The sequence below is a fragment of the Meriones unguiculatus genome, chromosome 4 (genome assembly GCF_030254825.1).
Source record: "Meriones unguiculatus strain TT.TT164.6M chromosome 4, Bangor_MerUng_6.1, whole genome shotgun sequence".
In the NCBI taxonomy this organism is placed as follows: domain Eukaryota; kingdom Metazoa; phylum Chordata; class Mammalia; order Rodentia; family Muridae; genus Meriones; species Meriones unguiculatus.
The window spans coordinates 112,992,450-113,064,538 of record NC_083352.1 but is presented as its reverse complement, the minus strand read 5'-3'; positions in this window follow the sequence as shown (position 1 = coordinate 113,064,538).

Sequence of the window (72,089 nt, the reverse complement as noted above, 5' to 3'; positions counted from 1 at the left end):
CAAGCCCTCATTCCTATTTAAAATATGCTGTTTTTACACTCACCCCACAGTTCATTCCAGCTGGCTGCTCATACGGGAGAGGTAGGTAGCTGAGGCAAAGCTGGATGGCAGGTAGGAGAACAGGATGGATCCAGGCCTGGGCAAAATGCTGGGGACATGTAGGTCTGAGGCATAGACATTCAGCATAGGGGACACAGTATCTATCTATGAGGAAGCTGTGGCAGGCTGTGTGATCAGTCTGGGACTTTGCGTGTGTGGCTATGTGACCCTCTGTGTGTGTGTGTGTGTGTGTGTGTGTGTGTGGCTGTGTGTGTGTGTGTGTGTGTCTGTGTATGCAGGGTAATCCTAGGGACCGTGTGGAATCAGACCCGAGTTTGAATCCCAAGTCTCCACTTGAAGCCAATGTTTTTTGAGGGTCTACTTCAATGTACCCCTTGCAAGGACCCTGTCACATCACCTTGTCTGAGGATGTTGTCTGCACAGGCCCACAGGCCATGACGAGGTCTCTCCTGGTCACCATGGAGCAGGCTCAAATGGCTTTCTTGAGTAGAGAAGTCGGAGAGTGAAAGTCACTGGGATGCTATCGTCTCTGGCCGCCAGGGATCTTTCTCCTGTGAATCTGCCCTCAGGTTCCTCACCTCCTGTCCACCCACCCAACACTGACCTAAGATGAGGGCTGGCCCTCAAGGACAGAGGCACATTCTCTGTGTCTGGAGAAATGCGCCAAGGTGGCTGTCTTCTCTTTGCAGTAGGAGAGCAGAGACTGGGAAAGGGTTCATTGAGATTAATGTGTAAGGACTGGGGATTGTTTAGCTGTTAAGAGCACATGCTGATCTTGCAGGAGACCCAAGGACCTGAATTAAGTTCCTAGTACCCATGCCAGGTAGGTCACAGCTCCCTTCACCTGCAGGGATCCAATGCCTCAGCCTCTGTGCTCACCTGCACACGTGTGCTCACACAGACACACATGCACGCATATTATTTAAAAAATCTTTTTAAAAAGATTAACATACAAAAGAAGCCAGTTTGGAGAGAAAGACTGGAAGCCTCTCATCACTCAGGCTTCACGTCACAAACGGAGCATGTGTAAGAAGAGGCCAGGCTACACACATGTGGGAGAGGTGAGTGCTGTGTGAATGCCTTATAAAGTGTGTCGTGCCTCCAGGCCCAGCACTTTCTGGCTTTCCCCTCTGCTCAATAGCCCATTCCTATTCTCAGGAGCCCTTTCTCCTTGCTCAGTGATCTCGCTTAATGGTCTGTCTCCATTTCTGTCTCCAGCGCTGTGTGCCCAGCGCAGCCCTCTCTCTTGGGACACAAGAACGGGGATGGTTCAACAGGGAGTCAGGCTCGTACCTGTTTCCGTGTGTTACCAGGCCTTTCCCTCTCCAAGTCTGGGCCTCTTCGCAAAGATGCTGCTGCTGGAGGCAGCCCTTTCCGCCAGCCATACTCCCTGTCCCCAGGTGCCTTTCTGACTTCATCACCTGTGCGGTCGTGTCACACCCACTGCAGGGCAGATGACACGAGTCACTCCTGTGTGGCGCATCTTTTGCTTGGCATGTGCCGGAGGCTAAGCCATCACACAGAGGCTGGTAAGCATAGCGGTGACCTCATTTTCTCGCCCACACGCCCCCCAGGGTCCTCAACAATGCTGAGCTGGAATCATTCGCCTACAGGTGTCCAGATGTGCGTCCGCACTTCCTCCCCCAGCGCAATCGTGCCGTGCTGAGAAGCAGGCCTCCGGGAGTGGCTACTTCATGGTTACTTGTCAAAGAGTCTGGGGTGAAGAGAACGGGACCCTCTTACTCCTCAATCCCCTCCCCGTTGTGAAGACACAGCAGCATCTTGGAAACAGAAGGTGGTCCTCGGTAAACCCCCGTTCTTCCAGAACCTTCATTTAAACTTCTCAGCCCCAGAACTCTAAGAAATATTGTCATTTGCCTAGTCTGTGGTATAGCAGTGAAGCAGACTCAGACACACATAGTCCCTGCTCAGTAAATACACACTGAAGAGGGATCCAGGACGGGGCAGGAGAACCGAGCAGGGAGGGTGAGGGGAGAGCAGTGAGGAGCCAGCTGGCCCTCTCCAGAGGTCACCCTAGTGGCCAAGGACAGAGGTAGCTCTGACCTGATCTGCTGGACCTGACCCAGACTCTGCAGAAGCAGGGTCAGCCCCACCCACTGCCGTGAGCGTTCCCAGGAGCCAGAAGCTGCGGACCCACTTCTTGTTTTGAATATCCCCCAAATCCCACCTTGAAAGCCTCTGTGGCAGTTAACTTTGTGCATCCTCGCCCCTGGCCTTGGCTTTGTGCTCCGGCTTGTCCCCTGTGCTCACCTGCCCAACACGCTGGCTTCAGAGAGCTTGCTTAATCCACTTCTAAACTGTACATTTAAATAAGCCTCTGGACGGAGGCAGGCAGCTGTGCATGAACGGCACACGAAGAGCCTCCCCCTGAAGCGCTAACCCCATTTGCTAAAAGTGCTGCAGCTGCCAGGCTTTCAGTAGTGACAGCTCTAACTCAGAAAGCCCCTCCCACGAGCCCCAAGAAGGATGCAGAGGGACATCCGTGGTGGGAGGTAAGGAGAGGAAGGGAGGAACTGACCGGCTTATGTATTTTAACAGGAAGCTAGCCAGCCAACCAAAACGTATTTTCCCCAGCTCCAGCCCAGAAGGGGTGCAGAAAAACAGACCCAGTTTCTTTCCATGACTAAACCTCCCCACAGCACAGGGCCATGGCTGAGGTTAAGCTGACACCTTTCTCATCAACCCCTGACTGATGATATTTAAATTCCAGGCCCAGCTCACACACCCTGCTGGGACAGCATTTTCCAAACACCTACTTACACTGAAGCTCCGGGCAGATCTCCTGGGTCATCTCCAAGAAACTGCTGTGCAATTATTTGCCTATTTATTTATTTATTGTTTTTTTGTTGTTGTTGTTGTTGTTTTGTTTTTCCAAGCCAGGGTTTCTCTGTGTAGCCTTGGCTGTCCTGGACTTGCTTTGTAGACCAGGCTGGCCTGGAACTCACAGAGATCAGCCTGCCTTTGCCTCCCCGAGTGCTGGGATTATAGGCGTGTGCCACTGTGCCCGGCTCTGGCTAGTCTTTTTATTTTATTTTTAATTAATTTTAATTTTATGTGCATTAGTGGGAAGATGTCAGATCCCTTGGAACTGGCGTTGCAGACAGTTGTGAGCTGCCATGTGGGTGCTAGAAATTAAACCTGGGTCCTTTGAAGGAGGAGACGGTGCTCTTAACCATCTCTCTAGCCCTAGTTAGTCTTTTTAAATTGGCCTTGGGGCTGGTAGATTGGTAAAGTCCTGGTCTCCGAGCATGAGGACCTGAGTTCAGTCCTCCAGCTCCTACGTAAAAGCCAGGCATGGTGACACACATCTGTCACCCCAGTGCTGGGAGTGTGGGTGACAGATTAGCTCATGGTCCAGCTGAAAGGGTTAGGCTAACTTTGTAACCTATATGTCTTCTAAAGCCTATAGTTTTGAGTTTTAGGTCCAGATTAAGCTAAAGCCTCTTTGTACCTTTCCAGAGAATGGAGAAATGTGACCCTATCTGTGAGGACAGATATAAAAAAAAGGTAAGCAAGCAATGACCTTCACTCAGCAAAAGAAGGACCAGGCCCTTGTCTTTGAGATAGCGTTTCTTAGCAACGAACCTAGACTTCTTCTGAGTAGCTTTTGACCTCCAGCCAAAAGTCTGTAGCCCCTAATCTTCAAGGATGAGCTAACCACCCCCACCTTCAATTGCAGCTGCATCCACACTTGGCAGGACTGGCCAAGCTTGAGCACCTAACACTAACCAATTATCTCACTTTATAGCTTCCTCATCCAATCCTAAATTGCCAAGACTGCAACTTCAAATCTCCCGCAATTTTTCTTTTAAAAACCTAAAGGCCTTTGTCTCCCGGTGCCACTCTTTGCTGACTGGCAGGGGTGACCCCGTTGTGCAATGGTTAATAAACCTCTTGCTTTTGCAACGAGTCTTGGTCTGGGGGAGTTTCTGGGAAGGGCGCGATCTTGAACTCCTGAGCTGTGAGACCCCAGGTCTTACACAGCCAGCTAGCTCTACCAGTTTCTGGGGCTCCCCACTCCTGCCACCAGTAGTGAGCAGACATAGCCTGTGGGAAGCAGCAGGCTCCGGCTGCCTGGATAAGTGCCTGTGCCTCTTGAGTCTCCCTGCTGCCTCCTCAGCTCTGAGAGTGGGGGAGGGGTCTTTCTCACAGTACCTGGGTGCAGGATGCTTCTTGTAGAATGCAGAGGGAGCAATAGCTCAGGCTGCACCCATGCCTTTATCAACATGGGAGTGTGGTAAAGGCAGGTTTTTGTCGAGCTGGGTGTCTGTCATACCCTCTGGGCCCAGCCTCTCCAATCCTGAGGTTGCCACTTTAGCTTAGTCAGGCAGAACAGTGACAGGCTGGCAGACAGCACAAACTAGTCTTTTGTTTTGTTTTGTTTTGTTCTTGGTTAGCTACCAACTTCTATTTTGTTTTGTAACCAATGGATTTCACTTCTGGCTCTCCTCAAAACTTCAGAGGACCTGTTCATGCTGTACCCACTTTCTCCATGTCGGGGAAACACCCTGACTCTTGCATATTACTAAATCAAGCCAAATGCTGTTGCTGTTTTTAGCTACAAAAAGCCCAGGTTTAAATTTGGCTCCTGAACCCATTATCAATTACGCAGATGTCGAGAAAGTAGAGCTGAACTCCATTAATGAACCCTGGGGCAGAATGAGAAAAGCCATGTGGTTCATTTCTTCCTCCCCACCTGTCATTGGCTCTGCCACAGAGGCTTCTGGGAGGAAACTCTGCCGTGGCCCTCTGACTGAAAGGAGTGGGTTTGCTGTGGCCCCGAGGACTGCGGTCCCTCCTCGTTCCTGTTGGAGACACTCCCCACAGAAATCATACTTGCCTGTTTGTCATGATTCCTGGGCAGGGAGGCATAGCCCGGAAGGTGTGCTTTCAAGTTCACCCAAGTAGAGTCCAGCAACCCACCCCTACCCTAGTGCCCCCCCCAACCCCGGTTCTCTCCTTTTCTCCCTCTGGCCTTCCTCCTCTTCTCATTTCCCACCTCCACGCTTAGCACTGCCATCTGCCCAGCTGCTCAGCACAACCCTGGATGCTATTATTTTCCCCCTCTGCCCTCCCCGACCCCAGCTCTCTCCTTTCCTCACATCCTCTCCTACCCCATGGCCCTGTCAGTCCAGCAAATCATCTAGAAGCCCTGCCCACCTGCAAGACAGGGATGGAGCAGGCCTGTCTCCCTCACACACATAACCCTGTAGGCTTACAGGGACCGCAGCGTTCCTCTCCAGGGCTCCTCTGCCCTTATGCCCACACCCCTGCCCACCTTCACTTGTTGTGGGGGGGGTGGGTATTCTCCCTTCCAGTCTCCATGCTGCTGGAGCACTCAGAGCCTCTCACTTTTGGCTCTTCTCTTCCACCAGCTCACAAGCACAGGTGCGTCTGTCATCCAGGGAGGCACAGACCGTGGCGTTTAATAACTGTTTTCATTGCGGGCAGCTCTGCAGCGACCTTCCATTTATATCTGTGAGTCCTGGATGCTATTCCCTATCCAAAGTCACTCAAGTGTAAGGACATGAGGCCGGGTTCAGAATAACCTCAAATCTCAGCAGAGATGGCCTTGTGCTGTGAGTCTGTGAATCTGTGCATGAAGGTACAGGGATCCCCTCTGTCCCTAAGACCAAGCCAGTGACTCGTTGCTTAGGTGACCGAGTCTGGGCTCCTAGAGACATGGCCACTCTCTCTGTGTGGGTGGCTGGGAGAGAGGGAGAGGGGCAGGAAGGGGGTGGGCTTACCTGTGTGTGTGAGTGTCAGGGCCAGAGGTCAACCTGTATGGTGTTTTTGTTCAACTGCTCTACACATTATTGTTTTGAGACAGAGTCTCGTGAGGAGCCTGGAACTTGCCATTTCAGCTGGGTTGTTTGCCCAGTGAGCTCCAAGGACCCACCTATCTCTGTCTCCTCCGTGCTGGCCTTATGCTGTGCCTGAGTTTTACTTGATGCAAGTCTCTATATGAATGCTTCGCCCGGTGAGCTGTCTCCCCAGCCCCCATCACTGCCTTTTTCCTCCCAGTGCTGGTGACAGAGCCCAGAGCTGTGTGCATGCTAGCTAGGTAAGTGCTCTATTACTGAACTTCAGCCCCACAGATTGGTTTGGAATGGCATGAGTAGTGAGGGCACCCTGTCCAGAGTGCCCTCTGGGAAATCCATCCTGCCTTGAGCTCCCTGATCAAAGGGTAAGGGTCCCACGCTCCTTGGGTTCTTTTCCACAGATGATGCCCACACACCTTGCAGACAAGAAGCGAGAAGAGCCACTTTCAATGTTCCAGTCCCCTCAACAAAGGGGCTATGCAGCTCCCTGGCCTAGAAGGAAGCCTGGGATTGTCCAGTGGAGAGGTCTTCAGCCCCAAAACACTGGGCTAGAGGAAGAGTGGAAAGTCACAAGTTATAAGTCCCCCTGACTCCACCTACCTCAGCATGTGCCCAGAGACCATGCCACCACCCTGTGTGAAGCCGTAGAGACTCGGAAGGCCCCTCACCCTGTCCACTCTCTGTCTCCCAGAAGAATCTGGCCACCATCAGAGGGCGGGTCTTCTATCAGAGTGGTATCTCCTTTTTAAGCCAGGAATGTTCAGCAGCAGTGGGAGCTGATAGCCAACACAGAGCCTGAGGGACCCTGACGGCACAGAGACCAGCCCCTAGAATTGAAGGCCAGAAACAGCCATTCTGGGGGAGACGTGTGGGTAGAGTCGCCCCTATAACGGTGGTTAGAATACCAGCAAACGTTCTAACTGATTTTAATCCCCCCACGGGATAGATATACAGCACAGGGTAAAGACTATAGGTTCTGGGTTCAAATCTTGGATCTTCCACTTGGGGTAGCTACATGCAATAGACACATGCAAATTTCCATGTGTGTTTAAGTACAGCGGCTAAACACACATGTGGTCACACGATTTTTTTCTCCTGTTCTTCTGTCCCCTGAGTCTCCATCATACCTGTGGCTTCTTTTCTTGTATGTGTACGTGTGTACCCATGTGTGTATGTGTGTAGCGTGTGCATGTATGTGATATACATGCATGCACACTCCTCACTCTCATTTGTAGCCCAGAGGAGGACATCAGGTGTTCTGACTTATTACTTTCCACCTTATTCCCTTGATGCAAGGTCCCTCACCAAACCTGGAACTGGGCTGGTGTCCATCAGGCCCCAGAGTTAACCTGTCTCTATCCCCCAGCCCTCACCATGCTGGGGCTTACCAGCACATGCAGCCATGTTTGGCTTCTCATGTATGTGCCAGGGATCGACCTCAGGCCCTCAAGCTTGTACAGCAAGTGCTCTTACCCACTGAGCCACCGCCCCAGTCCCCAGTGGCTTCTGGGTCCCACTGCTCTCCATCAGGAGTCACCAACAGAAACTTATTACCCATGTCTGATACGTGGCTTATTTCAGCCACAGTTTCTATGGCACACATTTATAGATCCTAAAAGAGACACCGGGGCTCAGCCACCTCGTGGCTCTGTCCAGGATTCCCTGATCTGCCCTTCCTTCTGTCACCTCGCTGCTGTGGCCGGACCCTGTCACCTCTCACTTCCTTTCAATAGCTTCCTTTGTGGTTACCCCACTCCTGCCCTTGACGCTGACAGTCATGCACGAAGCCTGAGGATCACCTCCTCTGCTTTAAACACGCCCTCACCAACATCCCTAGAGTGCCATTCAAGTCCTCCCTCCAGCCTTTGAGGTCCCACGTGACGCAGGCCGTCCTCGCTAAGATCAAGGTCATTCTGCAAAGTTCTGCCTGGAAACAATCTTCCCAGAATAGCATCCGCCAGCCACCCCCTGCAGCCACTTCTAAATGCTGCTGTGTTCTCAGCTGCCAGATCCCAGTGCCAGCCCAGAGTGCTGATGGCATCCTGGCTTCTGATCCTGCCTGATAACTGCCTGAGTGTCCATATGCCTGCACCTCCATTGTGAGCCTCAACTCCGTTTCACGCACACGGAGTCTGTTCCCGGCAGCTAAATCGGTCTGTTTCTAAGATGAATCCAGCAAGACTACTGGTTTGCTGCTGATTAACACCAGTCTGAGCTAATTGTGAGATCTCCCCTTGCCAGTAGCAGGAACCTAAGCTCCTCTGTCCTTGGACATCGGCAGGGGTCCCACTGTCCACTGCCCACCTGGTCAGTGCCCGGGAGGGCCTTGGGGATATTGCTTTCACCTCTCTTTGTAGCCTGGCCCTCCCTCCCTGCCCAGGCTCTCTGTGCCACACTCACACATTCTCATTTCAGGCTTTGCCTCAGGACCTTTGTACCTGCAAGGTTGTCCCTTTGAAACCCATCTTTGAGGTGGTGACAGCAGGCTGCGGAGCCAGCAGGACTGGCATGCTGGAGCTGGGTTACCTGTCACCTGCCACTTTTGGGGTTGCGGGATCCATGCTTCCTTCCTTGCTTGTCTCCACATTCTCCTATGTAGTGGGGAAGAGTTAGAGTGTGGGTGTCCAAACTCGGCACACCCACCGCCTGCACTCAGAGCGGAAACCAAACAGCTTCGTCTAGCTTGAACCACGAGAATCACTCAAGATTTGGAGCCATGGAAGTCTGCTAAAGCCCAGAAGACTGTAGTTGGCTCAGCGGGCAGACTGTGGAGAGAACGTTCCAGAAGCTCTCTCGCCAGGCTGTAAGGGTGAGCGGGTTGAAGTTCAAGTCCTGGGCAGGATGACAGCCTGCCTCTCAGCGCTCTGCCCCTCTCAGCAGGCGAATCCTGCTGAGGTGAAGGGGAAAGGTGGTCCTCAGTGGGCCAGGGGGCTATGGGGCTAATTCTCTGCCCTTCACCTGGTGTACAGCAGGAGTGGTCACCGTGGCCCAGAGCTTTTATCCCAGATCCACCAAGCTGGAATTCAGTGCCCCCATGAACAAACCAGTAACAGCACAAAAAGGAGGAGGGGCGTGGTGCAGCCGTTCTAAGAGCCAACCAGGTGAGGGGTGTATCAAGGCTCACGATCAATACGGTTTTAAATTGTACCATAAAATAAAATTCAGAAATTGAACATGACAGGGCTGGGTGGTTAGGGAAGAGCAAGCTCACGGCCTGATGAACAGCCCACGTTCTGAGAAGGGCTGGGGGGAGGATGAGGACCCTTACTTCGCAGAGTGGTCGCGCCCCCTCACTGGTTGAGGCTGTATCTTCTGCCGGATGGAGCCGTTTACTTTAGACAGGAGATGGAGGTGTTGGGAGGAGGTCAGGTGCCTTGGATGGAAGCCGTATCCATGGCTGTGACCTCGGAGTCAGGCTGTCCCAACCACTGCAGAGCCTGCCCGCTTGTCCCCTGCTGTTGTTTGACATCATGAGACCTTTCTGGGAGGAGCTGGCAGTCCACTGTAGTGGCCCAATGAGTAGAATACTACCCATGGGTCCCCTCCACCCCGTGGAGTCAGACCTTCCGGCTCCATCCTACATCCTGTTGCAAGGCTCTGGCTACCTCCCTGCAACTCTGCATCTTTACGGACAGGCTGGTATGTGACCCGAGCCTTTCTCTTTGAGCCCCCCAGGGGGACGCTGGGTTGGGACAGGTGGGTTTTTTCTGAAGTTTGTACAAGCCAGAAGAGTTCTGCTCATGAATGCAAGCTGGGGCTTCTGCCAGCTCCGGGGAACCTCGCAGGGGCCCCATTGTCACCAAGTTTGCCCAACATGTGCCTGGCAAGAGCGCATCCCTTGACAGTCACCTCCAGTGTCTCAGTTTCTGGGAGGAGACGGTTGTGGGTTTTTAGCTACAAATCTAGATCGCCTGCTAATTTCACTGGCGGTCCCCTTAAATCTCCACTGTCGCATAGCAGGGCTGCAATTGCATTAGGAAAAAATATCTGTTTATGCATGTTTTGAGAAATTGTGATCATGAAAAATAAGAGTGTGAGCCACCATTAAGTTAGAGGGAGGAAAATTACATGCCATGCTGCTTCCCTGGGTGAGAGATGCTGACGTGGGTTTATTGCAGCAAACCCAGGCTAATCTTCGCAGCCCAGTACCCATTTCCCCTTAATTACACCTAATTGAATAGTCTAATTTATACTAATATCCAACACAGGGCAGAGCAGGAGGGAGGGCTGACGCTGAAGGTGCAGAACAAAGCACCTTAGCTATAGTGGTCTGTGAGCTGTTCTGCGGCCACTGTGGAGGGCACTGAGCAGTAGAAATCTGTCTAGCCGAAGGCAGTGAATACCCCACGCTAAAAACACAGATGAGGTGACAATTTGTCTAGTCATGTGTCACTCTCCACCCACCATTCTCTTTTGGATGAGATCAGGGATGTTGGCGCTCTCAGCAAGACCAGGCCTGTGACACCATTTGACGTGCTTGTGTGGAGTGTGGAGCTGAGCAGTCCATTAGCGATGTGGCCACGTCCCTCTGTGGACCTGGCAGAGCTGTGGGTCTTGGGTACACAGGATCCTCAAGGGGAGGATCAGGTTCAGCCACAAGCGCCAGCCCACTGCGGGCTCCCCTGCTTTGACAGCCCCTTTGGGAAACTCACCTAGGATCTGAGCCCCAGCAATTAAACAAGAACAATGCCGAGGTCTCCAGGCTGGATCTAGGTTCTCCCCAAACTGTGCGCCCACTAGCTAAAGGCTTCTTAGCTGACCTCCTGGGACTCAGTTTTCTCATCTCAAGCATAGGACAGTATCAAGGACAGCGCCAGCTGTCATGTGTCGGAGATGAAAGGGATTGTGAATGCAAAGCCCAGGCCTCTAAAATCCTCCTCGGTCACTTCAGAGTGGCGAGCCGAGTCTCCCATGCCAAAAACAAGCCACCCCTGAACCCTGAGGACAGGCTCTGACTTCAAGCACAGACCATGACATCATTCCCGAGAGCCTCAGGGGGACTCATCGATTGCACAGGCAGGAGGTTACACATCAGGCTTCCGCAGACACACTTGTAGGCCCTGGTGCCTGAGTCTTGGAGGCAAGAACAACACGAGCTCGCTCAGACAGGTGGAGTCCTTTGGTCCTCATCTCTCCCTCTGTTGGGTGTGGTGTTGTGTGTGTCTATAATCCTACCAGCAGTCAGGAGGCTGAGGCAGGAGGATTGTGAGTTTGGGGTCTGCCTGGGTTATATAGTAAAACCCTGACACAAAAGACAAACAGACAGATAGATGGATGGATGGACAGACAGATGAACGAACAGAACTTCTGCTGGGAACACCAGGGAGATCATTTGGCCAATGCTGGCCAACAAGCCATAGGCCCAGGCTGCTGGGGACATTTTTTCTGACTTCAACCATCTCTCCCTCTTCCCTGTCCCATTGCTGTATGGCGCCTAGATCCTTCTCACCTCAGAACCTTTGTACTTGCTTTCTCTAGCCCTGATACCCGTCTCCTATCCAGGGCTCATGGCTACATTTATCTTCTTCTCTGCTCACATCTCTCATTTCCATGGAAGAGCTGTGCACATAGATGACATGGTTAGTTATACAAAGCATTGCTAGTTAAAGGAATAAATCCATGAATGAAACCCTCCCGACCCCTGCTGCCCCACAGAACTTTCAGCTAACCAGTCACTATCTTGATTTGAAATGAAGTTCAAAGTTTCTTTTTTTTCATTTATTAAAAAAAAAAAAAAGGTTCAAAAAAGTACCAAAAAAAAAAAAAAAAGTATGCACACAGGACACAGATCAAATGCTCTACTCTAGGAAAGCTCACAGGGTAGGAAAAAAAAATGATGTCATGTAGGCCACTGAGATCTACTTAGTGTGGACTTGATATAACAAAGAATCACGCAGCACCCACTGTTCTCAGCGTGGCGGCAAATGCTGCTTGAAGCCGAAGCTGCCAGGTTGTGGGGCCGCTTCCCTCATTGGCATCCTGAGCGGCGTGCCCGGGCCTTCAAAGTTCGTGCCCAAGCCACAGCAGCCTCCTCGGCTTGTCAGAGATCAAAGCAGGCAGCCCTGGGCAATGCCTCTGATTAGCTATGCATGAGGGCTTTCGAGATGGAATGAATGGAAAATAAGGTTCATAATTATTTTCTGAAGATGAGCATTCTGGCTTTAGCCTACGAAGACTTACAAGCCCCGCAAACAGGTTGGCCTCATGGGCATGTATCCTGCACAGCCCACTGGACCCCCTAGTCAAGGTACCCACGTTTGCTTTACTGTCCTCTCCCTTCCTGGTGTGGAGCTGGTGAATGGGGCTCTCAGTAAAGTGCTCTCTCTGCAAGCTTGATGACCAGAGCCCAGATCCCCAGCACCCGTGCAGAAGTGGGGTATGTCAGCATGTACAGGCCCACAGAGTCTGTCTTGGTCATGGTTCTCATCATTCCAACAGAACACCTGACGAAGGCAGCTTCAAGAAGGAAGGGTTTATTTGATTCACAGTTTGAAGGGACAGTCCATTATGGAAGGGAAGTCGTGTGACATGAGCTCATGACACACGGCAGCCACAGTCGGGAAGCAGAGGGAGATGAATGCTGGTGCTCAGGCTTCTCTCTCTCTCTCTTTTATCCAGTCTGAGTCCCCAGGCCCTGCCCACATTCAGAGTGGGCCTTCTCACCACAGTAAGCCTAACCTAGACAATCCCTCACAGGGATTTGTCTCCTGGGTGATTCTAGACCCTGTTACCTCGACCCAATGCTATTAGCCATCACGACCCCAGTGCTCTCATGAAGACAGGTGAAGAGGTGTGAATTCTGACCTCAGGGGAGAGTGGACACCAGCATCACAGGCAGACTGCTGGAGCACAGGACCCTCCTTAGTGGGGCTCATGGCCATTGACCTCTTCCCTGCACTCGGGACCAAATCAAGCTCTACTCCTCAGCTCCCAAAGCCCAGAGGAGCATGAAGGACAGGGGATTCACTGTGCTATCAGGGCCCCAGCAGAGAAGTCACTCTGTGAGTGGCTACTGCTGCGTTGAGTAAGGAGAAGTCTAGGGTCCTAGTTTCATTTCTGTTGCTGTGACACATACTCAGACAAAAAGCCGCTTTGGGGAAAAAGGGGTTTATTTGGCTTCCAATTCCAGGTCACAGTCCATCACTGTGGGAAGTCAAGGCAGCAACTTGAAGGAAGACCTGCTTGCTATTCCTCCGACCAAGAACTCACTTCACAACCAAAGATGCAGGGCAGGAGGCATGGGGAGGTACCACCAGCTGACTGGCAGGCAAGCTCAGGCTCACCTGGCTTTCTTACACAACTCAGGATCACCTGCTTAGGGAATAGTGCCGCCCACAGTGGACTGGACCTTCCTACATCAATCAAGACAATCCTCTATAGACATGTTTGCAGGGCAACCCGATCTAGGCAATTTCTCAACTGAGATTCTTTTCCCAGATATTTCTAGGTTGATTCAAGTTGACAGACAGTGAGAGCTAAGCAGAACCCCTAACTTTTTATGCTTGTATGTGTAGTGGCTTCCTGGACCCATTTCCCAGGTCTGACTCTGGACTTGGGCTAGACACAGTTCAAACTCCGGTTGTTATTTAATTCTTTTTGTGAGCTTTCATTTATTTATTTGACCCAGCGTCCTGTCTGCAAACAAAACATTAACCAAGGCCCACGTGGTGGTTGAATGACAATGTCCTCTGTAGGTGCAGGTGTTGGAATGCTTGGCCCTCAGTTGGCGGCACTGTTTAAGTCAGCTTAGGAGGTGTGGCCTTGCTGGAGGAAGTAAGCCTCTGTGGCTTTGATGTTGAAAAGTCATGCTGCATTCCCAGTTCACTCTGTGTTTCCCCGCTTGAGGTTTGAGACGTGAACTCTCAGCTTTCAGCTCCAGCCACCATGTCTGCCTCCTGCTCCCATGCTGTCCCTGCCATTAAGGACTCTAACCCTCTAGAACCTTAAGCCCAAATAAACTCTTTCCTCTACAGATGGCCTTGGTTGTGGCATTTCATCAGCAACAGAAAAGTAGCCAATACAATGGCATCGTCCATTGCTAAGGCAGGCTCTGTCCCTGCTCTGGCCTGTTCCTGGGAATGTTTAGAACCCTGCATTGTTTCCCTTTCTGCTGGTTGAGACCAAATATCTGACAAGAAGCAAATGAAGGGGGAGAAGTTTATTTTAAGGGGAAGGACGGTGGCAGTGGCTCAGTGGTGGCAGGAATTCATGGCAGCTGCTTGCTCACACCTCGGTGGACCAGGAAGCTAAAAACAGGAATATCCTGATGGCTTTCTCCCTTGTCCCCTTTTACTGAGTCCAGGACCTCAGCCCCTGGAATGCTACATGGATTGTCCTCCCTCAATTAAACCTCTCTGGTAGCATCCTCTCAGGCACGCTCAGGGCTGTATCTCCTAGGTGGTTTTAAGTGCAGTAAAGTTGACAACAAAAATGGCTCAATACAGACCCCAAAGATAGGGATGGGCACATGCTATTCCCCAAGAGGGCTACTCCTCACTTTCTACTGCAGAACCTCCTAAGTACTGGATTGCAGGCACATACTGCCATGCCCTGTGTGTCTGTGCGTTTAAAAAATGCATCCTTTCACTCCCTGGCTTAAGCCCTTCCGTAGGCTCCTGCTACTCATAGGGTCAGATTCACACTTTCTCACCAGGTCCTGAGTCCCTGACACCCCTGCAGGAGGAGGGTCCAGGAGAAGACACAGCCCTGTCGACTGCCTCTGGCTAACCTGACTTTACTTTGCTCTGATTTAAACTGACCCTCCGTGCTGCAGAGCTTTTGTTCTTGGTTGGATTTTCCTTTAGGCTCAGTTTAAATATCCCCTCCTTCAAGAGACCGTCCCCAAGACCCCACATTTTTGGTGGTCCCTCCTGCCTGACCTGTAATAATTCTTATTTCTCTCGGGCACATACACACCAAAGATAGGCGTTTGCTTATGTCTTCTCTCACTTGTGTTGACAGTCCCTTCCACGCACCACAAAGATAGGGACTGTATTCGTTACCTCCCAAGGCTGTGACAAAATGCCAGACAAGAAACAATATAGGGGCTTATTCTGGCTTTCCGGTTCTAAAGGATTGTTTTGTCATGGTTGAGGAGACATGAGCTTCAGGCTGGAAGGGGGTAGCGTAGGAGCGAGAGCCCGGGCTGTACGCGCTGCAGTAAGAAAACAGTGCGAACAGGAAATGAGGCCACACTACAAAACCTCAAGACTGCCCCCAGCGACCCACTTCCTGCAGTAAGTCTCCATCCCTAAGAGGTCTGCAGCTTCCCCAAATTGAGCTGAGGACCGAGTATTGAAATACATGAGCTTGAGGTGGTGGGGAGATGGCTCAGTGGCTAAGAGCACTCTTCCAGGGGACCTGGGTTCAATTCTCAGCACCCACATGGCAGCTCACAGCCGTCTGTAACTCCAGGATCTGACACCCTCGCACAGACATACGTGCAGGTAAAACACCCATGCACATAAAATAATAATAAATAAAATTTTAAAAAAAGAGAGAGAAATGCATGAGCCTACTGGGTAGTGGTGGTGGGGGGGTGACATTCTGAATTCAAACCACAACACCAAGCCTGGCTGTGTTGTTGGATTCCGGATCCCATCACCTAGAACAGTGCCAAACATCTAAGGGCTCAAAAATATGAATAGAATAATTAAACGACTTGATTAATTAATGCATGCATGAATGCACTCTGGAGCTGAGGAGATTTTTTTTTTTTTTTTTTAAGAAAATGAATTGCTATTGAATTCTGCAGAAGAGAGCTTGAGATTTCAGTGGTTTGCCAGGCTGAGCCAGCTGTTGGGGGAAGCACAGAGACCTAGGCTTACAGGTCTGCTGGTCAGCCATGGCTATCATGATGGGCCTGGGCTCTGTGTGTGTGGCTACGGGGACAGAACAGCATGGTCTGCTCTGTGTGTGCATTCAGAGCTCAGCACAGAGACACAGTAGCCGTCTCTCTGCAGGTATAATGCCCTTGACCTAAGTCACTTCTGCAGGTGTCCAATTTGTAGACACAATTCCGTGGGGAACCCACAGTCATGGGTGGGAGGCAGAGGCCTTGGGTACCTGCCGGGCAGAAGTACAAATCCTCACAACTGTGCCTGGCTCAAGACACCAAAGGTGAATACAGGGTGTGTTAAGATCCAAGACACTTCCTTCTACAACATGGAGCTGAAATTATGTGGCTATAGGGTGAGAGAGAGAGAGAGAGAGAGAGAGAGAGAATCTCGCATCTGAATAGCCCCTAAGGAAAACCCCTATTGGCAGCAGGTGGATCTGTGCACACTTTAGCTCCGATTTCCACTCCACACTGCAGCTGCCGTCGCTGCCTGGGGACCCCTATCTTTTTACATGTTATTGTAGACCGGTCGCCCTCTGCTGCAGTAAAGAACCCTTGATGGGTTGTCTAGGATGTCTAAATCAGTGCGGCAGAGCCTGACAAGTCAAGAAACCAGACAAACTGCCCTCCCCGGGGTGGGGGCTGAGACAGGAGTGGGCAGACCTGACCCCCTGCCATCTTGAGGCCAGTCTCCTCCCAATGTCATCATGGGGGCCTGGTCTTCCTCTTCCACAGGGCAGCGGGAACGCACCGTGGCTCCCAGCATCCTCAGCCTGAATGGTGAAGCAACTCACTGGCTTTCTCTAACGACCTTTTGGCCCCTGGCATTGTTTCTGCAGTTCTGGGGTGTAGGAGGGAGAGGCCCTCCAGCAGATTCGAAATCAGTCCTCAGCTAAACACTCAGCCCATAGGGACGCATGACAGCCTCCACTTCACAGTCACTGGCAGCTTTAGGAGAATCCATTTTCTCTGACACATGTCATTGACGGCTTCCTTTTTTCCATGTCCCCATCACTGACGCCCTTCCTGCACCCGGCAAAGCGGAGCCTAAGCACTCAGTGTTCCAGCAGGGACAGATGGTGAGCTACTGCTGGCTCATTAGAGGACAGTTCAGAAAGATGCTGTTTAAAACCCACAGGCAGGATGAAGGGAGATGACAGGGAAGAACAGGACACGGGAGCCCTGGACAGGGCGAGGGCAAGGACAGTGAGCAGCTTCCAGAATCTGGATGCCGGAGCGCTCTGCAGAGGTGTGACTTCTTGGGGTGGGGGTGGGGGAGCATGGCCAGCAGATGTGGGCAACCTGCATGACCTCATGGGGGAGTCCACTGGATGAGAATCCCTGACCCACTGATCTCTCACCCACCCTCCCCCGCTACTTCTTCCCAAGGCAGGCAGAGAGAGGGGAAGCCCTTGGGGATGGAAGATGACGCTATTGAGGCATTTATACAAGCACAGTGGCGTCTGTCAGCCAGGTCAGCTGTTGAAAGGAGGGAGGAGAAGGAGGCAAAGTTGATACTGGAGCCACTTTGTAACAACAGACGGTGGTGTTAGTCAGCATTAGTCAGCTCTCTGACACTGTGACAAAACGCCTGAGCAAATCCACTGAACGGAGGGATGCTGACATAAGTAAGGCCATGTCAAGGATGCCAGTGCCTCAGATCCATGGGCCGGGGAACGGATAGAGCGGCCCCTGAGAACAGATGCTGACAGAATGACTGACCGTTAGCTAAAGACCGTGTGCGCAGAAAAGTACTAACTGTAGATTCCTCATCCAGGTGACCGCAGCCTTAGGCCGCTCACGTGCGGCGACTGCGCCACTGAGGTGAACTCGCTCACCTCCTCGTTAGCACCATATGTGATAAATCCACTGCCTTTCCCAGCCGCCGCCAGTGTGGCTCCATCAGTGCGCACAGCCCACCCAAGCCCAGCCTTTGTAAATGTGTCTGTCATTTCTTCATTCCCTGTTGCTCTTCTCAGTTCAGTCCCAAAGCTGCGCAGGTCTCAGCATTTTGGTCCGTGGTCAGCTGGCTGCATTGTTCGGCCTATGGCAAGGCAGAGCACCACAGTGGGAAGCGTGTCAGGGTGAGGGTAACTCCCCTCCCACAGGCCAGGAAGTAAATAGAAGAATGAAGAGACAGGGTCCCACCATCCCCTCCAAGGATATGTCCCAAAGACCTACTTCCTCCAACTGGATCTCACCTGCTCAAAGTGCCACTGTCCCCCCGCCCCCGCACCATCGCCTACAGCACAGGAGTGTCTGGGGACATGAGATCCAATCCACAGCAAGGACACTCATGCATGGAAACATGAAGGCATGTTTAAAGCAGCCACTTCCGCCCTACGCTGGATCAACTGGATATTATTCACCACCGTGAACTGAATTCAGAGTCCCACCTATAAAGGGACCATAATCTGTATGTCTTCAACTTTTAAACTTTTTATTAATGTATGTTAATCCTACACAGCAAGTTTCATTATGATGGCATTTTTAGGATCCATATTGATCCCTGCTTCCTTCTCTTGACCCCGAATTCTTGCATCTTTTGCCCCCATCCCCCTACCCAATCCTCTACTGTTATCCTTCTAGTCCCCTTTCACCTTCATATCTTTTTTTTAATGAGTCAATAAATTTAATCGTGGTTGCTTATAGGAGCACAGAAAGGGGTGTTTGCATGGGGACCTTGTGAGTATCTACACCACTAAAGAAAATGTCTCTGTCTCTCTCCCCACCAATGACCACAGATTTTCTACATATTGTACATGCCTTTTTGTGGTAATAACTTATTAATAAAAAAAGTTCCACAGGTAAAAATAAGGCACAGTCCTGTCAAGGTTCAAGTTTAAAGAGTGAAAAGGACAGTGTGAAAGTTCAGCACAGTTAGAGCTGAGAATGTTCTTTTAAAAAATATGATTAAGCTCATTTTTTTTTTTTTCTCAAGCTGACATAAACTTGGGTCATCTGGGCAGAAGGAACCTTAACTGAGAAGCTGTGTCCATGAGATGGTCCTGTAGACAAGTGTGTGAGCCTTTGTTTCCCCCTTGATGACTGGTGTAAGAGGGTCCAGTCCAGAAGTGTGAGCAGCACTTCCCTGGGGTTGGTGGACCTGGGTGCTGTTTGCAAACAGGCCGAGCTAGCCTGTAAGCAGCATCCTCCATGGCCCCTGCATCAGTTCCTGCCTCCAGGTTCCTGCCTTGATTCCTGCCCTGGCTTCCCTCAGTGATGGGGTAAAATCAGCCAACTGAAACAAACCCTTTCCTCTCTGAGGAAAAGTTGTGGTCATGGTGTTTATCACAGGCACAGGACAGCAAACCAGGACAACAGTGGCCATCAGACCCTGAGCAGTGGCCTTTCACTGGACGCACCGGGAAAGTGTTGGTTTCTTTTAGGATACACGTTAAAGATACAGTCATTTAAATGTAGATTTTAAAAATGAGGTGTTAAAATATGAGGGTATGTTGACTTTTTCTCGTGGGAGGCAGTGATATGGAAGAGTCCTGGAGTCTGGATTTTGAGCGAGCCCTAGAATAAAACGTGTCGAAGGCGTTGTCCCTCGAGTGGTCCTGTCGGGACATTGCTGAACCACCGGGAGGTAGGGCTTGAGAGAGGGAGGTGTCCTCACAATGCCCCAGAAGGGACTGTGAGGATCCAGTCCCTGCCTTTCACTCATTTCCCTGGACTTAAGATAAGGGACATGGCTCCACCACAATTTCCTGTCACCATAGCTGTCTCATTACAGACCCAAAGTACCAGGGACCAGAACTTCCAAAACCCTGAGCCAGAATAAACCTTTGCTGTTTGTAAGCTAATTATCTTTGTTGTTGTTTCTGTTCGGTTCAGTTTTTAGTTTTTCTTTTTTTTTTTTTTTTCGGTTTTTAGTTTTTCAAGATGGGGTTTCTCCGTATAGCCCTGGCTGTCCTGGAACTCACTCTGTAGATCAGGCTAGCCTCGAACTCACAGAGATTTGCCTGCCTCTGCCTCCCGAGAGCTAGGATTAAAGGCGGACACTACCACCAAGTGAGTGCTAACTATCTTTTTTAAAGGAACAGAAAGCTGTGTAATAGGCTGCTTTGGGGGAGGGGCGATTCAGCAGGACGTAGGGCTGACGGACACTTAGCTGCCTTTCCTGTGGCTAGGGGGTTGGGGGATGAAGGAAGGTAAGAAGTCTCGGAGGGCTTCCATCATCCAGAGCTTGGGCACAGCAGTGTGCCCTAAGAGGAGGAGGAAAAGGTTGCTGGTGATTGTCGTCGCTCATCTAGAAAGGAAGGGAACCTTGGGAGTTGTGGGGATGGCTCAGCCAATGGAGCACTTGCTGTGTGAGCTTGAGTTTGATCCCCAGCACCCAATAACAAGCTGGGAGCAGAGGCGCACTCTTGGAAAATTAGCAACGGGAAGTTGCCAACAGTAGGAAGGCTTCCCAGGCCCACTGGCTGGCCAGCCTGGCCTAGTTGTCAAGAGTCAAGCCAGTGAGAGAGTCTGTCTCAAAAAGCAAGGTAGAGGAGCCTGAGGAACGGCGCCTAAAGTTGACCTTTGACCTTCACGTGCACCCACACCCACGCATACACCTGCACAAAGAGAAAAAAAAAAGACTGAGGAAGTAGGGAGGTGGGGGTACATTCCCGGGGCTAAGGACGCAGTTAGAATTGTGAGAGGAATCCTGCCAGGACATAACGGAAATCTGCAAAGCCCTGAGAGTCTCATTTTTCAATCGACAATCAGAACATAAAGTGGTGATTCTGTGCTGACTCGCTCCTGCTGTTCCGCAGGCGCTGTGCTCGCTCGGCAGCACTTCACCGTGTCTGGATGCGTGTCTGCGTGAGCCTCAGTCTGCAGCAGGGACCCTCTCGTCAGCAGCTCTAGCTGTGGATGAAAAAGCCCCTCGGATACCCTGTCCAGGCCACTTACAGGCTTCCAGAGCAGGGACACGGAAACCACAGTCCCTGCGACGCTTTGGCTGGCTGCCCTGTGCGCCTCTCTCTGTTTTGTCCGTGGCGTTGATGTCTGACACAGTCTTGTGAGTGTGATCTCTTTTCATGCTGCAAATTCCTCTCAAGCCCTGCAGGGCACCGTGGGAAGCCCTTTACCATCTTATCTGTTACAGGGAAGCCCTTGTCTGCTCCGGCTTCCCAGTGGAAGCCTGTACCAGCACGCTGCCAGCCTCCTTCCCATCTTGGCAGGAATGATGCCTCTCTTTCTGGTATTCTCTCCTTCGTTTCCTTATCACAGGGCCCAGCTTCCCCTTTGCCAGTCCACCCTGGCCAGCCAGTGAGCCTTCACTCTCTCTCACTCAGGGCCCCTGGAACTACTGTCTTCCACCCCACACCCTAGGGGACAGTGTCCTTTCACTGTAACTATGTGTTTCAGGTCGCAGCCCTGACTCCCCTACTCGGTCTCCCAGCTCCTGACTAAGCAGATTTCCGTCTACCCAGGTGAGATGCTCTGCTGAGGATTTCCTAAGACCAAATGTCAGCGCCACAAGCTGCATTAAAAAATGTGTTTCTGTGCCGGCCCTGTAATGCTGTAAGGCCAGCATTCTGGAGGCTGAGGCAGGAGAATGAGCTTAAGACCCATAACAGCACTTTGACACAAAAACTAAACAAGAAAGGAGGAAGAGGAGGAGGTGGTGGTGGTGAAGAAGCAAAGAATAAAAATACAAATAAAAGCGTGTTTCTTTTGTATGTGAGTGTGTGTGTAAGTGAGCACAGGTGTGTAAGTGAGTGCAGGTGGATGTGTGGAGGCCAGAGCACGACCCTGGATGTCATCTTCACAAACAACATCCGTCTCTTTGAGACAGAGCCTCTCACTGGCCAGCAAGCTCCGGGGATCCTCCTGTCTCTGCCTCCCCAGCACTGAGATATTGGCATACACCACCACATGGATTCGGGGAACCGAACTCAGGTCCTCATGACCTGCGCGGCAGTCCTATGACAGACTGAGCCTTCTCTCTCCCTGGCCCCTAAAAACGTGTCTCAGTGTTATATACATGTGCGCATTCCAGAGCCCAAACAGCGACTCTGCCGACATGGAGGGCCTGGGCCCCTCCTGTCTCCTGGCTTTGCTCTGGTCTGCTCACGAGGGCTCCAGGTGTGGGCTAGCAATCAGATTCCTGACCCTGTGCCCAGCCGGCATCCGGGGGTAGATGATGCGGGGGAGGAGGGCTGTCTTCATGAAACACCTCTCTACCCGAACATGACACTTGGGCTTCTCTCGCATGGACTAGAACTTAGTGATGGGGCCACAGTAGCCACGGGAGCAGCGCGTGTGTTGCTTGGCCGCATGCAATCTGACCTGAGACAGACACCTAGGAGCATCTTCTCCTCACTTGATCTTTCTCCCCTTACGGCCCCACGCTCTGGACCCACCTCTCTGGGGCTTAGGGCCCTGGGGCACAGTTTCATGTCCACGGCAGCCCTCCTCCCCACCCCTGAAGCACCTTCTTTTAGCGGTTACTGACACCGACAGCTCGGTATTTTCCAGGGACTTCTTGTCCTCCGGCTTGTCACATTTAGAATTTGTGAGAACATGTGCACAGATGGCTCTCTATTGATTTACTATCCAATTTTCATATTCTGAAGCGAAAATAACTGTTTCTGCTCAGCCCGTCTGTCGGAACTGAGGTGGGCAGGAAAGGCTCATGCCCAGCAGACACGTGGGCGGGGGCTCCGCAGAGCCCACGGGCATTCCGATTTAGAAGACATAAGCTACACGTTTCTCGTCACTAGGTCCCCTCTGGTTCTTTAACAGGGACAAGAACTGGATAAGTAGTATCAGGAGCTTCTGATCTCCAAGACAAAAATTCTGGCTTCTGGGCATCTACGAAGCCAGTAATGTAGTCCAGACTTCCCTTGCCAGAGGGGACCCCAGACACACACAAAGCTTTCTTCACCTCAGAAGTGCCCATGGAAGTCTCATGCGGTGCACAGACCTTGTGTGACTGTCATCTATCTGTAAAGGATGTTGAGGAAGCCTTTCCGACTTTCTTGTGGAAGATAGAGCGGCATCTGCGTTGAGAAGTCCTCTAAACTCAGGATGCTCGTTTAGATTGGCAGGACAGCTAAGCCATACCCAGGGTCCCCTACAGAGGGATGGATAGGATGCGGCCTTAGCCCGTGTCACCCAACGCACTTATGTAGATTTTATTTTCAGGCCTCCCGAGGACAGCCTCACTAAGCTGCTCTCCTCGTATCTCCCCGTGCACGCAGTCTCTATTACGCTGTGTCTTGTTTTTCGAACAGGAGAAGGGGAGTCTTGTTAGCACATGCGTGCAACACTGGTTAAGGCGCATGTCAGGCTAAGCTGAGCACAGCTGCACACCTGCCCCCATCTGTTCTGTTCCCCCTAACACAGGCCCACCCCCCCCAACCTCCACACACTCTATGCCGCTCGCTCCCATTCACTTCACGGAACTTAGCACACATTAAAATGTCATGTATAGGTTTTCTGGTCCCTTGCTGTGTTTTGCGTTTGTGTATTCGCATGCTCACATGTGTGGCACACGTGTGTTTCAAGGCCTGAGGATGACATCAGGTGTCTTCCTGGAAAGCTCCCTACATTTATTTTCTGAGGCAGGGTGGTCTCTCACTGAGCCTGGAACTCTCCAGTTATCTCTTCTAGCCAATTAACTTGCCCCGTCAGGGATCTCTTATCATGGCTCCTAATGGTTTTTGAGTGGAATTCTGTGACTCGCAGCCTGTGTTTAGAAAGGATGGGCAGGAGCACAGGAGTCCTCCAGTTTCCCCTTTGCTTCAGTCTCTGTCTGACTCTCACTACCCCCAGGAGACATTTCCACCCTTCTTGGGGGAATTTTCCTCCTGCTCAAAATTAGACATGCTCTGATTGCGAGCAGATTCATTGACGGAGCCTCAGGTCCCAGAGAATATAAGGCCATGTCCGTCACTCTATGGGGAACTGTCCTACTCAGTACCAATGAGCTATGACCCCCCTCCCCCAGAAACTCAATTAAAACACAGGGCACTTAAAGGGTAATATTTGAATTCGATCCGATTTTGCCCCTGGGGTCTAGGTTGCAGACAAGGATGAGCCGCTGGATTTTGTAATGATCTCGGATGTTTAGTTCATGGAATAACACAAATTCCCACGTGGGTTTCAAGCGCTGTCACTATCTGGAATGTCATGAGATTGTTTGGTCATGTCGCTTGCTCTGAAAACAGCTGACATTTACAAAGGCAAGTTATTTGCCAGTGAGAGAGAGAGCAATGATGAACAATATTAAATTAGGCCTTGTTCACATCTCCCAGCTACTCCTGGACCCTGCTTTATGGCAAAACTCCTTCCTGGTGTTTGTCCACGGCTTCCTTCCAAGTAAAACTCATTACAGAGATTTCTTTGGGGGATTTTTCTTTCCTTTTCCTTTTTCTGCTTCTTTCCTTGACTCTGGTTAAATAAATTATTGATTTGTTTTTTAGATAATTTAAGAGGTAATACAGTTGTGATTTAATAACTGCAGCCAAAATGCGTTCAGAGAAAACACACTTACAGGGTTCAGTTAAGGGTTCTGATTTTGTTAAGAAAAAAAAAAAAAAGAAAAGAAAACCAAAAACTAACTAATCAAGCAATGACCCACCATCACTGGGAATTCTGGGTGGGCTGGATGGAAAGCTTCGTGTGGCTTTAATAATACAGGACAAATGAGCTAAAGGAAAACTGACATTAGGGGCTGGGGAGGCCCTTGCAGACAAGAGTCCTCCCAGGAGGCTCAGCCTGGGCCTTCGAGGATCAGGGACATCAGTCTTCAGCACACACTCACTCATAAATCATTAGAAACCCAAGTTCAAAGACTTAAAAACAAAAAACAAAACAAAACAAACAAAAAAAAAAACTGTTGCCTTGTGCCAAAGGGAGAAAAATGGCCTTGGGCATGCCCAGTTCCAAAGACCAAAGCTTCCTCATTCAGGCTCTAATGGCCTCTTCCTACCTGTCTGTCTGTCTGTCTTAGAACAGCTGCCCACACTGACTTTGCTATGGGGCCTGTGCTCGGAGGTGATGCTAGACACTCCCACCTCACAGCAACCACCCAGCTTCCTTCGCAGAGAGCACTTTCCTCATCCTGAGCCAGCCAGGTGGGTACCCAGCCTAGTGGGGCCTAATGGGGCCAGGTCTGAGTCATATGCTCAGCCCCGGAGCTCCATGGAAACCAGCAAAGGCCTGGCTCCCTAAGGCAGCTCCTAGCACTGAGGTGTGTGATGAGCACGACGGAAGCTCAGAGACAGACAACCCCGTGAGAAAGTACATCACTGTGGGTGTGTCATCCGCTGTCTGCCCCCTGACCTCGCAGGCGGTGGCACCAGCCGGCCTCCTCACCCTCCTGCCTCTGTTTGTTCTCACGTGATGGGCTGCAGCCCTTCAAACTCTAAGCTCAAATGAACCTTAATGAACTCCATACCTGACAAGAAGGTATTGAGTCTACTAAGGAAATCAAGACGGTTCTCCTCCACCCCCACCCCACGGCACACACACACACACACACACACACTCTCCACAAGCCAACCTGACCTAGACAACCCCTTACTGAGACTTCTCCCAGGGTATTCTCGCCTGTATAAGTCACAGGATGGCTCATGATGTCAGCCTTGGGCCTCTCCACCAATGTGCACAGATGCATGTGCTCACACATGCAAACACACATAGGTGCCCATGAGACACATGCTGAAAGAGTCATTATCAATGTTTGGAGCTGAATGAGTGCCAGTCTAAGCTCTTCACATTTTAAAGGCCATTTTCTTCTTTATAATCTGGAATTAGTATTCTGCTCCGTTCTCAGTTTATGGACAATGACATTGGGGCAGAAGAAAAGCTGCTGACTTTCCCAGGATCACCTCTCTGGGGTGTGGAGTCGGGTACATGGTGGGATTGGCCTTTGTGAAGGTAAGGGTGATCACGTGTCAGGGCGTCCCAGCCGAGGTGAGGCCATTAAGCCTTCCAACCACACACCCTGCCTTACCATGCAGGAGAGTTGATCCCATTGTGAACCACAAGACTGTGAACTGCAGAAACCTGTTTCCACACACCTTTAAGCCAAAAGCTTTTGTAAACAGGATTAAATAAAGGTCAAGAGGAGGAGCAAGCAACCAGTTGACAGAGAGTAAACAGAGATGAGGGGCTTTGGGTTGGACGGTACTTAGGACATGGTGGAGAAGAAGAAAGGGCTTTGGGCTGTTTCTTTCTGGGACTTGAGCTGAGTAGGAAGGCTTTTTCCTTTTGGGATATCGACTTGAGTAGGAAGACCAGCTGGGTGCTTTCTCTGCCTCTCTGAGCTAGTAGGTTTTCGCCCCACCATCTGGTTCTTGAATTTTCATTGGTGAAATGGAACGATTGGGATTTTCCTTTCATTAAAATAACAACCATCTTGCCAGCCGATGCATTCTGGGTGACAGAAGATCTGCTATTCCAGGTACAAGAGTAAGTGCTTGCGGGGGGAGGGGGGGCTTTGGGGGGAGTGTCCCCGCTGCCCTGGGTTGGACAGGGACTTGACAGTAAACAAACTACAGTGTCAAGTCATTGAGGTTCAAACTTTCCCTTCTACATTGATGCAGAGTGAGTGACCGCAGTGTCCACTGGAGCTGTAGTCTCGTAGTAATGGCTTTTTTTTCCTTCTCATTTTCAATAAAGAAAATGCATTCCGTTATTACTTATGAGGTGAAACCTAAGGTAATCTCCACCTCAAAGCCTAAGAAATTCAGATGCTCTCAGTGTCCACAGAAGTCGATGGTTGTACTGGCTGGTTTTGTGTGTCAGCCTGACACAAGCCAGGGTCGTCAGAGAGAAAGGAGCATCAGCTGAGGAAATGCCTCCATGAGATCCAGCTGTAAGACATTTTCTCAATTAGTAATTAGCTGTGGGTAGAGCCATCCCTGGGCTGGTGGTCCTGGGTTCTATAAGAAAGCTGGCTGAGCAAACCACGTGAAGCAAGCCAGTAAGCAGCACCCGCCATGGCCTCTGCAGCAGCTCCTGCCTCCAGGATCATGCCCTGTTTGAGTGCCCATCCTGACTTCCTTCAGTGAGAGACAGCAGTGCTCCACAATGAATAAGCTAACAAAGCCTCATTTTTCTATTTTCTATTTTGGTGCCAGACCTGATAATCACTGCTTATGACTCTGAGATATTCTAAAGTAACCCATTCAGCTATCTCTTCTTAAAGTATAACTAAACTTCCTGGGTGTTCATGTCAGAAACAATGGTCTTTTGTGGCCCAGGGCTTCCTATGGCCAGCCTTCAGAGCCAGGCCTGCCGTGATCACTGCTCACTGAGCTCAGCATCACCTGTCGAATGAAATTTTATTCAGGAGCCATCCCATAGATAGTTTGTGAGAGGGCTAGGATTTGGTCTGAGGCATTCAGACCCAGAGTGTCACCTCAGTGACTATGGATACCATGTCTACCCCCAAGTTTGTTCCATGGTCTGTCGAGACGGTTTTGTTTTCGTTGTCAGCAGGCTCTGTGATTCACTAGGAGACAAGCTTCTGGATGTGTGAGTGGATGAGGGCTTTTCTATATTGGGTCAATGAGGAGGGAAGACCCGTTCCAAATGTGGGCAGCTCCATTCCTCAGGCTGGGGTTTCAGGCTAAATAAAAAGAAGGTGAACTGAATCCCAGCATTCATCACTCTCTGCCTTCCTGACTGTGGGTGAACTGTGACCAGCCGCCTCAAGCTCCTGCTGCCAATTTCTTCACAGGGGAAAAAGACATACACTTGGGGCCAGGGGTGGGGGGAGGGGGCAGCTCACTGGGTCACCTGCTCGATGTGCAGGCGTGAGGAGGAGCCAAGTTCAACCCCCAGAAGCCAACATCACACAGCAGGTTGCAGTAGCTCACACCCGTCACGCTGCTGCTGGAGAGACAGTGATGTGCGGAGGGCAGTGGGGCTCTACTGGCCAGCTAGCACAAGGGCCAGGGGCAGACCCTGCCTCAAAAAACCAAGGTGGACCGCTCTTGAGAAGCAATGCCTGGGGGCAGCCTCTAGCTTACACACATAGGGAACACACGCACATACATGCGCACATAGACACACATACACGCATGCAAAGAAGTACATTCAGTGGCACACACAGATGTTCTGACTACTACATAGACTCGGGTCTCTGTGTTTTGATCGCACTCAGATCCAGGACATTTGTCCTGTAGCTACCTAGGCAGAATTTGGGGGTTTTATTTGGACGGTAAAGCTTAGCCGAACAAAGATGAAGCGGTTTCAGAAAGGCCGCGTTACGTGTTATATTCACATCCTCTGTAGCTTCGCTGGGTCTCGTGTAAGTGAGGGAGAGGTGTCTGTACTGCCCACTTCACGCCATTTCTTGGCACTACCGTGAGGAAGGAATATGAAAGCAAGAACTCAGGGGTTTGGGGACTTCTTAAGAACCACCTCTTATTGCAACTTAATTAAGAGGCTCAGCTGAGAGGCGCCAGGCTATCCAACAGAGGGTGACGGGCCCCCGCATGGTTCAGGGCTGCGGAGCGCCACAGCTTTTATTAGTCCTGCCCGCTTCCATGAAAGCAAAGTAGGCTTGCGCTCCACTCGGGGACTAATCCATTAGTCACTGCAAAATCTCCGAGGACAGGCAGGTCCATTTCAAACCTAATTTGCAGTTGGCTTTTCATTTTAGTGGTTTTGGAATGGAATTCATCTCCTAAACCCTAGAGTGTTTGGTTACCTCATGCAAATATTGAATACCCAGAGCGAAATTTCAATAGAACACTAACAATTTGCTTTCCTGGCCATCAGCCTCATTTGTCAAAGCCATTGACCCAGGTCTGTAAGGAAATGTCACTCTTGCCCCCTTTATAATGGCTTTATGCAAATGGCTTTCAAGGCTTAATTCTGTGGAAATGTTTAGGGAGAAAGAATACAGGGAGTGAGGCTAGACAGAGACAGGAGATGAACCAGAAGATGGTCAGGAAGGAATTGGGAAGAGGGATGGATCCTGGGGAGGAAGTAAGAGAAGGGGACTGACCAGCGAGAGTGTCCTGAGCATCTTCATGTGGACTGTCCCTGACACCCAGAAGGCAATGGGGATCAGTTCCTGACCAGTGCCCTTGTTGGGACAAGATAATGACTTCTAAGAGGATTGAATACAAACTCCTGCCATCTTGGCTGAAAAGAGAGAGTGAGGGAAGGAAGAATGTAAATTTACCAAGTGGCTAAACATCCCCAGTGGGAAGGCATACTTGGAGCCCATGGTAGGTATAACAGGCTATAGGGGCTCCCAGCTTCCTAAACTGATCTGCCTGGGTGCTCTGGTTGGCGAAACCATCCTCCACAGGTCCATGTATTCCTGGACTTGTCCCCAGCTGGCACTGCTGCTTTTGGGGGTGGTTGGAACTGAGGAAGGTATGGCCCAGCTGGAGTAGGTGGCTCTCGGAAGGCACCTGTGAAGGTTATATTGGGTCCTCAGCTACTCCCCCTGATTTCTCTTCAGAATGAGGTAAGAGCCTCTACCTTACAGTCCTAGCGACATGACATTTTATCTGAGGGCCAGTGGGCTGAACTTTCCAAGACCTTTGCTAAGCCCAAACCTTTGAAGTGGTTTGGTCACAGCGATGCAGAAGTAACTCCCTCCATGACTGAGCAGTATGCTTGATCTTGGCTCCCCACCAGTGTCCTTTCTTTATGCCAAAGGAAGGCATGGTTTCTCTGCCTAATTGTACAGGCCTAGGGGCCAAATAAGGAGGCCACTAGACTACCGGGATCCAGAGCCATAATTCTTTTGGTCATGCTTCCTTGGTGGTCTCCCTCTAGCTCGAATATAAATATTATTTGTGTATTGAAAAACCTTTACACACTCTTCATCCTCTATACTGTTTTCGTCATTAGCTGTGATTGATAGTTTCAGTAGTAATTTAATCCAAAATAAAAGTTTTAATCCTTAGAAAGTTATGTTCACATAAGTTTAAAAATTGCATATGTGAGAATGTATGTAATTAATAAAGTGATTGTTATGCAAGCATGAGGATCTGAGTTCAGAGGCCTAGAATCTATGTAAAGCCTGGGGCTGGTGGTGCAAGTCAGTAATCTCAACCCTAGGGAGGCAGAGGCAGGAGGATTCCTAGGGCTTGCTGGCCAGCCTCTAATTCAGTTAATAAGCTCTGGGTTCAAAGAGAGACTCAGCTTCAAAAAGCAATTTGGAGAAACTGAGGAAGACACCTGGCATCACTTCAGGCTTCCATACTTGTGTTTACACACCAGGCACACAGAGAGAGAGAGGGAAAGAGAGAAGCCACAGGGACAGAGGGTCCCCCAGAGATGTTTCCCTCTGCCATTCCTTCTGGTCATACGGATGTGTCTTCCCATGTGCAGTTGGGTCCTGACTCCGGGGACCTCTGAGAACTCCACACTTGTAACCAGTTCCATGGCCTGGATCTCTCCTCTGCCGAGCGCGGCTGCTTCTCCAGTAGATGAGCCACCAGAGCGGCTGACTGGAGATTTTATAGAATACATTTGCACAGAGCGTGGCCATGGCCCTTTCAAAAACCATGGTTCCATTTTCATCTCATGGTTTCGTTTTCTCCAGAAGAGCTGCTTTCTGGTTGAGACCATTGATTTAGACCCCCTCTTCTTTCAACTCTAGATGCTGATCTTCAGCTCAGAGATCACTACGCACTGAGCATCTTAGTTGTTACCAACATAGCATTTATGGGAAGGTCGTACGGATGGGGACTTGGGCTCCTCATGCTGAGCCACACTCACTCGTTGCTTCTTGTCTCTAACTCAGCTCTGCTGCAGGAGACGCTGACTTGGCGCCAAGCAATGCTGCCCACTGTTGGGGTACAGCCAGCCCCCAACGTTAAGCAGTTGAGACTTAGCTCAGGATGCCTTGCCCCCTTCCTGCTTGTTGGGAGAAGTGCGTGTCCTCACCTCTCTCGAGGCCAGGGCAGCTATGAGGCTAGTTTTACCTATGGTATGTGAGAAGGCCAAGTGCCACTGGGGAGCCAGAAGCCACCTGTCTGATGTGGTGGTTTTCTTGAGACATGTGTCAGGAGGCAACCTGGTCCCTGACCCAAGTAAACATGATGCACAGAACCCCTGTGAGAAAAACATGGCAGCGAGGAGAAGGAAATGTCACTCCTGGCCAGTCCTCATGACAGGGGATCTTTGTTTCTGCAGTATATACTAACCCATCCTGGCTAGTACAGAGTCATGTCCAGCTATCTGAAGCTTCTGAGGCCAAATCTGCAATGTGAAAAGTCCTACTACTTACATCTTGTTTTGGCGACCATGGTTTTGTTGCTTTTCCTACCGAGCACCTCAGTCCTTCTCTCGGTTCATGTCACAGATGCTTTCAGGATAGACTCTATGTGAACTGTGAAGCCTGTGTGCTCGGCTCAGTGCCTGGCTTCTGACGAGCACCGGAGCTGCTAACAGGCAATGTCCTGGTGCCTCTCACTGCCCTTGAGCACCGAGTCTGTGCTCACTCACAGATCCTGGCACTCATGGTCTCTGACAGTTCTCAGAAATCCAATTTTCTGCTTTGACCCAGGGTCAGAGACACCGGTCAATAAGCAAGGAGAGTGTTCATCAAAGATTGCCTTAAATAAGAATGTAAACAGAAAGGTCATTACAAGGGAAATACCACATACAGTGACCGGGGAGCTGGAGACAGCTATTCACCTAGAAGACTCAGAGAAACAGATTAGCAAGGCAGAAGGACACGCCCTGGCGTCCAGCACCTGCTGACAGACTTAGATGCTGCCCTGAGCGTGTGTCATGTCCCCCTGAGGACCCAGGGGGACCAGGAGGCTGGTGGAACCCTCACTCTAACTCAGTGTTTCTCAACCGGTAGGTTGTGACCCCTTCCGGTGTTGATTGACCCTTTCACAGGGGACCACTGGGAAGGACAGATATTTACATTACAATTCATAACAGTAGCAAGATTACAGTCACGAAGTAGCAACGAAGTAATTGCGTATTTATTATAATTATCTATTAATAAATTTTATATTTACTACATAATTATTTATGTTAAAGGGTCACAGCATTGAGAAGGGTGAGGACCACTGCTGTAACACAACCTCCACGCCCAAACCACACTAGCGAACCACGGTCAAGGGCAGTCCCAGAGGCAGTCTCCCTGTGACTGGGAAGGTCTCAGCTCCCCATCCGAGGCCTCGGCAGGTTCAGCACCGGCACTGTCAGACTTGGAGCAGAACCAGAGTATCAGCCACAACTATCGCCAAAGGTCAACCAGCCCAGCCTGGAAAATTCCTGAGTGACAACATCACCGCATTCCAATGTGGCTTCAATTTCTCCAGCGGTTTCTGGAGGGAAAGCCTAATTGAAACCGCATGAAGCCGTACAGGCACTCTATCTTAGAGGTGCAGGAAATGTGAGGAGAGATGCTTAATAATGGGTTGAGTCTTTGGGGAGGGTGCATGTACGTGTGTGGAGGCCAGGGGCTGGTGTTGTGGGTCTTTCTCAATCATTAAAAAGTAAAGAAATTTTTATTGATTCTTAGTGAATTTCAAATCATGTACCCCAATCCCACTCATCTCCCCATCCCTTCCTATCCAACCTCGACCCTTGCGACCTCCTCCCCCAAAGAAAATTAAAAAAAACAAAACCATCTCGTTGTGGAAGCTGTAGTGTGTCATAGTGGGCCCCTTTATTTGCAAACGTTCATTGCAACGAGTCGTTGGTCTGGTTCGAGGCCTCTGGCTCCTGCTGCACTGGTAATACTGCATCCTCACTGGAGCTCATCTCAGGTATCCTGTTGTTGCCCTGTGTCATGGAGATCCCACAGCTTTGGACCTGTGGGACCGGCCCCTTTCACATGCTTCGGCAGTTCATAGATGGGATAGATGTTGGGTGGGCCAGCTCAAAGCCCTGGGTCTGGACCTGGGTGGTAACTGAGTTGGTCAGCCTGTCAGCTCTCCTGTGCCGATGCTACCAGGGCGAGCTCTCCAGCACTGCCGTGGCTAGATCACTCAGTGCCAAAGCTGGCAAGGGGCAGAGCCAGCATTCCCTCTCTGAGGCCCCTGGGCTGGCTCACCCACTCTACGCCACCAGGGCCAGCTCTACGCCACCAGGGCCAGCTCTACACCACCAGGGCCAGCTCTACGCCACCAGGGCCAGCTCGACTGTGTTGTTGCCCAGTCGAAGTATAGAACCTGCTCTACCAAGTGCTACAGAACCCCTTGTTGAACCTGGCTCACTGTCTGGCTAGGCTGACTAGCCAGCAAACTGAGGGTGGGCTGGGGGGTGGGATTCCTCCTGTCTGTGTACCACCACTCTCTGCAGCGCCCCCAGACCTGGATTTTCTGTGGCTTCTGGGAATCTAAGCTCCGGTCCTCAGGCTTGCCCAACAGGCACTGTACCCACTGAGCTATCACCCCAGATCCTGTGATGGCTCTTCTCTTAGACTCAGCTGTACTTAGAGACTGAATGGCCCCTGGCCTTTCTTTTCACGCCACTGCCTTCTGGACAGACAAGTGCCTGCAATCCTGTTGTTGTCCACCGCTTCCAGGCTGAGACATTTAATAGGCATTTTAAAGTTTAAGAAACATCAAATAATTGAAAGACCCTGTCCATCAGGAATATTGCTTCCACACAACAGGAAACCAGAGTAAATGGCTTTAGATCTAGGGAATTGCGCATCCTTCTCTTAATAGCTTTAGGAACAGCTATAATGATGTCATCAGAAACCGACTCTCAGAATCCTGCTTCCTTGGCTCCCCTGTTTTCTCTTGGGACCATTCCTCCCTCCCTCCTTTCCTCCTTTCTTCTTTTCCTCCCTCTCTTCCTCCCCTTCTTTGTTTCTGTGTGTGTGCGCATGTGTGATTTACACATGTGTGTAGTTGTGTCTAGGCGTGCTCACCTGTGCATGCCATGTATGGAGGCCAAGGATGCTGATGGTTTTCCTCTGTTGCATTACAACCATTTGGGAGAGTTCTTTGTTTTATTTTGTTTCGTTTCATTTTGGCTTGGTTTGGATGAGACCCCTCTCTGAACCTTGATCTCACCCTTTCACCTAAATTGGCTGCCCGGTGAGCCTTGGGGATCCACTTATCTCTGCACCCCAGCTCTGGAGTTACAGATTTGTGCTGTCATAACTAGCTTGTTTTTTTTTTTTTTACATGAACTCTGGGGATCCAAACTCAGGTCCCCACATATGCGCAGGAAGTACTCCCCACTGAGCCAACTCCGAGCCCAGGAGAAGCCATCCTGATTCGTACATCTATAAAGGTGCCGCTCAGCTGCTAGAGGTAGCCGTTCCCTAAAGCCATATCAAGGTGCTTTGTCTTAGAATGCAGTGAGAGGGCGTAAGGGGGCAGGACATGGAATCCTGCCTTCATAAACACATCCTGGCTGTAAGTCATGGTGGACCGGTGGCCACCTGGCTCCAGGTCAAAGCCTCGGTTCTCCATCTTTTCTTGATTTGTTCAGGGAAGCAGCACTTTTCACTCATCCTTATACATTCAGGAACCAGTGTTAGATGCACACACCAGGGCCCGGCCTGTAGAATATTCATTACAATTCTGTCTGTGATAGTGAAGACCACAGGGCCAACCTGGAATGTGCCTACTACAGGCAATGGAACACCACACAGGGGTTAAAAGAGGCACACCCACATGGAACTTTGTACTTGCAAGATATAGTATCTTCTCTGTGTGAAGAGGGCATGTGTAGTCCATTTTATGCCTAAAACATTTAAAGCTGACCTCAGAGAACCCATGCTCATTGTCTCCTCAGCTTTAAGTGATTTCTATTCCCTGTGAATCTATGCTTCAGTAACTTCTCAGTGTAGAGGATACACACACACACACACACACACACACACACACACCTCAGCAGGCAGGCTCCCACCTGCCCCATCTTTCTGGACTCTTTTAGAGTTTGGTTTGCTTTGGTTTGGTTTGGTTTGGTTTGAGCAAGGTTGTTGGGCAGCCATCGTGCAATCCTCCTATAGCACTCCATGCGTTGTGATTTGTCCATTGATTGTCTGTCAGAGCTGGAGAAGGAGCTGTCAGCACAGCTGTCTCCCCAAAGGGACCTGGACTTCCTCCAGCTGCACAGAACAGGGACAGCAGCTGTCAGGTGCGAGCCTGAGCTGAGATCCGAGAGGGACCATAGCCTGGGATGGATGTGGGAGGCAGGTGTGCCCACAGGGAGGTACAGCCTGGCTGGCACTTCTGCCTGGAGCAGCCCGTGTCTTCCCGACAAGGCTGCGGAGGCATGTTGCCACCTGCTCCCACCAACCACAGTGGACCTGGAACCTAGCAGCAACCAGACCGCTCTCTGCTGATGTTCTCACTTCCTTTGATAACTGCTCCATCTCGCGGGCAGCATGAACAATGTCTGGCTTACCCTTCTGTTGCTGTGGTGAACAAAAGGAGCTCAAGAAGGAATGGCTTGATCCGGCTCTCAGGTGAAGGGCACAGTCCATCACGGTGGGAAAGCCGAAGAGGCAGGGGCTTGAAGCACTTGGCCACTTCACACCCACAACTGAGGACAGAGACTCATCAAAGTGATTCTAGACCCTCTCCAGTTCACACCTGACACCAGCCACCACTCCTCTGTCAACCTGACACCCAAACGCATTAGTTTTAAGCCACAACTTTTCACCTCTTCTCCCCACTGGCTCAGAACCATGTTGTAACATAACTTGCGTTTTAAAAGTCCCCATAGACTTTAACAACTCTTCAAAGGTTTAAAATCCCTTGATTGTGAACTATAAAATAAAAAAAAAATTTAAAAATTGAGTTGCATGTTTTCATTATACAATGGCAGAGAGTGAACACTCCTATTCCAGAAAGAAAGAATAAATACCTAGCAAGGAATGACTGGACCAAAATACAGCAGGAAAAACATGTCTTTCAGATCTGTCTGGCATTTGGGGATTGTGAGGAAATCAGCTGGGCTCCAAATGACTTAGGTAGCCTCATCCCTTTGATTCTCCTGAGTTGCCCATAGACTCTTTCTTGTGCTGGCTTTGCACTATGCCCACAGCTCTCTGTGTCTGGCATTCCACAGTCCCTGGCATCTCCAATATCTTGGATTTTCTACTGCAACTTGAGTTTCACCTTCACAGCTTCACACAGTGGCCTCTTACCGCTTCCTTACCCTCTGGGAATATACCCCCCCTAGACAATTGCCTTTGGGGAGCACTGAACCCTTTCTGGTTAGTTTTCTTCCTTCAAAAGCAATTTGGATCATCATAATACAAAACACGTGATGGGTCAAGTTTTACTCTCAGGACATCCCCACTCAGCACAGGTTTCTTTTCAGCGATGTCCTTGCTTTAACAGTCACAGCTGCTTTTTCAGCACCAGGCCTGGATGCCCTCCCATCTTGAAATTTCCTCTTCTAAACAAATAACGCTATCATCTTTTAATTCAGTTTCACCCAAACCCCAGGGTACCGGCAGAATGAAACCATGGCTATCAGTTGAAAGTGTCTTTGTTCCTCACCCCAAGAGTGCCCAGAATAAGAATTGCAAGAGCCATGAATTCACAGCCTGCTGTCCTCTACTCCAACGTCAGAAGCGATATCCACCACTTTCTCTGTCTTGTGCTTCTCAGAAGTAAGTCCCTAGGTCCAGCTGGTGTGGAATGCTAGGCAGAAAGAAAGCAAATCAGGCGGGCTGTTTACAGCCCTATGTATATCTATGTCAGATTCCTCTGATGCAAATAGCATGACCCATTGGGTGACGCCATGCTTTCTGATATTGACAGAGGCTGCCTCCTGAGTCAGGAAACATATAAATTCAAACACAGTGACATCCTTGGACCCAAAATGAATGCCTGGTGGCTGATAATCCCTTGATTATAGCTGTTTCTTTCCATCTCTTTTCTCCAAACACAGACAAAGTCTTAAGCTTTGGTCCTGACAGTCAGGGTCACAAGGACTCTCTGTCTGAAGCCCATATCCACCTCCTCATTCACAGACCTGCACTGATGAGCCTACCTGCTCTCTTAGCTCTTTACCTCAGAGAGTGTAAGTTCCTCTCTCTTCCCTTTCCCACCTCCCTCTTCCCAGCAGTTGATGAGATCTCCGGCTTTCCTGGCCTGTTTTCTTTCTTTTTTTTTTTTTTCACTCTCAGATTTAATAAAGTCACCCCTGAGTTCCACTGGGAATCCATTTTTAAATGCTTTGATCAGGACCAACAACCTGTCTCCCTGAGTCATGAGGTCCACACTCAAGAGGATGGGGCTCATGCAAGGACACAGTGCCAGGAGGAAGGAATCGCTGGGAGTCCCTCAGGAGTAGCCCACCACCCTGCCCCGGTTTAATTTTAGAGAGCTGTTAGACCACATTATGAGTAATTGACAGACAGCACGCTCCTCTATTTCCATATTTTAGGAAGAAGCTCCTGAAAATAGCCCAGTTCACACCACGGCTGTGAAAAGAAATTCTTTTTCTTTGCTGGCCTCAAACTCATAAGAAAGTGTGAGATTCTGGGGGAAGCATCCTCCAGATTTTAGCTGAATTATGTCTTTTCTTTTTCTCCAGCTTGTATCTTTATGGAATGTTGGGGGGGCCGCGGAAGCATTCAGGTTGACTCTCCTCCTGTCTCCTCCTCTCCCCTCTCCATTATGAAGAAAGAGAAAACAAACACCTTGGCTGGCCTGGAGTGCTTCAGAGTTCCTGGCGGGAGCTTGACTATCTGTCTGTTCTTCTGCCCTCTCTGATCTCTACACGGCCTGGGGCACCTTCAGCAGAGGGTTAGAGGGCCACTGCCATGATGAAGCTCCCATCAGGTGTGCTGGAGATGAGGTGTGCCACATCTACCCCTTTTCTAGAGCAACGACAAGCTGATCTGGGCACAAAACCAAATGTAACTCACCAGGCTCCACCTGAGCCTGGTCCTGCCATTGATGCTGACGGGGGCGGGAAGGGGGGCTCCACCAAAGAACCAAGCCTGCCTGCCTAGCTGGTGGAGTCTGAATGCCTGGCCCAGCTTCTGGCCAGGTCCATGGTTGGGTTCTGACTCAGCCCTGATACCATGGAGCCGAGGCAATAGACGAGGAGCTGACTCATCTGGCTGAGAGCCCAAAAGATGCATGCCAGGCCTTCCCGCAGACAAAATAAGATTACAGAGAGGCAGAGCAGAAAGTGCCTGGCCTCAAATGCTAATGCTCTTTAATCCATCCACTTAGAAAGCCAGTCATCTGCTGAGACCCAACGTGTCCAAGCAAGAGCCGTCACACTCGGGGAGCTGTCTTCCATCTCTCCCCCTTCCTATCACTAATGCAACAAAGGCTGTCACGGGCACTCTCCAGCACTCTAAGGTCCCCTCACCTGCCCCCTCCAGGACAGGGTTACATCTCTTCACTACTTGAGGTTGTCTGTGTCCATGACCTTGCCCAGCTGTGGAGATCTGAGAGGAGGGACAGTGCTGTTTCCAGGGGAATCATTAAAGAGCCTAAGAGCTCCTGCTCAGGAGCTGGGGAGCCGGATCCATCAGTACAGTGCTTGCTGTACAAACATGAGGACCTCAGTTAGGATCCACAGCACCCACATGCTAAGCCAGACACAACAGCAGGGACCTGGAGTCCCAGAGCAGGAAAGAAGAGAGACACAAGAGGATCTTAGCTTTTCTGCCTCCAAACTAGCTGATCCAGTGACTAGCTGAGCTCTGAATTCAGTGAGAGACCCTGACTCAAGAAAAGAAAGTGGAGAGAGATAGAGGAACATGGCCAAATTTGACTTCCATAAGCACACACATGTACACACACACACACACACACACACACACACACACACTGCCCATTCTCTGCCACAGTGATCACTGGAGCAGGCGTTGAGACGGTGAAGTTGAGAGATGGTGGGTCATCTGCCAGCCCAGCATTCGATAGAGTAAGAGAAGCCAGGCCTTCCTGCCATCCCTGTTAGACACAGAACATCTCTTGAGCACAGCCAGGGTGGTTCAGGGAGAGTTTGCTGTCACTGTGTCATGTGGCTATCTTAGCTAACAAATCCTCTCCTGCATCCTGACGTACTGTCTACAGACACATTTAAAGCTTACAGCTCCCTTCCAATGGCTCCCTGGCGGGGGGGGGGGGGGTCGGCGGGGGGGTGGTGGTGGAGCGGGGGACACCTGGCTGTAAAGGTGTCCTCACAGGATTCCTCCCGACAAGACAGAGACTGATATGGGCAAACAGGAATTGAGTCCTGAATTTGCATGTAATGGAAGAGGAAGAACCTTTAAATAACAGAAACTTTCCTCCTTGGGGCCTCCCCTTCTCTGAGAAGAAAGAGAGGGGGGAATGGGGTGAGGGTGGGTGAGGATGGGACTAGGAGGAGAGGAGGTAGGGAGCTGTAAAGTGACCAAATTAAAAGACAAAAACAAAACAAAACAACAAAACCCCAAACCTCTGACACTAAGGACAGACACTTTAATGGTTCTGTCGGTGGAGATTTAAACTGGAGAGCTGTTGTGTGTGCTTTTCAAGGCCTGTGTGCTTCAGATGAAGTAACGGGGGTCCCCACCTTGGGGTGTAGGCGCTTGGTGCCGTTCGGAGGTCACATGAGCTAGATAATTGCTGCCACATGCAGTGTGACGCCCATTCCATCACCACTGTGGGGTGCGGTTTGTGTTCTATCACATCGGTGAACAGGGTGACGTGTGTTCCATTGTGCGGTGTGACGTATGTTCTATGACTGTATGTCCGTGCGGTGTATATTTTACTTCAGTCCCTTAGAAAGTAGGGGGAGAAAGGTAAGAGGAAGAGCATCCAACAGTGGGGTCTGGGCTGGACGTTCATCGCCAACCACAACCGGGGAGAGCAAGGGAGCTCACACTTCTTTTGTTGACTCAGTTGTCATAGTTGGCTTCAGTTGTCAACTTGACACAAACTAGAGATGCGTGCATGGGAAGAGGGAACCTCCACAGAGGTTGCTTCCAGCACACTGGCCTTTGGACATGTCTGTGGGACATTTTCTTGGCTGGTGACTGATGTAGAAGGACCGAGTCCACTGTGGGCAGCGCCATCCCTAGGCAAGGTAAGCCCAGGCTGTATAAGAAAGGTTGCTGAATGCTCCTACCTTGAGTTCCTGCCTTGGCCTCTCTCCATGATGGGCTGTGTAGCCTGTAAGCCAAATAAACCATTTCCTCCACAAGCTGCTTTTGGCCATGATATCTTATCACAGTGACGGAGGGGCAAACTGGGGCACAAAATGAGTGAGCTACAAGGAGCTGTCAGAGGCTGAAAAGCAGAGTGTGAAACAAAATAAAATTAAAAGCAAATGCTAAGCTTAGCTCATAGATGGGCATGGTATGACCAATGTATACATGAATGAACTGTCAAAAAAAAAATAAAGGAAATAATTAATTAAAAATGTTCAGTGGAGTTGATGCTGTTGACACCTGTCACCCAAGCCCCTCCGGGGTCAGACCTTCTAAACCCAGGGAATAGGGGGCACTGGGAAGCTGGGCCACCAGAGTCTGACCCCGGGTCTTCGTCTACCAGGTCGGGAGCTCATGGGCAATTGTCTGTGCTCCTCTGCTCCCAAACAAGCCTCAAGAAACCTCACATCTATTTCCCTCATCAGCAACCACCTCCTGGGTTGTGTGTCTGTCTGTCCTCTTTCCAGCTGCCCAGCCCCCTCCCACCCCCCATGGAGATGACAGATATTTCTGCTCCGTTCTCATTTGCATGGGCTCCATCAAGTCCCCACATTGTCATTTCCATTCCTCTGTGCTAAGAGATTCTCCAGGAAGTCGCTAACTAGAGCACGCTCACCCCAGAAGCCTTCTGGATCATCAAATTTTTGAATAAATATCTTTTTATTTGCTGCCCCTGCTGAGAAGCCTATGAGCATCGGTGCTAAACCTGGAAGGTTTCATTATTTTCCTAAGACTGATGCCAGTCAGCCCCGAGATCGCCTTGAAGTGCCTGCGCCTGCGAGGAACCTGGCAGCCTCACACAATCAGACTCTTAGGCTCATTAGAATGGAGATTTGCATCTGTAGTCAGGCGCAGGTGATAAGAAGAGACACATCCGAGCCTCAACCCTTCCTAAAGGGATTGTATGTGCTATGGAACACTGGGGGGGGGGGGGTGTCTTACATGTGTCCATGCGTGTCTATGCATGTAGAGACTGGAGGTCGACATTTGATCTCTTTTGCAATTGCCTTCACTTTTTCTTTTTCTTTTTCTTTTCTTTTTTTTTTTTTTAAGCTTAGACCTTTCACTCAACATGGAGCTTGTGAATTTAGCTAGGCTAAGCCAGCCTGTGAGCCCCATGGATCCTCCTGCCTCTGTGTCCCTTGCATTAGGACTGTAGCCACAGGCTCCCACATATGGCTTTTTTAGGCAAGTGCTATGGACCTGAACTCAGTTCTTCATTCTTGTAAAGCACAGACTTGACTGAGTGAGCCACATCCTCGGGCCTTTCGCTGATAAAGGCTGTAGGAGATCACAAAGCATCGTCACAGCGCATACTTTCTGCCATCGTTCGCCCACTTCTGCAGCTTCTGGGCCAATAGACAATCCGCTGCTCAGGCTGGGCCTCACTGGAGACAGGCAGGGGTGCAGGGCACTTGCTTAGCATGTGGGAAGCCTTGGATTCCAACCCCAGCAGCACACACACACACACACACACACACACACACACAAGCAATCCTAGTGATTCGGGAGGCAAACAGACACACACCGAGACACTTCGTCCAGAGAATGCACACTCGCCCTGCAGTCTGAGGGCCTCCCAGGCAGAGCATGTCCCAACGTGTGCGGGCACGTGGGCCTCCAGGGAGCTGGGGTCTTAGCAGGAAACACAAATACGGAAACCCATGATGGCAGCACAAGACGCTAATAGAACCACGGGTGGTTGACCTGCTCAGCTCCCTCTAACAGGGACTGCAGTTTCAGTTTGCCCTCACTCAGTTAAAACAAAAACAAAGCAAACAAACAAAAAAATAACTGACCTCAAAACCCTGGGCAGAGGCGGGAACTTGACCTCGCTGGTCCCCACGGTGGACTGAAGACTCGCAGCCCCACTTGCGCTCTTGTGCTCAGGGCTGCTGCTGTTCAGTGTTTGTACTGCTCTCTGTCTCAGTTTCCCAGGATGGAGATGAAAAATGTCTACGGACCCATGCACAGAAAGCAGCCAAGGATGGAAAGATGGAGCACAGAGAAGGCTTCCCTCCCCTCTGTCCTCCTCACCACCTCCATTCCAGGTCAGATCTGCTGGTGTGGCCTCGGTGGCTTGCGTCGGCTCAGCAGCCATCTTTCTGAAACAGACCCACTGGCTGGCTGTCCTCTCCGGGGTCTCTGTGAAACATGGTGAGATCATTGACTGAGTGGGCTGGCTCTTGCTGCCTGGGTGGTGTACTGAATCCAGTCAAGAGGTCAGCAGTAGGCAACACCAGGTGCTAAGGGTGGCCACTGTGTCCTTTATGCCCTGATGGCTTCCCTAGCCTCGACCTCCACTGCCTCCAAGTCTTGTTTGACTCTAATACGACTCAACCTAGAAAAGAAGATGGCTTACAAACCACACGTCTAAGTGTTTCCCTGGCAATTCGTTCAGGCAGCTTAAATCCCAGCCATAGCTCAGTTGGCAGAGTGCTTGCCCAGCAAGTTCAAACCACTGGGTTCCGTCCCCCAAACTGTATAAACAGGGTGCAGGGATGAACACTTGTAGTGCCCGTAGTTGGGAAGTGGAGGCAGGAGGATGAGAGGAGTTTGATGTTATTCTCTACTATACAGCGAGTTTGAAGCCAACCTGAGATACATAAGACTGACACAAAACAACAAACAAACAAACAATGACAAAAACCCCAAAGCAATATAAAATAACACACTCGGAGCTGGAGAGGGGGCTCGGCAGTCAAGAGCATTCACTACTCTTGCGGAGGACCGAAGTTCAATTCCCAGTACTCCACATCAGGAGGCTCATAACCCCCTGTAACTCCAGCTCTGGGGGTTCAAAGCCCCTTTCAGGCATCTGTGGGCACCCAAAGTCAGGTGTGCATGCACATAAATAGAAGCAAACAAACCTTTAAAGAGAATGAATACGCTTGACACGCTATAGTCAAGTGTAGTCTCAGCCCAGCACTCCGCTGCCCCCAAGGTCACTTCCTCGGTTTTCCAGTGTATCCTACCTTTTTTTATGCAAATACAAACTCGATGAGCATAATTTAGCATCTTGCTGTCATGTGGCACTTTGCCTCTGTGCAACGATAATGATCCCACCTCCTCTCTGTGTTCTATCCATTTCCGACTCTTTCCGAATGCCCGTATCCCACCGTCTTTGTTTGATTTGGGTTTTATTTTTAATCAGCCTCCCACAGAGGGGTGTTCAGATTGTTTCTGTCTCTGGTTCCCACCAACAAAACTGTGATGAATGACCTTGGCTGTCAGTATCCGGATGCGGGAACCCGCAGCAGCAGAAGCACGCAGGAGCTGTTGTACGGGCGCAGAGACCAAGTGTGTGTGCTATTTCACAGGGACGGCCTCTGTTGGCCTAGCACCATTAGACTTCCGGGGGCAGCTGTTGGGGACCTACAGTTCCCTGTGGTCCTATCAGCACAGAATAATCACCAAAGTTTTGAGTTTTTCCCCTTAAGGTAAGTGAAAGGTGGATCGTTCCATGAATGCTACTGGAGTTGGGCATGGCTCAGTGGCCACAGAAGTGTGAAGACTAGAATTCAGGTCTAGAACCTACTAAAAACTGGGTAGACGTAGGGGCTGCTTATAATCCAAACACTTAGGGGGGTCAAGACAAGGGATCCCTGGGACAAGCTGGCAGGCTAGACTAGCTGAATCAGAGAGCTCTGAACTCAATGAGGCACCCCGCCTATAATGGAGGGTTTTAGAGGATACCCAATGTCAACCTAACATACATGTGCACACATGTGCACACGCACCTGAACACACGTGTGCCCATACTTATGAGAACATGCATTCGTATACACATGTACACCACACACATGCACATGCCGAAGGAAGAGAATATATATATTTCATCAAAACAATGTATATTTAAAAGACAATTAGGATCCTATACATTGAGTGACTCTACTTTGTTATCACTGGTCATGCTTGAGGAGAGAATGACACTATTATGGTTGGATGTTCAATGTTCTCTGAAGGTTCAGATGCTGACATCTTGGTCCCCAGTGCAGTGCTCAGAGATGGGGCATCGTGAAGGCTCTGGTCCAATCAGTAGAGGGATGTGTTGATTGCTGGACCAGAAGGACTGCTAGGCTGGGTAGACACTGGGAGGTAGGGCTGACTGAAGGAAGCAGGTCACCGAGGTGGCCATGTGAGGAGGGCATGCCTGGTATCACCTTGTCTGCTTCCTTGCTGCCTCAAGGAGAGCAGCCTCCACCACCTCAGGCCTAAAGCTATGGCACTAGATGACCATGGACTGAAACGGGCCCAGGGAGACCCTTCCCCTTCTAAACCACTCCTGTCAGGTGATTGTCACAGGAGTGGCAAGTTTGGCTAGCACAGATGCCAAGCCGAGGGCATTCTGCCATGCAGCTGACTTACAACGCAAGGGATGAACTATCTCACGAATGGTAAGTGAGCCAACCTCCTGCCAGGGCCATGTAGTCGAGAAGATGCCTTGGAGTCTCTTTAGAATTACCTTAACTGAAGTCCCCAGAAATAAACCACAGCGACACCGGCCATTCTACAAGGCTGAAGGGCTGGTCAGAACTTCAGTGACTGTGGCGACACTAGAATGCTGCAGATCCAGAAGCCAAGTTATGCTGGACTGTCTTAGCCCCTAAATAACCAGTTATTGTCCACGTCTATGCATGACCTAACACCTTCGTGGCTATTAGGTAGATTCTTTTGAAATTTTGCAGAGACACAGGTCATTGTGCTGCTGACCTACCCTTTACTATAAAGCCCTCTAGACCAGAACACCCATGCCACCCCCACAATCTGCCAAAGCGGAGATGGGCTCTGTCACATCACCTCGGCAACTTGATGAACTGTGCTGCGCCTGGCCAGCTGACAGCTAGTGGCCTCGTTTCCCTTCCTGGAGTAATATTAGATTTCACAGCGAGATCGTCGGCCAGAGAAAGGCTCGTGGCTAACAGCTAATGTCTCCGGAACACGTGTTTGTGCTCACGTTCTGCACCTTTATTGCTCAACCAGACGCCACAATTCTTCCTGCTGAGCGGCAGCCTGGCGAGACTCATCTGTCTCACGTGCAATTCAAGTTGAGGTCCATTAAGCGAGGCGATTCCTGGCCTGTTTGTATGCTTTTCAAAAACCGTGCAGCCAATTCTCCAGCACTGCGGCTCTCTCGCTTTTTTTTTTTTTAAACAAATAACTGAAAGGATTCAGATAATATTTAAAGCGGTCTCATATTCTTTATTATGCTGTTTCAGGAAATGGTGACAATTTGGAACCCCAGGGACAGTGCATCCATATGGCATAATGTATTGCTTTATAAAATATATTTTATTCATTTGTGTGTATGTCTGTGTATGGGGTGTGTGTGTATGTGTGTTTACATGTTCATGTGTGAAGGTAAATTCATGCAATGGTGAATGTATAGGGGATCAGGGGTTAGCCTTGATCCTGTTCCCTGCCTTACACCCTGTTTGGGGGCGGAACCTCCACATGGGTGCCATGGGACATGCACACATGAAACATACGTAAATACAAATTCAAATTCTATGAAAACATTAATACATAAAACGTATATGTGACATGTATGCATATACATTCATTCGTACATACATATATATGCATTGTTTCTACCATGGTAGTCCCAGCCGATGTCCAGACACTGCCCTCACTTGTCTCCTGGGCTGGACATCAGCCTCCACTCCAGTCCCTCTCCCCAGTCTATTCTTAACCTGAGTGGTCGGTCCCTTTACAGGTAAATCGGATCTTGCCATACTTTCTGCCTTCCACAGATAAAGGTCAGAGCCCTGGTACGGTTTAGCCTTCCCTCATCTCTATCCTCCTCTTGTCTCCTCCCCCTGCTATAATCTTCCACCCATGGACAAACAGACCTACCTCGGAGCCTTTGCACGCTGTCTCCTATCAATAGCTTTTCCTCAGAGTCTCCCCATTTCCCACCTTGTGGGGTTCACACCAGTCTCTTCTGAAGAAGCCCCCTGTGCCCCTTCGCTTCCTCACTCAGCATCCCACTGCTTTCCGAGTCACATGAGACCCCTTCTGTCTGGTGATTGTCTCTGGCCAGAACTCAAGCCTAGGAACACATCTGCCCAGAGCAGATGCTCAATCCCATCCAGAATGAGTCACTGAGGGGCTAGTTGTGATGCCAAGCACAGCGGCTCTCCTTGGAGTCAGAAAGGGCAAAGGAAACACCAACAATGAACCTCACATGGTCAAATTCAGAAATGCTCAACCATTTTTAAAGCATCCTTTTAGCACCTCCCAGTTGCCGTGGCCTTTGAAGAAAGCAATTAGGCCCAGAGCTCCACCTAAAGTAGGCGCTGTTTTCAATTCACAGTCTTTGCCCACTCAGCAGCCATGCCCATCTCGTCCCAGAGTCAATTGTATTTTGGAGAAGAGCGAAGCTTGACAAGAGAAACCACTGCCCCTGTCAGTCGGCACTGAGACCCACAGCACCAAGTGTCAGTGCTGATGGGAGCTGAACTGGGAGCTGCTCAGGCAGGACATTTTGCGTAATCGGAAGGCGAAGCCAACAGCAATAAAGAACACTAACCTTGGATGCCCAACGGTTTATGAAGCAGATCCTGGAAAACAAATAGAGCAGAGGCAACCAGTGAGCTCAGCCTGTCGCTTTTATGAACGCAACAGAGGAACCTGCCTGGGGAGGCTGTAGGTGTGGTTAAATCAAGGGCTGCGAGTGAGGGCAGGACACAGGCTGAAATCAGCTGTCCCCCCTCCAGCTGCGCCGTCCTCGACAAAGCTGCATTAGGAAGAAGCATTGAGCTCAGGAGAGGCCACAGCACACAGGCCCACAGGGGACCTGGGCTGCCGGACACACTGGCGGGATACTCTGACACCTCGGTGCTCTGTGGAAGTGGCTGTAGGAGCCGCTCAGCAGCCCCAGGGGCGAAGATGGGGACTGTCACTCTCCTGCTTCTTCTGTGTCCCATCAGGGCAGGAGAGCAAGAGCCAAGCATGTGCCAGTGCCCTGCCTGTGCTCCTGTGGGAATGGGAAGAAAGAGCCATCCTCAGTCCATGTTCCTGAGTGGGGGAAGGGAGGGGATGGCGAGAGAGCCTCTTCCTGTGGAAGCTCGTTTGTTCCTGCAGCCCGAGGCAGCCTGCTCTGTTCTTATTGGCTCTTTGTTCTGGCTAGCCCAGCCAGGACTCAGAGAGGAGGCAAGCAGGGGATGCCTTTCTTGGAGACTTCAGGATGGCCGAGGCCAGCACAGCATAGCAGTGGTGTGTCTTCAGTCCCAGTGACTTCCAATGTTCCAGTGATTTCGGCAGTGCCGTGGGAGCCTCTCCGCCGTTCTGTCACGTGGGCAGTGCTGGCCACAGGTGGGTTTTTGAAAACGGAGGCCCACAAAATTCAGTTTTCTTTTGTAGGTGTAAGAAAAACTTCCTGCCCAGCGAGGTTGCACTGGGAACTTCTGTGACACGTGAGCTACGCTGTGTGTGGCAGTGGCTCTGTTTTGGGGGGTTTTGGAATCCTTCTGATGTGGGGTCTAGTTGGAGGAAGTGGGTCAGTTGTGGGTGGGCCTGGGTGGGCCTTTATCAGCCCCACCCCTGTTAGAGCGGGCGGGGCTGTTTCCTCAGCCTCTAACACAGTGGTTCTCAATCTTCCTAAAGCTTCGGCCTTCATACAGTCCCTCCCATGCTGGTGACCGGCAAACCATAACATTATTTCGTTGCTACTTCATAACTGTAATTTTGTTGGTGTTAGGAATCAGAATGTAAGTATCTTACCTGCAGGATATCTGATCTATGATCCCCAAAGGGGATCCAACCTGCAGGTTGAAAACCGGATGCTCTAGGAGATAAGCAAATGGAGATTCCCGTAGTGAGAGATTCCCAGCAGCCACAGCCGGGAGCCGCCACCAGAGACTGCTTTCTCACACTGTGAGCCCAGATGAAGCTTTCCTCCCTTAAGGAGCATCTTTTGTGACTGTTCTCAATGGTGGTGCAGTGTTTACATATTTGAGTAATAGGAAAGGCATACCTTTGCATTTGTTAAACTAGGCAGCCATGGCCTGTGGCTGGCTTAGGAGTATTAAGCTATGGGTTTTTTGTTTGTTTGTTTTATTTTGTTTTGTTTTTTGACCTGAAAGAGCCAGAAAAACTGTAGCCAAGAAAAGGGAAATTTAGCCCCATGCCTGCTTCTCATCCACATCCATTTGTCCTGCCTATGTCTGCTGATGCCTGAGGTTTGCAAGGGTCCCCGACTCCCAGAACCCCACCAACTCCAGAAGCAACACATGGCCTCCCTAGGCTTTCCCAGGGCCTGCCTCATACTCTCTGCTTTCACTCTCAAGGCTCCCTTCTCCCTCTGATATTTTCCTCCCAGAACTCTGAGCTGGAGAAACCCTGAGCTGGAGCAGCCATGTCCTGGAGGAGTCTTACACCTACTTTTACTATCAGGAATGAGCCGCTCTGTCTGTGGGTCACGGAGAGGCACTGAGCCCCAACTGCAGACCAGTCATCCGCTAACACATGCAAGTGAGTTTACACCCAGCACAGACCAGAGGCCGTGTCACAGACACTTTGCCAAGCCATTTTGGAGCTGTAAGCATCTGGCCTGCTTCCAGACTGAATCTGTTTTGGCACATAGTGGCCATGGGACTGTGAAGCTCCAACTCTGAAGCTGATAATGGGTTTGTGGGGGATCATAAGCCATGAGGAGATGGCCTCCAGTTAGCACGGCCAGAACAGAATAGGACTCAGGATGAAGGAGATGAGTCATCATGACCTTCATAATGACCTCTGCACCATCAGAGGTTGGAAGCGGAATTTTCAAAATGCCTGCCTCATTTGCTGGGCAATCTGCCTGGCTAGAGTGACAGTGGTCACCTTTGTCTGCCTCCATTTCCAGGTAGTCATAGGCACGACAGGGTAAGAGATACCAACAGACCAAGGAAGAAAAGCAATAGCTCATTTCTAAGTCTTTTCACGGTTCATTGATGAGCAGGTGAGAAGATACCCCATGTCCAGCAGTGGCAGAAACTCACCGTCAGACACTGACATGAACTGACATGGCACCAGCAGTGACAACTCTGACACCGTGTCAGCACCTTCTGGTGCCCACACACTGGGATACAAGGTAAGCCATACATCAGAGCTAAGGCTGGAACATGTGACCCAATCACCTGGCAATTCCCCCTGACCTGGAAGTGGATCGGGTGAGCAGAAGGCAGGAATTGGTTCAAGCAGGTGAACATGACTCTGGGGCTGGAGGGATTGGAGCGATGCCCTGGGGCAGGTGTGGCTGGATGTCCCTTAGCTGAGGGACAGTTTCCTGTTTCCTGCCCTTTACTGTCAGCTCATTCCAGTCAGTGGAATCTGCTGAGTGTGAGGAGGAGTTAGGGGAAGATGAGAGGTGTGCCTGGCCAGATACTGCCATGTGTCCTGTGTCTCAGGATGCTGTCAGGTGTCCTGTGTTCTGGATTCTCCCGTGTGTCCTGTGTTCTCTAGGTGCTATCATGTGTCCTATGTTCTGGATTCTCCCGTGTGTCCTGTGTTCTCAGGATGCAGCCATGTGTCCTATGTTCTGGGTACTGTCACGTGTCCATGTGTCCCATGTTCCCAGGCTGCTACTATGTGTCCCTGGATACTGTCATGTGTTCTGTGGATGTTCCCATGGTCATAGGTGTCATTTTTTTATAAGCAAGGAGACCCCTCAGAGTGTGACTTCTAAGTTATTAAATTACTCTCTGAGCCAATTACCTTCAGAATCCCCATGTGGGGGAAAAAATACAGCTTCATAATCACACTACTTTTGACGAGAATTGCCAGTCACACTTAACCTCATAATTGGAGCCATTGGAAACCTCGCAGCCACCCCACCAAGTGACACCATCATAAAGGTGAGCAGAGCCAGGTAGTGCCCTGGCAGCATTGTGAAAGCTCCTAAATCCCCCTGCCCATGAATCTTTGTCTCTGGCTTGTTCAATCTCATGACTTAGCAGGAGGTTAGCAAGGGCCAGACTAATGGATTCCCCAAAACAGGACATAAGGAACAAAAGGTAGCAGTGGGTTCTCTACATGGCCAGCGCAGAGACCCCCAGACAAGATATAAACAGCAGAGTTGGTAGTGGTGGAGCAGCTGGGTCCAGGTTCAGGGACTTTTCTCTCCAGGAGAGGATGCGCTGAAGGCACTTACCTTTCCCCTACTGAACTGTGCAAGTTCAGGGGTTCTTGGTCCCTATACATAGTCTTGCACTTGATGCACTTATTTATAACAGACTGAATTCTGGAACTTCATGAAAGTGTGCCCCCATCCTGGAAGGGCCCACCTGAGGGAGGCGCAGGCAGGCACAACAGGGAGAGGAGAAACTGAAACCTGGGGCCTACCAGGATCAGGGTTACTGCCGCTTGCCCTGGCTGCTCTTTAGAAATTTCCAAGCCGTTCTTGCTTCCCAGCTTGCTCTAATTGGGTTTTTGAATGCTTGCTCGCTCTGCTCCTGTGTCCCTTCTGAATTCTCTTTTGAGAGCAGAAGAATGGAGGAGGCTAACAGGGTGAAGACTGGAGGAAATTGGAGCCCTCCCCATGGCACTGCGGCCTGGTACACTGTCTCCCGATGGTTCTGTGGGGGGGTTAGACTTCTTTCTTACATCAAAACCTCTAACTTCTGCCTGACAAAGGACAACGCCCGTGAGGAGAAGGTAGGACTGTCTAGTTCCAGCCCAACAAAGGAGCAATTTAATACGCTGCAAGGCAATAAGGAAAAGGCCTGTTGATTGATAGAAAAATGGATAAAGGATACGAATGGGTAGTCTATAAATAAGAAATGCAAACAACCAATAAGCATAAGAAAAGATGGAAATGTGCTTTTTAATTAGACAAGTGAAAATGGCTATTAGATTCGCTTATCAGATTGGCAAGGCAAAGCATGCCAGGCTGAGAGTAAACAGACATTCCCGGGGGTCCTAGCTAAACAGGTACAGACGTTCTGACAGGCACTTGGCAGGAGCTACCAAACTAGAACGAGAATGTTCTGCCTTTCATGTAAATCAGCACCCAGGCAGGAAAATGAAAACTGCTCTGATACGACAAAGAAACAGCCAAACTCAAGTCCACTGTGACGGTGACAGGGGGCTGGGGCCAAGAGCAGGTACTGAGGGAAGCCAGGGCAGAGGGATGGTCCCGCAGCTCTGGAGACCGGGAGACAGAACAAAGTAAGAAAGATGTATGATTTCTGGGGCTCTGGGTGGGTCTGCCTTTCCTGGGTGACCCCAGCAGTCAAGGAGAAGGACAAAGACAGTGTTCTGATGTCCACATCCAGAAAGACGCAGGCATACCCTACTCTTGCTATAAATACAGGGTAATCAACAATGTTGGTTGTGAGGGGTTGTCTAGGGTAGGTTAACTGAGACGGAAAGACCCACCTTAGCTGTGGCTGACACCAACCACCTCGCACTCCTGCCACCGTGACTCCCCCACAATGATAGATGGCACCCTCAAACCGTAAGCCAGTGAGCCTTTCCTCCTCTAGCAGGGGGTGTCCAGACAGGGCTTCTCTGTGTAGCCCTGGTTGTTCTGGAACTCTCTCTGTAGATCAGGCTGGCCTCAAACTCAGAGATCCACCTGCCTCTGCCTCCCGAGGGCTGGGATTAAAGGCGAGCGCCAGCACGCCTGGCCAAACCTTTGTTTCTTAAGTTGCTTTTGTCAGGGTATTTTGTCAAAACAAGAAGACTAATCAAAACAAGCTAAGTCCCCTGAAAATGAGGCCTTGGGAAAACAAAAACAAGACTCAGAAAGTGAGCAGAAGAAGGCAGGCTGGTGAGCATCTCATGAAGAAGCTTGTGGGCAAGCAAGGCATGAGGCTACCAGAAAATACCATGTGCTTACGTAGGCCCACTTACGTCTGCCCACTCCAACAAAGTCCAAGGGAGGAACCCGGACTTCCATCTCTAATCTGCAGCAGCAAAGAACCCAAGAAGCCACCAAGACGATGGCAGGCAGGCCACATGGGGAGCCAGGCGGCCATCCTGGCTTCGCTGTCAGTGGAGGCCAGGATTGAAGTCCTAAAGAGACAGGCCTGATCGTCTAGCCACGAGCTGTCCACAGAGACACAGTAGAAGCTGAGCGCCCAGCCCTGTGCTACATCCCTCAGGAACGCCTGAGACTCAGTGGAGCCAGACGAAAACCAGGACTTTAACTTCATCCTGGTGATGACTGTGCATTGTCACCCTTCTCCACAGAGTGGCACGGAAGGAGGACCAACAACACCAGAAGCCATAAAACCCAGACCCACCCACACACACACCAACACACCCTCCAGCATGTGAAGGATTCCGTGAAAAATGGTTCATCTTTCCAAGAGCCAGGAAAACAGTAACATGAACTGGAAACAACCACCAAAAAAAAAAAAAAAGCCGTCACCAAAACAACGCAGAGGTCACATGATCTCACCAGCCTCCCGGGAGCACTGAATGACAGAGCAGCCTCATCAAGAACTAGAAAGCACAGGATTAAGAACCTGCATATAAGCTTGAGGACCTGAGTTTGGATCACCATCACCCGTGTAAAAGCCGGATGTAGTGATGAATACCTGTAACCATTGTGGGAGGCAAAGACACGTGGATCCCTGGAGCTTGCTGGCCAGCCAGCCTAGCTGAACTGATGAGCTCTGGGTTCAGTGAGAGGCCCTGTGTGGTGGTTTGAATGACAATGGCCCCCATAGGCTCATAAGGAGTGGCACTATTAGGAGGTACAGCTTTGTTGGAGGAAGTGTGCCACTGGGCTTTGAGGTTTGAGAAGCCCAAGCCAGATCCATTGTCATCTCTCTCTTCCTGCTGCCTGCCAATCCAGATTCGAGCCCTTGGATCTTCTCCTGCACCACATCTGCCTGCATACCCCCATGCTTCCCACCGGGATGACGATGGACTGAACCTCCGAACCGCAAGCCAGCACCAAACAAGTGTTTGTGTGTGGTCATGGTGTCCCTTCACAGCAAAAGAACAGTGACCGAGACACTGTTTCAAAAACTAAAGTGCTGAGTGGCAGAGGAAGACACTTCATGCTGACCTCTGACCTCCACAGGCACATTCAACAACAATATACAAACACATACACTCCACACATATGCACACACACACACACACACACAAATAGAGTGAGGAAATCAACGAGAAATTTTAGAACAAAAAAAAAAATACAATCACTAAAACTGGACAAATACTGGGTGGCCTGCTCCAAAAAACAAGGGGCAGACATTACTCTAACGAAAGTGCAGAGCCCAGCACCCACCATTCCCACCGCTGACATCTGAGGCAGCGCCCTTACCATGAGACTGCTGTGGTCTCTGTGCATGGAAATAACATGCCTGTCGCCACTACGGCAGCTCTGTGTCTCCTGACTTGTGTGACACCATGACAGCTATCTTCTCCGTCAGCAGTGCTCACTCTTCACTCTGGTAGAACCATACGGACTCCAGGCTAAGCTCACATAACCGAGCAGAGACTGCTCCCAAGTGGCCCAGGCAGCGTAGACAGCGTCTACTTTGCTCCTTCAGCTTCCACACTTCTCTAGAAACATGGATATTCTGTTCACTCAGTTTCCTCTGTTCCCATCACTAAATTCTCTCACTGCCTGTAACCCACCTCTCAACACATCCACTCAAGTAGGACGGAGTTTTCTGTCTTCCTTAGCAACCCTGGGGAAGGGCTGCTTCCATTTCTGCCTCACAGCTGGCCCTGGAGATTTCTCATGTGCTTCATGTCTGTCCTGGGGACTCAGTGGTCTGAGGCTGGGGTCCCTCAGTGTCCTCTCTCTCTCATGTGGGACACCTCCTCCTCCCACAGCCTACTGGCACTCTGCAGGTCTACAACGACCTTGCCTTTACCTCACCCTTGACCTCTAGCAGGCTCTAAAGTCTGCTGAGGAATGTGAGCCCTGTTCACTTCCGGCTTCCAGTTTGTTCTGTCAGCCATGATCCTGATTTGAGCTCAGCTCCTTCCTTCTGGAGCTGCCAGCGTTTCCTGATTCTCCCAGATCTTCACGAGACCATGCTGAGGTCCCCAGTGCTGCATTCAATCTTAATTATTATAAGGATTTGAAGGGGCCCAGAAAGTACATCTCTGCTAATAATGTCATGAAACTTACTTGTAAAGTTCTGAAAATGGCAGGAAGAAAAAGAAACCTATGTTATTCACTGTTTCTTCTTTCAGTGAAGTAAAGTTGTCACGGCAGGTTCAAACCATTGCCTTCCTGGATGGGACTCCGGACTTGGGACCACTGTGCTGAGAACTCTCTCTATTTGCCTCCAACTCGGGCAGGCTCCCAGGAGACACTCAGACCCCTGGGCCTGTCACCTGTACAGAGTGAGGCAGGCCAGGCCAGCATTCCCCAGACTTGAGGCTTTTGCCTGAGGTAACCGCATCAGAGCAGCCTCGGGGACCTGGAGGCAGAGCCAGCCCCTCAGCTGTCACCGAAAGGCCTCACAGCCTCCACAGGCCCTTGGAACCCCTTTTTCTTGGAAATGTGTCTGTTTTCCCTTCACTTGAGGGCAGGGAGCCCTTCAGCTGCCTGGAGCCAGGACCAACCTACGGCTGCAGTCTCTGAAACCACAGCCTCCTGGGACAGACCATCATGTGCCTTCTGTGCCCATCAAGCCTTGGCCTTGACCCCAGCTAGGCCTCAGGAGCCGGGCATCCTGGGTAAGCTGGAGCCTTCAGATCCACAGACAGAGCCAGTCCCTTCTCCCTCTGCCTCAGCCCCACCTTGAATGTTCTTTGCTTGAGCTACAGAACTGCATAAACACAGAGTGTGCACACAGGATCCCGCCTGGCCGTGGATCCCTGACTCCAGCTGGTCTAAGCCCCAGTGACCAAGATCTACAGAGTTAAGATGCAGGAGGACAGCCAAGACCTCCACTGGGATGACTGAAGAGGGCAGAGGTCACTCACTGAAGATATTTATTTTACAGTTTCTTACATTGCACTAACCACCTAATTGTTAGCTCTAAGCTCCATAAAGAACTAACACAGCACTTTCAACTTCTGGCGCACACCCTCTGCCCTCCGTGTGATAAGCTATTGTCTCTCAAAGACAAATCTGGAGATTCTTAAAGGCAGATTCTCGGGCTGGGGACACTCAGTGGGGATCAAGCTGGTCCCCAACATCCGCAGAAGAGCCAGGTGCAGTGGTGCATGCCTGTAATCCCACTGCTGAGAAGTGGAGGCAGAAGACCCAGGGCCTTTCTGTCCAGACAGTTTAGTCAATCAGTGAACGCCAGTTTCAGTGAGAGACTGCCTCAAAATCTAAGGGAGAAAGAGGTTGGAGAAGATGCTGGATGTCAATCTCTGCCCTGCACACACACACACACACACACACACACACACCACATACCACACACCACACCACACCACACATGTGCATATGTGCGCATACACATGCACACATAAAGTGTACACACATCTTTTAAAAAGGAAAGAAAAGGAGGGAGGGGGAGAAAAACTTTACCGATTTTATAACCGAAGGGTTTTTTAATTCCTTAAAATTATCTAACCTGCCAAATAATTTGAGTCTCTATAAAATAGTACTACAGCCAAAGCTAATTCTTATTGCTGTTTCATTTATTCGAGTTTAAATTTTGCCCCCCCCCACAACACATATATGCACAAATACACACACCAAACATGCAAACACATACATACACATACACACATTAAATATGCACAACACATGTACATACCACACACACACTCTGTATATTCATTTGTCATATGTCTTCTCATTGACGGCCATTTTTTCCTTCTGCCAAAACCCTCCATTTACTGTTTATTTATGCAAATCTGCTGGCTATGAATGATCTAGTTTTGCTTATGGAAAAACACTTATTTCTTATTTACTCTCAAATGAGACTGGAGGGGAGCCGTGAGTGTGTGTACTTTGGAGCCCAGAGTTCAGTCATGGGTGTCATTCCTCAAAGCATCTCTAGCTGTCTGGAGTCTTGGTCGGCAAGGCCCGGCAGCCGAAGTCACTCTCCGCTGCTTTCAAATGGTGTTCCCTCTTCGCCAGCCCCAGCATAGCTGTAATTATTCTGTCAATCTTCCTTGGAGATGGGACTCTTTTTAAAAGCTGCCATCTTGCATAGCTGACAAACACTAAATCCCTTCATTATTAGAGTCTCCTAGACACACAATGGGGACCTCCCAGGAGGCAAAGCCTTAGACCTTGGCTGAGCCTCCAGGGTTTCTGCATTCAAGCTGTACATTTGCAGAAAAGTGTTTTAAACTCAGACACCTAACTGCTATTGAAAAATACAAAAGCGTGCAGAGTTTTTTGTCCGGTGGTAGAATGCTTGCCTATCATGAACAAGGCCCTGTGTTCGATCCCCAGCACCACAAAAATAAAAACAAAACAACAACAACAACAAAACAACGAACAAAAAACCTAAGCTGACAGTACACACCTGTAATCCCAACACCCAGGAAATGGAAAAGGAGGATCCGAGGCTCATGGTCATGTAAGGCCACATAGTAAGTTTGAGGCTAGTCTAGGCTAGAGAGCCTGTTTCAAAAAGGAAGGAAGGAGGGAAGGAAGGAAGGAGGGAAGGAAGGAAGGAGGGAAGGAAGGAAGGAGGGAGGGAGGGACGGAGGGAGGGAGGGAGGGAGGGAAGGAAAGAGGAAAGGAAAGAAGGAAGGAAGGGAAAGAGAAAGGGAGAGAAAGAAAAAGGAAATGAAATTATTATTAAGGAATGTAGAATAGATATTAAAGCATACATTCTGAACCAGACATGCTGAATTCAAATCCTGCCTCTGCTCCTACCCAGCAGGCAGCCCTTTGTATGTTATTTAACACGCCTTGGTCATAGTTTTTCCATCTGTAAAGTAGGAGCAATCCCATCTCATTGATATTTGGAATATCTAACAGGTATGTATACATGAGACACAAAGACCCTACTGTCAATGACTAGAAACACAAACCAGCTGGCAACACAGGGCCCTCCCTCAACCTGGTTCAGCCTGCAGCCACCGTGTCTAAATGTCCATCTGGTCGACCTGCCTTCTACTGCAGGTTAGGTGCAGAGAAGCAGGCAGGGCCTACTCCGACACACAGGCAGCCTGGTAGATGTGAGGTGGGTGGAGGACTGGACTTCTTTTGTGTGTCCTGCAGCCAAGCAGCTCCTGTCTGTTGCAGGCAGAAGGTGAAAGCCCCCAACTACAGAGAACTCTGTAGTTGGCTCCTAGCCCTGACTCACTTGTGGTTGTTAGCTGAGCCCCTCATGCTCTGCCTGGGAATGGAGGAGGCAAGTCCTGACATACCATCACTCCTCTAAATGTTTAATAACCTTCACTCGCCGGGTAACCAAACCCAAACCAGCGGATCCTCAAAGCCACAGACTAACGAGGCCATGAGAGGGAAGATGTTTCTGTAATGAAAATTTCATCAATGCAGATTTCACATTGAATATCAAGGTCTCAGCGTGAAGACAGCATCAGAGTGGACGCTGCTGTGACACTGACCTTCATCCCTGGAGACAAGAGCAGAGTCAGGCAGCTTCGATTTTTTGTGACAGCAGAGCTGCAGGAAAGGAGGCTCTGGGGTGGGGGAGTGAGGGAGGCCCCACCCTGTGCCTTCTGAGGGGGTCTCTGCTGGTGGGGTCTTGGCACCTCTCCCTGCCCTGTCTGCTCCACCAGGGCGCCTCCACCCTTCACAAAGAGACCCAGGTTCTTCCAGCTGCTCAGATCTCTAGGCATCCTCCCTGCTTTGTTCATCGTCTTATTCCCACCTGAATTAATTATTTTTCTCATTGCTGTGACAAAACGCCTGACGAGAAGCAGCTTGAGGATCAGGAAGGTTTTATTTTGGCAGTTGGAAGGGGGGCGGGAGACATGGCAATAGAAAGGTGAGGCTGCTGGGCCCCCTGTGTCCACTCAGCCCCTACATGGGGGCATTTCCCCCTCTCTTAGAAAGGGTACCATCCTGTTCTCACACTTAAGGCCCTCCCTTTCCCCAGGGAAGAGCATAACGCATGTAGCCTGTCCCTTTCCTGGCAAATACACGCCCAAGGACTGGTTTGTTCCTTCAAGGCAGAAAAAAAAAAAACAACTAGTGACAGGCCTGTCATTTATATATTTTAAGGTCATTGGGGGAAAAAGAGATGAGCAGTTTTTTCTTTTTAAACATACTTTTAGTTCCTGGTAGCAAGTGGCGAGATGTTATAACTGCAAAGCAGAAGAAAAATCACCCGGTTTTATGAAAGCGTGTAAACAATAAGAGAGAGCGCAGAGGGTGTTTATGGACTCTGAATCACACCACCTGGATACAACACTGGAGGAATATTTTCAAGTGTGGCTGAAACCTTGAAGAGGCTTGTTCAGCTGCCTCTAGATGAGGGACCCTGCAGAATTAAAGCCAGCCTTTAAAAAAGACACACACACACACACACTCACACACACACAACCGTTGGACTAGACTTAACATAGTAAATGAGAATGTTTTGGAGGGTTATTTGTTTGTTTGTTAAGACCGAGGCTGGCCATGGCACTGCATACCTGTCTGGCAGCCCAGTCCAGGAGAGCCTGGAGCAGGAGCATTGCAGTTCAAGGCCAGACTGGGCTGCAGATGGAGTCTTTGTCTCAAAAAACCCAAACAACAGAGTCTAGCCAAAACAATATCCGCGCTGAAAATTTAAACAGTGAAGATTTTTGTTCTATGCGTCTTTTGCCAAATATCAATAACTAAACACATAATGTTTATTATATGCATATTATATTAATAACCATATGCATAATATTTACTTTTTGGTCCTCTAAGACATGTTGAATGAGGATGAGACTAATAACTTCCAGGCGTGGCCCAGCTTCTGGGGGTATCCGAATTCACCGTGGGGCATTAATGAGACCGCGTCAGTGGATCGTTTCGCTCACGGTAATCCAGACACAGTCCACAGACATAAGGAGCACCAAGACAAGGCGCTCTTGGTCCCAAAGAAGAGACGGTGCTCTGTCCTGGCCAGAGCAGATGTTCCCTGTAGGGACCATAGTGCTGGACTCCTCCGTCAGGAAGTTAGCCTCCGTGGACGCAGCCCAGGCCTTTACTGAAGTAATCATCGTTATAATCAGCCAGTCCTGATTGCAACTGACAGACTCAAATAAAAATTACTACGAAGAAAGGATGGGAAGAAGGGCTGGCGTCTCGTGTCATTAAGAAGTCCGAAGGTAACAGCGTCAGACATAGCGGGATCCAAGCACTCAAATGACAGTGTTAGGAAACAAACCCTCCCCATGCCTCTCCCCCCCCAGCTGGTTCTATCTTTGTGCCTGTTTGCATTTTCAGGAGCCCTGGGAGAAAGGCTTTTTTTTTCCTGCCCCATAGTTTAAATCTAAGTCCCAGAGAGGAGTCTGACATGTTTGTCTCTAACCAGGTCTTTGGAGCCAAGAACCTGGCATCTACCAACGACTTAAATTCTCTGCTGTTGTGGAGAGAAAACTTTTGCAGCATAACTCTAGAAGGGCGGAGGAGAGATGGCTGGCCAGGTTCCACGTGTCCTTTGATACAACGTAGGCTTGAAGGTGACACAGGCCACACAGAATTAAGGCAAAAAGACACGCGCCCTTTTCATGAGAGATGTGTCTAAAGCCATTCATTAAAATCACAGTCCGTGTTGGTCAGCTCAAACCATGTCCTGATTGGCCCTTCCGTCTGCTCCCTCTCACGCCGGATTTGTTTTGGTTCGTGATCTCTGCAGCCATCCTGGCGGGGAAGGCACGGTGGAGCCTGTCTGAGGTATGACCCTCCAGGCTCCTCACACGTGGCTGGTTCAGATGTGGACGAGTCCTAGCCTGAGCCAGCTTCTGCTTTGTGATTGGGAAAGAAAACGGAACGCACTGAGCGAGCTTCCACAAACACGTCGTGCCATCTGCTTTTCTTCCCAGGGCTGCTTCCTCTCCCATCATAGATCGCTCCCTGATGGTAGGGGCTGCAGCTTCCTCTGGATTCTGTACCACTTGGAAGAGCTTTTTAATTACTTTTAATTCTCTCTCAATTTTCTGATCCATCGGCATGTGTGAAAGGGAGATGAAAATGGCTCCCTCTTTTTACTTGGCTTCATAATCCTCCCATTCCCACACGGCTGGCTCTGGTTTCACTCAAATCTTCCTGCATCTGATTGGCCCGCATTTAAAAGGAAGTCCCCTGGGAGGCTGGATTGGCTGTCTGGGTTCTGAGTCACTCCATCCCTACCCACCTCAACCAGGAGACATCTGCGCTGGAGGTCAGACTGCAGGCTGGTTTATTTCAAAGTATTGGCGGGTGACAGGGGTCATTCTGAGGCCCTGGTTTGTCTCTCTTCTCAGAAAGGTTCTGTCAGTGACGGTTTCACCCTCAGGGACACTGAGAATACCTGAAATCTCCTCTGACTTAGAAATGACTCTAAAAACACCCTCTGGTGGATTTAGCATGTCTTATTCAGGGAACACAAGTTTTAACTTGAAAGCTATTTTTCCTAAGTTAATGACAGTGCTATCACCAACGCACCCTCTCTCCACCACAAAGACCCCAATGACTCCCAAGAGGACAGCTAAGGCACAGGCATATGGTCACTGTGCTGGCTAGATGACCACACAGCCTCTGAGTGGCCACATCAGTTAAGGGGGGTTCAACAGTCTTCACATGATCAAGAGCAAAAGTATCATCCATGAGAAGGGGAAGGTGAATCATCCATGTGAAGGGGAAAGTTTATCCTGGGTCCAGAGACCCTCTGGGTGCACATTGTGTCTTCACTTCTTTAGCCCTCCTAATGTCCCCCAAGGAAGGACCTGTTGTCATTCACCTCCAGCACCAACAGGGAAACTGAGTCCAAGAAATCTCATGACACTGGCCAGAGTGTAACCCTCCCCTGAGCTCCAGCTATGCAACGAAGAACAGTCCTGGACCGAATGAAACAGAGGAAGCAAGCCAGAGAGAGGCACCACCTCTGTCTGCCTCCTGACCGCAGATGCAAGTGGCCAGCCGCCCCCCTCCTGCCGCCCCTGCGCTCCTGCTAACATGCACTCCCCGCCGTGATACTGTACCCTCCAGCCCTTCCCTCCTTAAGTTGCTTCTGGTCGTGTGTTTTTGTCATAACAACGAAAAAATTAACTTACATGACATGTGTCTGACATGTCACCCCGAAACCAAGCAAGACCAAGGACCAAAGGCCCACCTTGGAAGGCATGGCAACTGCTGGGAGGAAAATGGTGGCCCCGGCCCTGTGAGGAGTCTCTGCACATGTCGGTGCCACGTTTCCTTAAGGTCAGGAGGGAGCTTCAAAGGCTGCCTCCAGCCTTTTGCCTTTTGTGTGCTGATTTACTTTAAAAAATTTCTTTGGCATTTTTTTTTTTTAAACATAAACAAAGGTATTCAGACAGAAAACTTGAATCACATCTGTGCAAGAAAAAACTAATATGTCACAGTAGATGGGCAATGCGCTTCAGAGAATGTTGATTAAAAAAAGATGTTAGGGAAAGTAATCCATGCTAATGGTTATAAAATATGCTTTCTACATTTTAATATCATCTGGTTGTAATTTTAACTTCTGAGTCATTTTTAAATACTCACTTGAAGTCTTGGGGTTGGGGATGGCACCAGGACCTTAGACACTGCTAGGCAGGAGACCCTAAACTGTACCTTTACCCTTAGGGACCCTTAGAGACAGAGACTCGCTATGTAGCCCAGACTGACCCCAAACTCATGGCTCCTGTGCCTCTGCCTCTCAAACACTGGTAGGGCAAACATGTGCCGTCATGTTCATCTACCTAAAATTTTAATTTAAGAAACTTAACTAGATGGAAACACCCAAACGCAGTGCCCCTGACAAACCAATATGGTACTTGCATCTCTGTTGGGTTCTCATTGACTGGTGTCTTGGGCTCGGAGCCCCACAGAGTATCTAGTAGAATAAGTTGCTTTCTGAGCCGTCACCACAGATGTGGCTCAGTCATGACCGTGTTTGGGGAAATCACTTCCTTGAAGACACACATGGTGATCCGCGGTAGCTCGGATAGATCACCGAGTCTGATCTTGGGTTCTGTGATACATCTGTAAGCAGACTCCTTTTGCCCATGACCTGCAGGGCATCCACAGGGCAGAGTGGACATCCTGCCCATTCACTTGAGGTTGCTTTGACAATAAGGAGACTCAGGAAGACAGAGCAGAGCGTCTATACCACCACGGCAGCCTGTGATCTTCCAGACAGGACCTGAGCACAGCTCACACTGAGAGCCAAAGTGAGAAGACCGCCCCTTAGTTGGAGCTGGGCCCAGCTGCTCTCCACCCTGAGCCACAGCTGACCCGACAAAGCCAGCCAGGATCAGCTGCCACACAGGCTACACTGAAGACCCTTAGTGTGAAAACAAGCCCTTGCTGTTCCAGTCATCTGAGGCCGTGAGACATCACCATAGTGACAAAACCAAACCTAAGCTCCTACTTGGAATCCCACCCTTTTCCTGTCCATCCTAACGGGAGACTGGCCTTCGGGAGCCCTTTTCATGTCATGGAGAGACAAGCGCTGGGTCAGGAGTGTGCAGCAAAGGTTTCTTCTGGCACACGCACACACGAACACACACACACGAACACACACACACAAACACACACAGGAACACACAAAATAAAAGAGGTGGGAGTGAGGAGAAAATGAATACCAAAAAATTCAAAATGGAAAAAGGAGAAACCACAGACGTGGTAGTTGTTTTACGCCTGAGAAGCAGCAACTTACGGGCAGAAGGGGTATCTTAGCTCACAGTCTGAGGAGACACCTCCACCATGGTGGGTACAGAGGCTGGTGATGTCACCTATACAGTTAGGAAGCAGGAGAATGGGCACAAAAGTGGGGCTAAAATAGAATCGTCAAGACCACCCAAAGCCACCCACTTCTGCCAGCGAGGCTCCGCCTCCTGAAAGTTCAAAACAGTGCCCCCAGCTGGCCACCAAGTGCTCAGCAGCGCATGCCGCAGCCACAAGCATTCCTGGTTTTCTTATTTGGGCCTACCACAAAGCTGGGCACTCAAGTTCGCAGATCAAGTCCCTTGAGGCAGACAGTGTCCAGCAGCCTGCTCCTGGGTGGACCAGTCACATCAGAGAGGTTCTCCCTGCTCTTAGATTTCAGAATAAATAACTCATGAACACTTTCATCTGGGTTGCCTGAGACGAGGCAGGGAGGAGGGTGGAGAAGAAAAGATCGATGAGACAGCGTTAGTCCGCACTGCTTCTCTTCCACGGGAGGCTGCTAGGAGGGCTGCAACCAGGAAGTCGGTGGAATACGAAATGCAACTGCATCTTTTGGTATCAAAATGATTTTTCCCAAATAACCCCAAAGGAAACGGATCTTTGGTGACACATTTTCTGATTGGCATCTCCTACCTCCAGTTTCCAGCTAATTTCTGTTCTAAAAATTTCTCTCTCTCTCTCTCTCTCTCTCTCTCTCTCTCTCTCTTTCTCCTTCCCTGTGGCAAGGCGCTGCTCACCTCCCCCCATGCTGAACTGTCTCTTTTGCGTGCGGCAGTTAATTTTAAAGCAGGAATCGATGACTCCTTCAGTGCTGAGTCACTGCAGTGGGAACAGCAGTTTTCTGCTTAACAGGGGTGGGGACTGGTGGCCCGTAACTGGAAGAAAGGCCCACTCAGCACCCCTGCAAGGCTGACACCCCACAGCCTGGTAATTCCTGGGATTGAGAGTCATCTTTTTTCTGTAGCTTTTTCTGAGAACAGACTGAGCATTTCTGGGCCACCTTTCAAAATCTTGAGTTGCCAAGAAACACTTAACACGTGTCCTGGGAACATTTCTGGGGTGTTTGGAAGAAACACAAGGAGAAATCTCTCTCCTTGGGACACTTGTATGATTAGGCACAGACAAGATTTTGAAACACGTGTGAGAGATGTGCTATCCTGGGCCAGATGAACATCTCAACCGTTCAGATTCCTCCCTAAGAGCTCCAGTCATAAATTATGTGCCCTAATGAAGTATCCTAGCTTCCCCCACAGAGGCCATGAATCCTCTCTAACCTATGACAGTCTCTGCCGCATCTTCTCATAGGGGATGAGAAACCTGGGGTAGTTCTAATTGACAACTTCATGACTCTAAGAAGAGCAGAGAAGAAAGGTAGAGAATTAGAAGGAAAAGCAGACTGGAGAGATGGCTTGGAGTTAAGAGCACTTGTTGCTACTACAGAGGATCTGGCTTCTGTTCCCGGCATCCATATATAACTCCAGTCCCCGGAGGGTCTGACACTGTCTTCTGACTGCCTCAGGTACACAGGTGGTGCACATACATACATGCAGACAAAACACTCGTTTGTGCACATGAAACAATCCCATAGATCTAGAGAGAAAGGGAAGGGAAATCTTTGCTCTGCAGAATCCATGATGTTCAGTTCACAGTGTCACACTGAACAACATCCAGGAGGCTCGTGACACCACCTTGAAGAGGTTCCTAGAGTCACAAACAGAGGAAGGGGGGATTTGCTGCAACACACAGCAACGATCAGCAGGAGCGTGACCCTCGAGGTTAAGCCTTCTGATACCCTGAAGGGAGGAGTCCTTTGTCCCGTAGGAACATTCAAGGGAGACTGTCAGTTCTCCCTCCCTCTGTAAGAACATCAAGAAAGCTTATCAGTCCTGACACCAGCCTCCAAAGGATGTCCTCGTATGTGTGTCCATCAGCCATAACACTTGTTTGTGAAGCTGAGCAAGGTCCTGGATAGACCAAGGAACCAAGGGGCTCTGGATGAAATGAAAGCTTGAGTCCAAACGCAGGCTCTTTGTTTTAAGACTCCTCACGCAAGGACCAGGTTTCTTCAGACACTAATGGCTCCGTGAGCCACTGGGCAACATGCGATGAATGTCTGGTGTCAAAACCAAGAGTGACATGAATATAAACTGGAGCTCAGCTTCCAGCACGCCCCTGGCCACGTGGAGCTGCCTGGAGATGTCCAGTTCCTAATTGTCTGACGTGATTTGTGATCCCACACTGGGAACCCTGTGGGGACACTTTAATGCTGATCTTTGGATGTGCCCACAGGCTCCTGGATGGCCTCCACTCTGAATATATTTGAGTAGAAATAAGTATCACAATGTGGAAACAAATAAATTCTCCACAGCTGGCTGGGCATTTCACACTTCCCAGGCATTTGGGACCAAACAGAACTGAGAATGAAAGCACGCACACACACACACACACACACACACACACACACACACACACACACATCACAAATCTAGATTTAAAATTAAGAATTGCCCGGGCTCAGTTCACACTGCATGGAACCAGTGCAGCGCCTCTAAGTCAGCTTCCCTCCTTCACTTCCACCACCTGCCTCCTCTCCTTCAGCCTCCATAACTGCCCCCTACTCCTGGCATTTCTCCCCATACTCCCGAAGCTTGGGCCAGGAACAAAGAAAGGCCGTTCTCTCTGGGCACAAGGAAGAAGGTGGCAGTGCCGTCTGGACTCCTCCTCCACCCTCCATTGTCCCCATCCTCATTCTCTACTGGTCTCTATTCAGGACCTGGCTCTGAGGCCCTGACAACTGACACCCGGCCTCAGGCTGGCTTCAGTCAGGGAGACTCTGCCAGACCAGGGAAAGGAGGAGAGAGAGAGAGATTGGGATACCTCAGGCCCTCTCTGCTGTGTGCTCTGGCCAGGGTCCTAAGGCCTGCACTCTGAAAGTGCCTCTGGGTTCTCCGAAAGTTCCCTTCTCACACCCAGCTGCTCAGCACCTCCCTGCTCTTGTTGGTCCCCTGATACTGCCATCTTTTGGTTCCTTTACTTATGTTCAAACACCATGGGCTTTGCTTCTCCCTCCCTCTAGGGCTGCATCTGATAGACAATGCTCAACTCTGAAGAAACAGTTTACAATGATTATGAAGAGCCAAAACCAGGAGATTTCTAAACTTACAATTTTGCAAGCAAAGGAATGAAGTTAAAGATCATACCAGAGAGGGTGTGATTGCTAAAGAGATTAGTGTCCTCCAAAAGAAGCTAAGAGCTTTGCACGGAGACAATGAGAAAGAAGACTTGAAGGCACTTCAGGAACTGGCCAGCTCACTCTTCAAAGGCTGAAGGATGTGAAAGCATATATTCCTTTCAAAGACTGACTTGGGAAGGGATCCAGGATGCCATGCTGGCTCAGGAACCAGTTCCCTAGTGTTTATTTGGCTATGTTCAACCATCCAGGCACTCAAAGGTCACAGTAGACATCATCTAAGCACATGTGGCTCCTGCTGCAACTGATGGGGACCTTGATGTCACCCATGCACTGCCTGGCTTTGTAGGATGAAGGGTAAGAGTTGTGGAGTCATGTAGACTTCCACCAAGATTTCCAAAGTCAGTCATTCTGTGAAAGGGCCAAGTTCCCTTTGGGCAGCCCCTGAGAAGGTGATGAGTAAAGTTGTGAGGGTGACGCCTAAGCTGAAACAGAAAGCCTGGGATGCTGGAGATGCCAGGGAAGCCAGAGCGGCAAAGAAAACAGCCTAAGGGAGACACTGTGTGGACTGCAGCCATCAGGACACACCCGGACATGGCCACAGTGAGACCAGGAGCTGTAAAATTTAACATCTGCCCGTTGGGTTTTGGTCTTACTTTTTAAGCTCTCCTGCTTAACTGTGTCTGTCTAACCCTTAGGATGGAGTGTGTAACTTGTCTCTTTATCATCACCAAGAGTTGCTTTAGCTCCCCGAGAAGGTTTAGAACTTCCACAATGCAGAACTGTTAGTCCAGGGCTGAATGCATTTGCATGAAGAGACACACACTGGAATGTGAGAACATTATGACTTGGCCACACTGTTTTCCCAAAGACTCGTGTCCTGAAGCTTAGTCCCCAAGGCAGAATGTGTGGGGAGCAGGTCTTGATAGTCACTGGATCTCAGGGGTGCTAATCTCATCAAAGGACTAATGCATTGATGAGTTCATAGCTAAATGGATTATTGGAATTAACACACACACAGCCATGCACATATACCCTTGCATTTCCTTTAGGTTTGTCACCTTATTGAGTTGGGAAAACTCTTATAAAGCATGGAGCTTAGGAGAACTTTTCTCTCAAGATGCAGGCAGCTTCTCAAGAGCCCTCGCTTTGACCTCACCAGAAAGAAGGAAAATTTTGCTTAGAATACTCAGGGTTGCCAACAGCCACACAAAAGTCAAGCTGAACTAAACAATAAAGGGAATGTGTTGGCTTTGCATCTGGGTAGGAGGACTTCGGCATGTTCAGTCAGCAGTGTATTTTGTGCTTTTTTGTTGCCCTTCTGTCCCTGACACTAGACCTTTCATCCCTGTTTACGTTCCTCATAGTCTCATAACGGTCACTGCTCACTCTGAATGTTGTCTGTAACCCCAGTTCTCCTAAAGAGAGAAAGCATTTCTGTTCCCCAACTGTATTAGTCGAGGTTCTCTAGAGTAACAGAACTCATAGAATGGATAAGTAGGTAGGTGGATGGATGGATGGATGGATGGATGGATGGATGGATGGATGGAGATACAGATGATACATATAGATACAGACACAGATGAAGGGTAATTTAGTAAAATGACTTACAGCCTAATCCAACAAGTTTTGACCAGTTTTGAACAGAAAGTCTAAGTAGTTGCTCAGTCCACGAGGCTGGACATCCCAGCTGGTCTTCAGTAAACACTGAAATCCCAAAGAAGTAGGCTTTAATACCAGGGAAAGAATGGGCTTGTTAGCAAGGCGAGGGCAAGCAAGTATAAGAAAGAACTTCCTTTTTCCATGTCATTATTTGGGCTTCCAGCAGAAGGTATGGCTCACGTTAGAGGTGGGTTTCTCCAGCTCAAATGTTCTGGATTAAAAATGTGTCTTCCAGCTGGGCTCTGTGGTGCTGTAATCCCAGCACTCAGGGAGGCAGAGGCAGTCAGATCTCTGTGAGTTCAAGGCCAGCCTGGTCTACAAAGCAAGTCCATGACAGCCAAGGCTACACAGAGAAACCCTATCTTGGGGGAGGAGGGGCAAGTTGTGTCTTTACAACTCAATATCCAAATGAAAGGCATGTCTTCCTGCTACAAAGATCTAGTGAGAAGTAGGTCTTCCTACTACAAATTAAGCAAAAATTTTTCACAGGTGTGCTCCCCATTTTGTGGATTTTAGTCAATTCCAGTTGTAGTCCAGCTGACAACCAATAACAGCCATCACACCCACCAAGTGTTTTCTGTGACCAGTGCCATCCGGTGTGATGGAGTGTGAAGAATGAGATACAGCCTGCTTCAAAGACACGAGTCGCTGCAGCCTCCTCCCCTGACCCAAGAAGGCTGCTCGTCTCTGAAAGATGCACTGAGATACAAGGCTCAGCCCCACAAGGGAAAACTGGATCCAGCAGGAGAGGTTCAGGGCTCTGGGTCCCTGCACAAGGTAGGCATGCCTGAGCATCCAGCAAGTTAAGTGCCGCCTGGAGAGGTGGTATCTTATGGGACTGGACTAGGCACTGCCCTCAAGGACAGGGCGCTTAGGAAAAATCCAGCCCTGCCTCCTACTCTCTCGGAATGAACACCCTCAAGGTCTCTGCTTCCTCCAAGCTGTATGAATAACACTGACACCTAATGTTAGACCCTCTGGCTGCCACTCTGCCTCTCTCCCAGTAACCAAGGCACACCCGGCACTGCATCTCCCTAGCAGTGATAAGAAAGCCTGCCATGTGGTGGCCTTGCTGTCTACACCCCGCCACACACACACACACACACACACACACACACACACACACACACGATTGTGGTCCTGTCTAGCACCTGCTGTCAGGATCTTTATATGGCTAAGCTATGGTAGGTCACGAGCTGTGGAACCCACCCCCTGAAAGTGCATAAGACCCTGAAAGCCACACTGTCCTGGGGAACTGAAGGCTTGCTCTCTCCCTCCCAAACCTCATCACACTGGTTTTACCTCTTCTAAGCCTTTTCTCCTTCAAGCTACAGTCATGGCTGCCCTTCCTTGTGAGGCTTATCTGAAGTGTTATTTTGTTGACTTAGGTTCTTTTCTGTGAACACACTTTCTTTTATAAATTATAACATCTATAGTGTGAAGAGGTCCTGGGATAAGAGCTAAAGACTCAGAGGGTGCCAGGGGAGATGGTGGTCACAAGCTGGCAGTCACAGAAGGCTCTGTTCCCTGTAGCTTCTGTTGAGATTTTTTTGTGCCCAGCAGCGATCAAGCACATGAGTGCCTGATGGCTTGACACTGGCTGATCTGAGGAGCAAGCATTCCTGCAGCAGGCCTCCCTGGGAAGGAGGAAAAGCTCTGAGCATGCCACTTGACAGTGCAAGTACAGCCCAAGCAGGAGCTGTTGTCAGCAGAGTGTGGACCAAGGTAGAGACAGGCCAGATGCCTGATTGGCTACAGTGAGGGCTTGCCTCTTTCAGACATCATCGTCTAACGAAGTGGCTGTCTGAGATTGGCTGAAAGTCAGCTCGATGTAACAAACAAAACAAAACAAAACACACACTCATGAGTTAATTTTCAGTTTTTTTTACTATATTAGGCTGTGGGCTGTTGCTTGGCAGCTACACAAGAGGTCCAATCCCATCCTGTCCCAGGGGCGTTGGCTCTGCATGCAGCCGCGACGGCAGGGCCAGAGCCTCAAGTGTGAGAAGCTGTGGCTTCTCTGCACCATGAAGGACACTCAACGTGAAGTGGAGCCAACGTAGCCACCCTCCCAGCTGGTTCCTATTGGTCTGTGACAGGGGTTCACGTGGAAATAAGCAGAAATGAAAAGTCAAAAGCTAAAATGCAGCCATGTTGCCATGGCAATAAAAACCGGTACACCGAAGGAGTGGCCCTCAACCTGAGGCATGTTCTCTCCCTAGCAGACACTGGTTATTGTCTGTGGACATCCAGGTTATCACAGCTGGGGGGGGCAGTGTTCCCAATAGTAACTGGGCAGACACTAAAGGGGCAGTGAACATCCGGCAGAGGACATCTGTGACAGCAGAGCACACCTGCTCCCCTACCCGCAAGCTCCGAAGCAGCTCCCATAACAAAGGCCGAGGTAGCAGGCAGGCTGGAAGGTTGAAGCTGGAGAAGCAGAGTGGAGTCTCTGGGGAAGCAGTCTCCTCTCGAAGAGGGTAAAGAGAGGGGATGGTCGTATGACAGCAGCCAGCTTAGACGGCGGGTTTGAGATTACTCTCTCGGCCTCGTGTCTTCCTCTGCATCTCAGAGGTCAGACTCACAGGCAGGCCCCACTCTGTCCCTGTGGTCATCACAGGACTTGCAGCCGAATGCCTTCACCTGTCCCCAGCCCAGAGTTTATATACCAGCAACGCAGGCACATCCCAACCCAAATCCCTGACGGTGACACAGGGGTCCAAAGGCAGAAGTAGACACACAATGATGGCAGTGTGGGAACCCCAGTAGCTGCCCTCACAGTCAGTAACGCTAGTCTACCTAGTCACATTTAATTTCCCTGCATCCTTCAACTTACTTGGCTTTCTTCCAGTAAAGCTCAGTCAAAGAAACCAGGCCTCTGGGATGCCTGCACCCAAGCTGGCTGGGAGGCTATAGCTTGTGTCTTCTTCTGCCTGCTTCATCTGGTACATAGAGTTTGGCTGTGGAGAGCTGGCTCTGCTCAGAAGATAGACAAACCACCACATCCAGAACATGGTGGGTCTCTGCATCAGCAAAGAGGAGATGGTTTACACGGGTTTGTGACATGAACCAAATGGTTATTCTCCAGTCTCCTGGAGAGAGGAGGGCTGGGCTTGAGGGAGAGACCCTGAGATGAACTGTCCTCTGAGGTAGGAAATTTATTAATGCTGTAGATAATATGGTAGCGGCCCGGAGGGACGGGTCTTCAATTCTGTCACACAGAACCAGCTAACTATTCTTAAAGGCTCTGAAGAAAGTGGGGTGGTCATGCACCACGAGGCTTTCCTTTATAACTCTAAGGGGGTCACAGAGATGACAGAGCGGGGAGAAGGCTCTCCTTGAATGCTGGGTGGCAGAACAACACCAACTCATCAGACTGCCGTGCTTGTCACCTGGCTCCACCAGTATTGTCCTCCCTTCTCACCAAGGCTCACAACACTCTGGCCTGGTAGGTGGAAGTCCCAGCTCACTCCTCCGCAGATGGGGATTTCCTTTTGGCCAGTACAAAGCCTGGGGACCTGTGAATGGCCCTGACTATGGTACAGGTATTTCCACTCAGGCTAAGAGGGAACACTTATCCATATAACCCAGCAAAAACCTTGTGACAGAAGCTTTGCACATGCAAAGCCTTTGTGATTGGTGGACCTGGAAGATGGGCACAAGCAGGTCCCACCCCTTTTGAGGCTGTCTGAGCAGCCTACTTCTCAACCTTTGAGGCTTGGAGGTTTCCTTCCTGGATGTGATGGCTAGTTTGGTTGTCGACTTGACTGTATCTGGACTCAACTAAAAGCCCAAGTTGATGGACACACCACACCTGTGAGGGATTTTTGATTAATTGGATCATTTGCGATAGGAGGGCTCACCTTAAATCCAGAACATTTGATGTCAGAAGGCCCACCCTAAATCTGAGCCACTTCTTGTGGTAGCCTAAAGGACAAGGAGAAAAGAAGATTTTGCTTTTTGCCTGTTTGCCCTCTCTCTTGAATCCTTAGCATTAGAGCCTGTGCCCGGATTCCTACATACACAACTGAGACATCCAGCTTCATGGACTGAACAACTACCAGACTCTTGGGTTCTCTGCTGGGCAATGGCCATTTTTGGACTGGATGCACCACATTGTGTAAGCCATTCTGTTTGTCTAGAGAACCCTGACTAACACACCGCTCTGCCCTATTCTTTCCCCGCTGATGCAACACTAGAGAGAGCCCAGTGAACGCCTCTCCCAAATGAATGCTCATCTGTCGCCTAGTTCTGTTCTTCACTGCAGAGAGCAGGCCAATCTAGTAACAGGACAAGCAGATAAAAGCCTGGGCTTCCAGCCCCAGGCACCCAGCAGCAGCAACCAGAAGATGCTGCAAAGTGACCCCAAAAGCTAGAAGCATTTAGGAGCCCCTGAGTTCTCGAGCCCTCAGCTCACTCAACATCTAGGAGGCAGCTGGAGTGTTCCCAAGAGTGGCCAAGAGCAAGGACTGTGGAGACTGAAGCCACGGCAGGCTACTCTCCGGAACGTCTAGAAGCTGGCATCTCCAGCTCTGCTAAGTCTTTGAAGTTCTTCATAGTTTCTTGAAGTCCATAGCTTCCTCATCGTGCTGACTAATGCAGGCTCCTTGACCTCTAACACACTAGGGAGAGTTTTGTTCTCCAGAAATGATCATGACAATGATGAATAGGGCAATGATGATAAAATGTTGACGGATAATGACAATGATAATGTCAATTGTGGTGATGAT